General features: G+C 44.1%; 1 long non-coding RNA gene across 2 annotated transcripts; it reads right to left on the reverse strand.

The window, feature by feature from the left end:
* Window positions 1-19,438: 19,438 nt before the first annotated feature.
* On the reverse strand, window positions 19,439-49,005 carry LOC142470204 (uncharacterized). Of its 2 annotated transcripts, none has more exons than XR_012789218.1 (3): window positions 48,907-49,005; window positions 39,726-39,823; window positions 19,439-19,564 (listed from the first exon to the last, which is right to left on the reverse strand). It is a non-coding gene; the product is annotated as an uncharacterized LOC142470204 (long non-coding RNA). The 2 variants fall into 2 exon arrangements; XR_012789217.1 differs by having other exon boundaries at window positions 48,858-48,957.
* Between the last annotated feature and the right edge of the window lie 23,084 nt (window positions 49,006-72,089).

Below are 72,089 nucleotides of genomic sequence, written 5' to 3' on the forward strand. Positions count from 1 at the left end.
GAATTCTTTACCCATGGAGACTGTGATGGCAGATACAATGGATTTGTTCAAAAAAAGGTTGGACATCTTTTTGGAAGGGAAAGGTATACAGGGATATACCAAATAAGTAAACATGGGAAGGATGTTGATCCAAGGGGTTAATCTGATTGCCAATTCTTGGAGTCAGGAATGAATTTATTTTTCCCCCTATGAGATATCATTGGATGATATACAGTTTTTTTTGGTTTGCCTTCCTCTGGATCAATAAGTAAGTATAGATATAGAATAAAGTATCTGTTGTCTAAGTTTAGCATAGGTTGAACTTTATGGATGTATGTCTTTTGTCAACCTCATCTACTATGTAACTATGAATACAGCTTTAACCTTCTGTAGCAAGGGGAAGGTGTCTTCACAGAATATTAAAGATGGGCTATTGTTTTATAATGATCTTTATTTACATTGGTTGAAGTAACATTTTATTTACACTACCTGGTCACTCAAAAAACGAAAATCAATTCTAAAATGGGAAATTGGCTGTGTATATTGTTGAATAAAAGTGACTCACTTTTGCCTTTATACTTGGGACAAAGGGCCATGTTTCCTGAGTGTAAATGGACGGTACGGGGCCTTTGATTTATCACAGTTTAGTAAATATGGGCCGTAATGTGCAAACATTATTCTTAGATGTCTATGGGAAAGGGAAAGGGAAAGGGAAAGGGAAAGGGAGAGAGAGAGAGAGAGAGAGAGAGAGAGAGAGAGAGAGAGAGAGAGAGAGAGAGAGAGAGAGAGAGAGAGAGACCCAGAGACCCAGAGAGAGAGAGACCCAGAGAGAGAGAGACCCAGAGACCCAGAGACCCAGAGAGAGAGAGAGAGACCCAGAGACCCAGAGAGAGAGAGAGAGACCCAGAGAGAGAGAGAGACCCAGAGACCCAGAGAGAGAGAGAGAGACCCAGAGAGAGAGAGACCCAGAGACCCAGAGAGAGAGAGACCCAGAGACCCAGAGACCCAGAGAGAGAGAGACCCAGAGACCCAGAGACCCAGAGAGAGAGAGACCCAGAGACCCAGAGAGAGAGAGACCCAGAGACCCAGAGACCCAGAGACCCAGAGAGAGAGAGACCCAGAGACCCAGAGAGAGAGAGACCCAGAGACCCAGAGAGAGAGAGACCCAGAGACCCAGAGACCCAGAGACCCAGAGAGAGAGAGACCCAGAGACCCAGAGACCCAGAGAGAGAGAGACCCAGAGACCCAGAGAGAGAGAGACTCAGAGACCCAGAGACCCAGAGAGAGAGAGACCCAGAGACCCAGAGACCCAGAGAGAGAGAGACCCAGAGAGAGAGAGACCCAGAGACCCAGAGACCCAGAGAGAGAGAGACCCAGAGACCCAGAGACCCAGAGACCCAGAGACCGAGACCCAGAGACCGAGAGAGAGAGACCCAGAGACAGAGACCGAGAGAGAGAGACCCAGAGACCCAGAGACCGAGAGAGAGAGACCCAGAGACAGAGACCGAGAGAGAGAGACACAGAGACCCAGAGACCGAGAGAGAGAGACCCAGAGACAGAGACCCAGAGACCCAGAGACCGAGAGAGAGAGACCCAGAGACAGAGACCGAGAGAGAGAGACCCAGAGACCCAGAGACCGAGAGAGAGAGACCCAGAGACAGAGACCGAGAGAGAGAGACCCAGAGACCCAGAGACCGAGAGAGAGAGACCCAGAGACAGAGACCGAGAGAGAGAGACCCAGAGACAGAGACCGAGAGAGAGAGACCCAGAAACCGAGAGAGAGAGACCCAGAGACAGAGACCGAGAGAGAGAGACCCAGAGACAGAAACCGAGAGAGAGAGACCCAGAGACCCAGAGACCGAGACCCAGAAACCGAGAGAGAGAGACCCAGAGACCCAGAGACCCAGAGACCGAGACCCAGAAACCGAGAGAGAGAGACCCAGAGACCCAGAGACCGAGACCCAGAAACCGAGAGAGAGAGACCCAGAGACCCAGAGACCGAGACCCAGAAACCGAGAGAGAGAGACCCAGAGACCCAGAGACCGAGAGAGAGAGACCCAGAGACAGAGACCGAGAGAGAGAGACCCAGAGACCGAGAGAGAGAGACCCAGAGACAGAGAGAGAGAGACCCAGAGACAGAGACCGAGAGAGACCCAGAGACCCAGAGACCGAGAGAGAGAGACCCAGAGACAGAGACCGAGAGAGAGAGACCCAGAGACCCAGAGACCGAGAGAGAGAGACCCAGAGACAGAGACCGAGAGAGAGAGACCCAGAGACAGAGACCGAGAGAGAGAGACCCAGAAACCGAGAGAGAGAGACCCAGAGACAGAGACCGAGAGAGAGAGACCCAGAGACAGAGACCGAGAGAGAGAGACCCAGAGACAGAGACCGAGAGAGAGAGACCCAGAGACAGAGACCGAGAGAGAGAGACCCAGAGACCCAGAAACCAAGAGAGAGAGACCCAGAGACAGAGACCGAGAGAGAGAGACCCAGAAACCAAGAGAGAGAGACCCAGAGACAGAGACCGAGAGAGAGAGACCCAGAGACAGAGACCGAGAGAGAGAGACCCAGAGACAGAGACCGAGAGAGAGAGACCCAGAGACAGAGACCGAGAGAGAGAGACCCAGAAACCAAGAGAGAGAGACCCAGAGACAGAGACCGAGAGAGAGAGACCCAGAAACCAAGAGAGAGAGACCCAGAGACAGAGACCGAGAGAGAGAGACCCATAGGCCAAGAGAGAGAGACCCAGAAACCGAGAGAGAGAGACCCAGAGAGAGAGAGAGACCCAGTAGAGGCAAGTGTGGTGCACGGTAAAGGGTATATAGTTAAAGTCGGCGAGGATGTCTAGAGATCCAATATACCAGCACCACACAAAATGCACACATATGCCGACATTTCGCCCCCTGAAGAAATTCCCCCTGGGGACTGAAACGTTGGGCATATGTGCGCATTTTGTCCCAATAAACCACTTTTATGTTATTATTTCTTGTGCTGTGCCGGTATATTGGATCTCTTGGGATCCTCACATACATACATACATACATACATACATACATACATACATACATACATACATACATACATATGTAGCCATGTGTAAAATTGGTGTACATATCTCTTTCTCATGCTGGCAGTAAATCTGGTAAGTATGCAGGATTGCCAGCAACAATCATTGAGGTTTGCCCTCAAACCCTGGTGAGGTGTCATATGTCCCAAAGGAAGTGACAACATGTTTTGTGTCCACCCTTAGTGACACAGAGCGTGTCTGTTTTCTGGAGGTGATATAAGACACAGCACTGCCTAAAGTTAGGAGTTCATTCCTGTTGGTGTTCTGACTCTGTTCAGTGAGAGGCACGTGGAGGTCTGCAACAGTGTTGCAGTGTCTGATGCAAGAGCTGTGAGTCTGTGCAGCTCAAAGCAGACAGACAAGCTGGTGAATCTCCTTGAGGGGAGAGGTGGAGAGCAACTCTATTAGAGGAGAAGGAACCTTCCTAATGGAGTGCAGCAGAGAGATGAGCGGCTGAGCTGATAGCTGTGAGGGGCAGCTTGCCCATACCAACTGCAATAAAGATGTCCTTGATAAAAGATACCCTCATGTATGAGTCTGGAATTACTCTGCAGAGGAAGGCATCACAGAGGAGTTCCTCATCAGAACCATCCCCATGCAGACACAGGGATCCTGATGAGGTGGAGGCGCTGCACTGGATATAGGTAGGACTCGCACACACTACCTCAGTTGCCTGTCTGGATTGACAATTCCCAAACACCATCATGCGGGAGACTCAGGAGTCCTGTTGCCAACAGGTGCACCACCAGACACGACCATGTAATGGGGGCTGGTTAGACCACAGGGGCCAATATGAGATTGGGGGGGTCAGACTAGAGGGAATACCCATTACACATACATACATACATACATACATACATACATACATACATACATACATACATACATACATACATGATTTTGTTCCTAGGGATTTGGAACAAGCAGATCTATGGGATATATTTTATTTTGTATGAAAGAGCCTCTATTAATGCATCAGGTTGATTCAATAACCGACACAATCACTTTTCTATGGAGATATCACTGAATTTAGCCACATTAGTCGTACTCACCACTGCACATATGGGCAGCCTGAGATTCGTTGCATTGTTGACGTAGTAAATAGGAGTGTTTATAAGGATATTGGATGTTATTTTATTGCAGAATTCCAGGAAGACTGGTTTATATCCAGCTCAAAAGCTTGACTCGCATGAAAAAGATTGACTAATTTCTTCCAATATGAATAGATACATTATGTAAATGCACAGAATAGAAAATGCACAGAAGATTATGCCATGGTTCATCTGGGCTTTCCGATTACGTGTGTTAAAAGATTTTGTAATATTAATAACTTTGGAAGAGTTTATCTGTGTTCTCATCAGGCCTCGAGCACCCTTTACAATCACGATCTGTGTGCGGTAGTGATCTAAGTGGCCTAAACAGAGGAATGATTAACAGCCTAACGTGGGACGATATTCCTTTTATTGAACTGTAAATTGCTATGTAAATGAGAATGAGCTCTTGGCAAGAGATTCATGCTTGAAATGCAGGTTTTGCCTAATCTATGTAAATCATTATAAACATTTTATCTACTTCATTTTAAGTCTTTTTGTTGTAAAGTGCTAAATTCCAAACCCATTGAACATATCATAGAATACAGTTAGAATATTTCAGCCCGTTTAAAATGGAGTTACTTGAAATAGATACATAAAAAGATGATTGGGGCACAGATATTTGTGTATACATGTGAAGTAACCTATTAGTTTACAGTGTATATAAGAAGACATACTCATATATGTAAAAACTGGCTGCCTGAGCTCACTATTTTAGCCTCCAGGCTCAATTTTCATTCTGACACCTGACTAGCTTGTTTTTATCAGCCTTGCTTTACTGATCTATCTATTATTTATTTTGCGTGTGCCAGACTGCAGCCCTTTTTTTCCACATTGACGGGCCTCCTTTTGCAATTCTGTCTGGACGTCTCCCCTCTACTTATTTTTTTGGGGGGATATTCAGTGTCTCAGGACAATGAGACCAAGGACCTCCTCATCAACCTGTTTCTTGCATTGCCTAATAGCATCTTGCCAATTGTAAGACCAGTAAGCAGTGTTTGGAAGGGCTGGTCCCAATGAACATTCCAAGAACCAGTGCGCTCCCATCTCCAGGCAAGCTTCACCCATTCCAAGTCCATCAGTATCAGAGATTTTCTCCTGGTGGGCATCAGGCGCTGTGCTTTACTCTCTATCCAACACCTTGGATTCTTTTTCACTCACCCTCCTACAGTGCACTGATATCTGTTATTACTCAGTTTCATTGGGTCCATGGGACCAATCGGCTTCCAGTTTTTGTGACTGGCATCGGTTTAAAGCAAGTTAAACATACAGTAGACCTACTTCGTTTAAATGCCAGTTACAATATTAAAAGGACTTGAAGTTGATATACGTCTCAGGTGCACTTGGATCTGGTCACTCTAGCATGCAGCCATAAGACATATGAATGACCAAACCATGATTACCCTGCAGCTAACACTAATAATGAAAGTCTAATGAGAATGTGATGTAACAAGTGGGTCCTGTAAATGGCAGTAGTGGTATTAGTTGAAAAGGTCCCCCATTTGGTGTTAGTATGCTTAATATTAATCTCCCTCCTCCTCCTCCTCCTCCTCCTCCTCCTCCTCCTCACAAAGTACTCCATCAAACCTCAATTCGCAATGACAAACATATCACCTTCGAAGGTAAGTGTTTTCTTGTAGCCTTTATATAGGCAGCCTAATAAGCCACATTAGTGCAAACGATAGCACGTGTGTTGTATAGTATGTAGAACATTTCTATTGTATTAATCCAAGCAGTCATTATAGTTTGAATGAGATGTGTTACACACATACTATAAGATGATGTAATCCGAAAATAAACACAATGAATTCACAGTCAAAGCGATGATGCGACACAAGATGAAGAATTGTTGTCAAAAATCACATAATCATGACAATTGTATGGAACATGTTGAGTCATAAGGGTGTTAAATCACAAGAAGTACTTGCTTTTCCTAGTGAGGTGTGGCAGAGGGTTTGATTAGTGTCAGGTTGTTTTCTGATCACGGCAGTATTACCCTTTAAATTAACCCCCTCCTAACGTTTGCGGTTAGACTATCAAGTTATAAAGATGGATGTCATTCTATTGTTATTCATTTGGATTCAATAACGTGTTCTCCTTCGATTCAATTAATGTGAATAAGCTCCATGGACCCCGGGGGCCACACAGTTATTCACGCCAGCACCCGGGGGCCACACATCATTCACACCAACACCTGGGGGCCACACATCATTTACACCACCACCCGGGGGCCACACAGTTATTCATGCCACCACCCGGGGGCCACACATCATTCACACCACCACCCGGGGGCCACACAGTTATTCACGCCACCACCCGGGGGCCACACATCATTCACACCAACACCCGGGGGCCACACATCATTCACACCACCACCCGGGGGCCACACAGTTATTCACGCCAGCACGCCGGGGCCACACAGTTATTCAAGCCAGCACGCGGGGGCACCCGCTGGCCTGTTGTATTAATTGTGTGTTAAAAATAACGTAAACAATGATTTTTTTAATGGCTCCATTTCATTAGCGCCAGCCCTTAGCTGGTGCAAAAATCTGGCGTGCTTTTAAAGTATGATTCACTTATCACTGCTTAATGAATCGCGCTGACTGTCAAAAAACGTCGCGTTTGCCGTTTTATGCTTGATCGGGCGTATTTTTTTAATTGGCTGAAAAAAAGCCTTTTACGGCCGATAAAGCGCTGTTATCACTGCTTTGTGAATCGCGTAGCAGGCAGTATCGGTCTTAAAAGCCATTTATCGTACTTAAAAGCTGTTATCACAGCTTAGTGAATCGCCCCCTAAGCGTATACAAACCCCATTGCTTGTTATGCAGTTTTACGGCTGCCTAAAAATATCAATACTTTCTGTATCTGTTAATTCTTCGGTTGTTAATTCTGTTCCTCTTCCTTCATTGCAGATGCATATAAGCCAGCTCTGTCTACTGCTCTGAACACTTCTGCATCAGTCAAAACCAATATGCTTTCTCATTCATCTACCTAAAGGTCCCCTGATGAGCTGCTTGCCCTCAGGTGTACTGTGCGTCACCTTAAGTGGCTGTGGCAGATTTTCCACATCAGATAACATATAAACACAAACCATTTACTATACTCTAAAGAGAGTACTGGGTCTATCACAGTTGGGGACAACATTTTGCTGCCACCCCAAACGCAACATTGAAAGAAATGTTAATTTGGACATCCATGTGTCGCACAACGAAATGCCTTTAAATATGATATATACACATGGATATTTTGTGACGGTACTTTCCGGTACTCAGTACCAGCGCCTCTGTTTCTCCTGCTGCAGGTTTTTTTCTGCTTGCTGGGGAGGCCATCACTCCAGATAGCCAATCCCTCCCCGCTCATGCGTGTGTGTGTGTGTGTGTGCGTGCGTGTGTGTGTACGTGCGTGCGCGTGTGTGTGCGCGTGTAAAATAGAGGCAGAGAACAGAAAAGTTTAGGCATATGTGTCAAGCAACAGGTTTCTACAATAAGTGACTGGTGTGTGTGTGTTAGTTATTGAGGGAGGTGGGGTATGTGTATTGGGGGTATTATGTGCATTAGGGGTTTATTATGTATATTTGGGAGATGGGGTGGTAATTATGTGTATTGGGGAGGCGGGTTATTGAGTATGGGGGGGAGAGAGGTGGGGTATGTGTATTGGGGGAGTATTATGTGCATTGGGGGGTTTATTATGTGTATTTGGGAGATGGGGTGGTAATTATGTGTATTGGGGCTTTGTGTGTATTGGGGAGGCGGGTTATTGAGTATGGGGGGGAGAGAGGTGGGGTTGTGGGGGCTTGAGAGAGGTGGGGTTTGGGAGAGAGGTGGGATGTGAGGGGTGGGACAGATAGAGGTGGGGTGTGGGAGATAGAGGGGGGTCTCGCAATGGCCGACGACATTGGGGGTGGGGCAGCTGCGGCCCAGTGGACACTAGTCCTGGGCCCTGGGAAAGCTGTCTGCGTCCATGAGTATCGGCACCTACCCCTCTAGACAGGAAAGTTATACAGGGATATACCAAATAAGTAAACATGGGAAGAATGTTGATCCAGGGAGTAATCTGATCGGCAATTGGAGCCAGGAAGGAATTTATTTTTCCCCTTATGAGATATCATTAGATGATGTGTCACTGGGGGGTTTTGTTTGCCTTCCTCTGGATCAATATACTGTAAGTACGGATATAGGATAAAGTATCTGTCGTCTAAATTTAGCATAAAATTTAACAAAAAAGAGCACTGTATATACACCATATTATATATACAGTACCTGTTTTAGGTGAGAGACAGTCTTTAATAAAGTTTATGAGACAATGTTTCATTTGACACAGCTTGTTCGTGCCATCCCTAACATAAACTCTTTAAACATTTTGTCTAACATTCCACAGACTTGTTATTGCACAAAATCTGTTAATAATTCTTCTATCCTGAGAAAGTGACACCAGTTCCCTGTGTCTTTCAGCTCCAGTGTAAAAGCTCCTTCCAGATCTCTCTGCACACTTTACTCTCACCAGCCACCTGTACCTGTACCCTTCGCTCCTTAAGCTCTTGTCTGCTAACATCTTTCTTAGGAATCATACGGCTTTGTATCTTCCGCTGTTGGAACTGAGAAACGGCATGTTTATGGAACAAAGCATACATTACACTTGACTTCATAAGAGTTGCTTTTGATCACTAAGGTTTGCTTTGTGTAATCAGTGAATAGGTTGATTCATCATAATTATAGTTTATAGAGTAGCTAAGATTCATCATCCAACTTTCATTTGTCTCTATTGTTTCAATTTGGAAATATTTTAAACGTATTATTAAAAATCCCAACATTTGTCTTACAAGTGAAAATATGTGTATATTATGGCTTCAAAAATGTGTAAGTACTGTATGTCTTGATGTGTGATTAATACTTTATTTTCCATCTATAAGATTAAGATTTATTTCACTAATTTGCATGCTGGTTATGTTACAGTTTAGGTATTTCTGCTTATATGTGTGACACAGACACATTACGTTTATAAATACACACACACACATATGTAGGGCTAACACACACATTGTTTAATAGCTGTGTGTTTATATGTATTGTATGTACAGTAGGCTTCTTGTTCCCTATTGTGTGTCGTCATTGAATCATACGGAAACTGTGATATTCTGCGTTATAATGGGATATGTTGTGATATCTGAACAATGTCATAGAGTACATCTCTGTGTGTATGTATATTTATATACACACATAGACCCTGATTCTGTAAGGTGTGATAAGTGCGGAGGACGTGCTATCGCAGGAAAAGCCCCTTTAAAGTAAATGTCATCTGCGCTTATCAAACCTTACTGAATAAGGGCCATAAAGTGGAATAAAATAACTCAAATAGGGGTGATTATTTAAAGATTTTAGATTCTAACTTAGGGAGAGTCTGATGGTTCGTGGTAGGGAATTCCAGAGAGAGGGGGCAGTACGGGCGGAGTCTTGTAGGCAGGAGTGAGAGGTGATAAGGCTAGAGGTAATAAGGTACTGTAGGACGCAATAAGGTAGAAGGAAAGGCGGATGCTGTGGGCAGAACATAGGGGGCGCGTAGCTATGTGTGAGGGCTGAGATGTAAGGGGGGGGGAGCAGCGTCGTTGAACTGAGAGTGGATTTAGGTGTGTGAGGGGAGCTGCTTCCTGATGAAGGGGCCCTGAGAGGCTCCAATACATTGCATACCTGTGGATATGGATTAAATACCTTTTTTTCCATTGACCTGTAGTGCTGTGTCTCCTTCCCTGGTCATTTGCTTTTGGTGAAATATCTCATATACACACACACAGACACACACACAGACACACACACAGACACACACACAGACACACACACAGCATTATTGCACAGGCTAGTGCATGCCAACATTTTCAATTTCACATTAGCCCTGCCCCAGCTGCTATATTAGACGCCACTAATATATATACAGTATTATATAATCTATATAATACTGTATATAATAATATATATATAATACTCTATCTATCTATCTATCTATCTATCTATCTATCTATCTATCTATCTATCTATCTATCTATCTATCTATCTATCAACATTTGACAAGGAACAGGCACACACCTGCTGTTTAGTCTGCTCACACTCACTCTGCTCACAACAGCTCCTTGCAGCACTGCCTACCTCTGGCATCATGAACCTGCTATGTATTTTAATTTTTTTCTTTCTCCTGGTCTCATGGAGATGGTACTCCCTCTATCCACTACAAACTCCTCCATCCTGGCCCACACCCAACATCACCATACACCATACACCCTGGACTACTCAAAAGCCTTGCACTATCTACTGAATGTTGGTGGAGAACTCTAAAAACCAGCACACCAACCACTGCTCACTCTAATGGAAAACACCACAAATTTACAACTTGCAAACAACTACCCAAATTTCTACTCATACTATTACTCTCTTTAGCAGGTGATATTGAAACTAATCCAGGTCCTCCCATTTCAGCTCTGTCCCATGCCCCTGAGAATTCCACCTTTAAATTCCAAAAAGGCCTATCTGTCGCCCATATAAACATCCGGAGCCTGCTGCCCAAACTGGATGAACTAAGGGCATGGAGTCTTATGCATAAACCCAAATCCATCATTCTTACAAAAACATGGCTATCCCCTAAAACCCCTGATGCAAATATCACCATTCAGGGATACTCCATTTTTAGGAGAGATAGGTCAAAGAGAGGAGGAGGGGTGTTATTTTATATTGCAGACACCTTACAATTTACACTGTTAAATTGCCCACCAAGTCCACCCTCTTTTGAAATTCTAGTTGGCAAAATCTGCCTCCCCTTTTCTAAGCCCATCTTGCTTGCTGGCATCTACCGCCCCCCTAAAGCCCCTCTACAATCCTTGACTGATATCACCCAATTTCTTGGCTCCATTTCCTCTCTGAATGAGAAGAGTGAGCTGCTAGTTCTTGGGGATTTCAACTTCAATTGGCTTGATGTAAAGAGCATGCAGCTAGTGAAGGAAATTGCTATCCCTATGGGAGAAGCGCAGGGATTCACTTTCTGTTTTGCACATTTGTATGGCCATTTCCTTCACTAGCTGCATGCTCTTTACATGGAGAAGCGCAGTGATTATATTTGTTTTACATTATTTGTTGGGCCGATTTTAATCCTTTGCAGCACGCTCCTAGAGGGCAACACTACTATGGTGTAATTGAATATATTTAGCCAATCACCTGCAACTGCTTATTGAGCAGTTTGTGGCAGGCCAGCCCCTCCTCTTCTAGGTATATAATCTCCTAGCAAGGTCCCCTTATTCCACTTCACTTACATGTGAGTATCTGTACTGGTATATACCAGTTTTTAATTGCACTAGGTTATACAAGCATATGCTTTGATATTTTAACCCCTTCTGGGCTTATTTCACATAACACTAGTATGCATTTAGCGTACTGCTGCGGCCAAGTTTATTCGAGCATTTGCCCGTTCTTGGCCGCAGCAGTATCCTGGCGCGCGCCGCAGGGTGACGGGCGCGCGCCGAAGCAGCGGAAGAGCGCCCTCCGATCGGGGCGCTCTCCCTACCGCTGCCGGGTCCGCCGGGTCCCCCGGAACCCCCTGCCGCCGTCCCGCGATCGCGGGACACCAGGGCTCCCTCGGGGAGCCCCGGACGCGCGTGCAGGGGGCGCTGGCACCCGATGATGCGTGACCGCGCATCGGTGATGCGCGGCACGCTGAGGGAGTGCGGCTCGCAAGCCGGGACATTTCCCGGCTTGCGGAATGAGCCGCACTCGGATAAACTGTGTCGGCAGTGTAGGGACCTGCTAAAGAGACTTACCTTGACGTGGTTAGCAGGCTTGGCATTATTTGATCAAAGGATGTATTCAAAAGTCTCCTTTTTTCTTATAGATATTTACACCATACATATATATATATTCCCCATTGATTGCTATCCCTATGGGAGAAGCGCAGGGATTCACTTTCTGCTTTGCACATTTGTATGGCCATTTCCTTCACTAGCTGCATGCTCTTTACATGGAGAAGCGCAGTGATTATATTTGTTTTACATTATTTGTTGGGCCGATTTTAATCCTTTGCAGCACGCTCCTAGAGGGCAACACTACTATGGTGTAATTGAATATATTTAGCCAATCACCTGCAACTGCTTATTGAGCAGTTTGTGGCAGGCCAGCCCCTCCTCTTCTAGGTATATAATCTCCTAGCAAGGTCCCCTTATTCCACTTCACTTACATGTGAGTATCTGTACTGGTATATACCAGTTTATAATTGCACTAGGTTATACAAGCATATGCTTTGATATTTTAACCCCTTCTGGGCTTATTTCACATAACACTAGTATGCATTTAGCGTAGGGACCTGCTAAAGAGACTTACCTTGACGTGGTTAGCAGGCTTGGCATTATTTGATCAAAGGATGTATACCAAAAGTCTCCTTTTTTCTTATAGATATTTACACCATACATATATATATATATATTCCCCATTGATTGCTATCCCTATGGGAGAAGCGCAGGGATTCACTTTCTGTTTTGCACATTAGTTCAATTGGCTTGACCCTAAAAACCACAAAATCCAGATACAACTCAAGTCACTTAACCTATCGCAACTCATTTCCCAACCCACACGGATAAACCTGAAATCGCATAACCATTCCTTGCTAGACTGGATTCTCTCCTCAAACCCCAGCAGAATCCAATCCTCTGGCATCCTTCCTGATATTTTCAGTGACCATGCAATAGTGTACTGTGTAAGGAAAATTAAACCGCCCCATTCAAGCCCTAAAGTTCTCCTCACTAGAACATTTAAAAACTTTAACCCACAACAGTTTCTGGATGACCTTACCAACTGCCCATGGCACAGAATCGATTTAATTCCCGACCCCGATTCTGCGCTCGACTATTTCCAATCCGAGTTCTTAAAACTCTGCGATACTCATGCTCCACTAAGCAAAATAAGGGTACGGGGGGCCCACCTTCCATGGGTTACACCTGACCTTATAGCACTCTACAAGTTCAGGGATGCCTTGTGGAAAAGCTACAAAGTAACTGGCACTACCAAGGATCTCAATCACTACAGATGCATGCGGAACATGTGCACAAGGCAAACAAGGCATGCAAAAGCACAATATTACGCTGACAATCTCCACCAAAATACATCAAACCCAGCTAACTTCTGGAAGGTTATCAACAATATATTCCAGCCTCCTAACCATCAACAACCAAGTAATAGCACTAAGGGCAATATTACTCTGACAAACCCCACTGACATTGCAAATGCATTCAATGACTACTTTGTGTGGTGTGCCACAAACTTATTAGCGAAACGCAGCACAAACCCCAAACATGAATCTCATCCTGGGAGTATCCCTACAGTCCCACCCCTCCCAACACTGCCCACAATTTTCAATTTAGCCCAGTATATGAAGAGGAGATTACACAAGCGCTCCTCAAACTAAAACTAAGCAGCTAATGTGGACCCGACTTACTACAATCTAGGTTCCTACGACTTGGTGCCCCAGCCATTGCCAAACCAATTGTGTCCATAGTCAACTCTATCCTGTCTGCAGGCCATATCCCTAAGACCTGGAAAACTGCCAGAGTTGTCCCAATCTTCAAAAGTGGGGACAAAAACACTGTCTCAAACTACAGGCCAATCTCACTTCTCCCAATTCTATCCAAAGTAATGGAAAAATGTGTCCACTCCCAATTAAGCGATTTCTACACCAAGACAAATTTCCCTAGCCAATTCCAGTCTGGGTTTCATCCCAAACACTCCACCGTAACTACCCTGCTAAAAGTTTGCAATGAAATCCAGTGTGGAATGGAACGGGGACAACTCACTGGTGCAGTATTCCTAGATTTTGCAAAGGCTTTTGACACAGTTGATCATGTTATCCTGTTTAACAAACTCCAGAGCTCTGGAATAGGGAAACATGCTTTAAACTGCTTTCAGTCCTACCTATCAGGAAGATCCCAACATGTGTCCATCTCAGGCTCTAACTCCAACCCCCTGGATATCACCTGTGGTGTCCCGCAAGGCTCTGTTCTGGGGCCCCTACTCTTCTCAGTGTTCATTAATGATCTTCCCACAGCTTGTAAGGAAGCCTCAATACACATGTATGCAGATGACACAATCCTATATGCACACAGCCATAACCTCTCTGACCTTCAACACATACTTCAGTCTGACTTTTTGAGACTCGAAAACTGGATTTCCCAAAACAAACTGTTTTTAAACACTGACAAGACTGTAACAATGGTATTTGGGACTAAGACTAAATTTGTAAAGCTTCCAGTGACTGAGCTCCTGATTAGAACCAATGCTAACACCACCCTAACACCTGTCACTAGTTTTAAATACCTGGGCTTATGGTTTGACTCCCACTTAACATTCGGGATGCACATTGATACCCTGACAACCAAGACCTATGCCAAACTAGGGGTACTTTACAGGAACAAATCCTCCCTAAGTCTCCTGGTCAGAAAGCGTATCGCACAGCAGATGCTAATGCCAATTATTGACTATGGAGACATAGTATATGGCTCGGCTCCTCAAACCCACCTTAGCAAACTTGACACCCTCTACAATTCAATTTGTCGTTTTGTTCTCCAATGCAACGACAACACACATCACTGCGAAATGTTCAAAGAACTAGATTGGTCATCACTAGAGTCTAGGCGCAAAGTTCACCTTTCCTGTCTCACCCTCAAATACTTTCTGGGCAAGCTACCCAGCTACCTGAACAAGCTCCTCACCCCTACCACATACTGTACAGCACTTATCACCTGAGATCAGACTCCAAAAGACTATTCATGGTCCCAAGGCTCAACAAAGTATCCGGACGTTCCTCCTTCTCCTACCGTGCACCCCAAAACTGGAACAAACTACCGGAGACTCTCATATCCACCACCAGCTTAAGTTCTTTCAAATCTAAGACTGTCTCACACTTTAATCTGGTCTGTAACTGTTTCATACGCTCATAATATATATTATCTTTAACTGTGCATGCAATGTCTTCTATATAATGTATAGCTTGTTCATTTATGTAACTGTACTTGTAACCATGTATTATTTGTTTTACTCTGTGCCCAGGACATACTTGAAAACGAGAGGTAACTCTCAATGTATTACTTCCTGGTAAAATATTTTATAAATAAATCTATCTATCTATCTATCTATCTATCTATCTATCTATCTATCTATCTATCTATCTATCTATCTATCTATCTATCTATCTATCTATCTATCTATCTATCTATCTACCGATATATGTGTGTGTGTGTTTGTGTAAATGTCTTTAAACTCTTTAAATAGTCGCCAATACCGTAGTTATTATATTCTTCAGCGTATCTCCATTTCAAACATTGTTTATCTTTTCACTAATATACAGTATTACTTTACTTATTATTTTCTATGGGACGGCAATATCCATTGCTAATGTGCCTTATTGTATTTCATTTTACATTTTTGTGCAGTACTGACCTTTTATTTACCAATTGCCACGAGAGGCCACGAGAGGCATATGCACAGCTGAAAAGTGCCCGCAGTAATAATCACATTTTTAATAAGAAGTAAACCACAGAATCTCTCTAGATTTAGTTTGATACATGCTACTGTATCATTACATCGGTTTAGGGATAATGAATAGAGATGGGAGAAATCCTTTTGTGGGTTTGGATCTGCCTCGGATCGCCCGGTTCCTTTGGTCCACGGATTTCCCCAGATCAGTCTCAAAAAGGGGCGATCCGCCTTTTTCTGATTTTTTTTTCTTCCACTGAGAATTCACACGGCGGATTAATAATCCGTGGTCAAATTGTTAAAAATCCGGTCCCAGATTACATCCGAGTGGGGGGCGGGGGGCTCCCTCTTCCCGGATTAATCCGAGTGGGGGGCGGGGGTCCCCCTCTCCCTGGATTAATCCGTGTGGGGGGCGGGGGTCTCCCTCTCCCCAGATTAATCCGTGTGGGGGGCGGGGGTCTCCCTCTCCCCGGATTAATCCGAGTGGGGGGCGGGGGGCTCCCTCTCCCCGGATTAATCCGTGTGGGGGGCGGGGGTCTCCCTCTCCCCGGATTAATCCGTGTGGGGGGCCGGGGTCTCCCTCTCCCCAGATTAATCCGTGTGGGGGGCGGGGGTCTCCCTCTCCCCAGATTAATCCGTGTGGGGGGCGGGGGTCTCCCTCTCCCCGGATTAATCCGAGTGGGGGGCGGGGGGCTCCCTCTCCCCGGATTAATCCGAGTGGGGGGCGGGGGGCTCCCTCTCCCCAGATTAATCCGTGTGGGGGGCAGGGGGCTCCCTCTCCCCGGATTAATCCGAGTGGGGGGCGGGGGTCTCCCTCTCCCCGGATTAATCCGAGTGGGGGGCGGGGGTCTCCCTCTCCCCAGATTAATCCGAGTGGGGGGCGGGGGTCTCCCTCTCCCCGGATTAATCCGAGTGGGGGGCGGGGGTCTCCCTCTCCCCAGATTAATCCGAGTGGGGGGCGGGGGTCTCCCTCTCCCCGGATTAATCCGAGTGGGGGGCGGGGGTCTCCCTCTCCCCGGATTAATCCGTGTGGGGGGCGGGGGTCTCCCTCTCCCCGGATTAATCCGAGTGGGGGGCGGGGGTCTCCCTCTCCCCAGATTAATCCGTGTGGGGGGCGGGGGTCTCCCTCTCCCCGGATTAATCCGAGTGGGGGGCGGGGGTCTCCCTCTCCCCGGATTAATCCGTGTGGGGGGCGGGGGTCTCCCTCTCCCCGGATTAATCCGAGTGGGGGGCGGGGGTCTCCCTCTCCCCGGATTAATCCGAGTGGGGGGCGGGGGTCTCCCTCTCCCCGGATTAATCCGAGTGGGGGGCGGGGGTCTCCCTCTCCCCGGATTAATCCGAGTGGGGGGCGGGGGTCTCCCTCTCCCCGGATTAATCCGTGTCTGCATTTTTAACAAGGATTGTATTCGCGGTTTTGGATTGATCTGCACGTATGGAAACTGGAGCAATCCGTGGATGGATTTTACACAGCGGAACGGATTTTGTGGGGAAATCCCAGGGGGGGCGGAGGGGGTGTAGAGGGGGGTGTTACAGTTCCCCCCCATCTATTTTATAAGCAATCTTCTTTCTGAGTCATATAAAAAACTTTACATGTGTACCAAGTAACCAGTCGCAAAACATGTCGCTATGGAAATAGATGATTGAACTCCTCGTCATTTAAACTGTTTATGCTGAAATAGATGTATTTCAGATTTGACATTTTACTTGTCTTGTGGCATTTGATAAAATTTATTCAATTTTAATTTCACTTCTAATGGTAATCGATATGGTGACATCGTTCAGTTACTCCATTTAGAGGAGAAATACAAAATCATTAACCTAAATAACGGCTCCATTTTAATATCGATGTAGAAGTTCCGCTTGATTGAACTGCACATACGCTTAAACACACAGACACGCGTGTAATGCTTAGCTGCAGCTTCCAAATAATCACCAACAGGCATAGCCAACTCCAGTCCTCAAGGGCCACCAGTGGGTCAGGTGTTAAGGATATCCCCGCTTCAGCACAGGTGAATCAATCAGTGGCTCGGTCTTTGACTGAGCCACCTGTGCTGAAGCTGACCTGTTGGTGGCCCTTGAGGACTGTAGTTGGCCACGCCTGCTGTAAAGACTTTATCAATACGCTACTAATCTAATTGAAAACTACGATAAAGCAAACTTTCCTCAAATAATTTGGGATATTTTGCGGGCCTGATTAGATCCAGTTTGAACACAGGACATTCCTTACAGATATACGACCGTCTGGCTAACTGCAGGACAGCTTTAGTTTGGGACAAAAAGAGTACTTTAATTACTTGACACACAGCTCCTTTATGGCTAATTGGAGTAATTATTGTATGAATAAAGAAACCTAGCGCACAGGTTATCTCAGATTTTGTAAGTAGAGGTGTGCAAAGCTCTTGTCCGAGTTCTCAGACCGTGCAAACTTAGCCTTTATTTCTGCGATTAAAGTAAGTTGCGAATCGGTCAGAGCGAAGTCCTGACACGGTCACAAGCCGCCCAGCATTTCAATGAATGATGCTAATTCCCCTCCAGAGGCTTAAATATGGCGAATCACTTGAAATTGATGGTGGAATTTCTGAGAAACATGTAGACCTTTATTTTGGTCATAAACACACATAAGAGTTTGTGAATGCATTTTAGAAAATGCTGCACATCTGACTGAAACTTACCATGTAGAAACTTTCCAGTGTGTAGCCATCAGAGAGATTCACCGGTTTCCTTAGGGCTATAACACTCCAGTTTCTCTGATGCCACATGTTCTATAGTAAATTATACAGTTTTGTAGACACTTTCCAGTGTCTGTCAGCTTAATGTCAGGTGCTATTTAAATGCCAAAGGGGATCTTAATTTAGCAAATGGACGCTGTATTTCATAAATACTAAAATTAACATTTTGTCAAAATCCTACCCAGCTCTTACTCATTTGCTTTGTAATACCTGACAATGCTTTAATGTAAAGTGACATGAATGTTATCTCAAATACTAGTCAATTATACATTCAACAATATTATAAATTGTAGGAAAACATTCCAAAGATATGCAGTGTTAGAAGTATCTGATTACAAACGCTGACTTAATTGAACATCGCAAAATATGCCATTCTTAATTTAAAATGTTTATGGGTAGATACTAATTGATACTAAGATATTTAATTGACAAACATTTTCATAGTTTTTTATTCACCCCGTGGCAAGAATTTCCCGACTTGTTTAGTGCAATGTCATCTTTATTGTATATTTCAGACATTAAAAACTTTATGGTTGGTAAAAAAAAGCAACAAAAATCCTCCACCGTACAGCAAATAAAAACACCACTTGCAACCCTGTCTTTCCCCATTATTGCTTAGTAAACAGTGCTTTCGCTGGAACCAGGAATTCTGGGTAAATCATGCAAATGAGCACTCACAGTAGCTCCATGTTAAAATGGATAAGAAGTAAAGAGTGACACTGTGAGCGGTCATTTGCAGAATCCCTGGCTGCAGTGGAAGCGTTGTTTGCCATCGATAACGGGGAAAGACAGGGTTGCAGACCTGTTTGAGACATGCAAATGCACCATAATTGGTATTTTTATTTGACGTTTATTTCATGAATTAAGTAGAAATAGCTGTGTTAGTCCAGTTGCAATAGTGCAGAGTAAATGAGTAACTGTCGGATATCGAGGACCACGTGTACTTCAGTATTAGGCGAGACATTTTTTATTTGGACTAACAATAGCTATAATAAGACAAGCTTCCGAGAGTTCTGCTCTCTTCCTCCGGCCGCCTCCGCGCATGCGCTGGCGACGGTGGTCGCTTCTGCGCATGCATGTGATGCAACGGACGCTTCTGCGCTTGCGCATCCAACACAGTCCAATGACGTCACTTCGGTTACACAATTCCGTCTCCATGACGGAGATTTGTGCCTTTTTCTAGGTGACAGCAAAGTAGTTTCACTTAAAAAAATACAGGGATAGTAGGTCAGAGGTGTAAGGGCGGTTCGCCAATATTTGCATATGAAGACAGAGAGCATCTACAGTATACAGTATTACAAATAAATGGATACTATTTCTGCAGGTTTAAGCTATGAGAGAGTAGGGAGTAACAGAGTAGGACATCACTGGGAGATAGCTTCTCTTTTCACTTGGGAGTTTATAGTTTATACTAATGAAACTATCCAAGTTTTGTGGGACTTTCTGGTGTTGTGTTTTAGGAAAGCTGTTAGTCTTTCCATTAACATCCCCTCATCAATTCTATATTTTTTATAACATTACATGATTCAAAACCAGAACCAATTGGATTGGGACAAAACCAAAACATCAAGTCAAGTACCCATCTGAAATAAATGCTTTATTCATTGTATCGAAAATGCTTCGGGGTTCCTGTTGTAGCACTTATTCTACAGGGAAATGGAAAGAAAGAACTGGAATAAGCTAATCAATACTGCTTTCAATATCACACTTGTAGTAGATCAGGGGACTGACCTAGTAATGCCCTCTATCCTCATAAGGAAGTAAAGTGGTATTGATTATCTAATGATAAGTCTCTTTCATTAGAATCTCATTTTTTGAGTGATTCGCTAGAAAAAAATGGAATGTCTGTTGCCTCCCTTTCCTTTACGACGATGATTAGACTCCAATTAGACTTGAGTTAGTAGAGTGCATACCTAATGCAATATACAGTACATGATATAAGATTGAATTAGTATTTTAATGTTATCCTTTTGGAAATGGGTTAGGAATATACATTTTATAGTCATTGAACTAACTAAAGACAACGTGCCACTAATTCAGAAACGTAGCATTTGACAGCAGATAAGGAAGGACAAATCTCGTTTGCTAATTTTCATGGGATTGCTGTAAAATATTCTATGCTTTAAATCAATACAACAAAACATCACATTAGGAGAAAAATGCAAGCCGTACATTCCGAAGAGACATACTATGAAGGAGGAGTTTTATGCAAGGGGTGGGCACTTTCACTTGTGGTCCGACTTTGGTTCTAAAAAAGTTGTGTTTTGGTTTTGGACTGCTAAAAAATGTTTATTTCTTGGTTCTGGTTTTGTCAGAACTTGATTTGCTTGGTTTTGGTTAAACATTTTTACATAATCAGGGAAATGTGCAGGGAAAATGCTAAAATAGCATAATAAAGCAAGGATTTTTTAAATTGAAATTAGTCTGGCATAATGCAATCTTGCCATGAGTGTAATGAGTGCTCACCACAAACAAGGCGGGACCGTGAGACTGAGGTGGGGATGTTGGTAGCCACCGACCTACAACCGAGCAGCCACGTCCGGAGTGCAGAGTGGTAGTCGTGTAGCTGGGTCAGGGTAGGAGACGTCAGATTGGTCGAGGTACTTGCCGTGGTCTAGGAGTGGAGAGATCAGATTGTCGTTGTGCAGGTCCAGGGGTATAGAATGTAGTATAGTCGTATCCGTAGCCGTGGTCCAGGAGTCAGAGAAGGCAGGAGTCTGGGTGTAAGCTGAGGTCAAAATACAGGGAGCAAGACAAGGCAAAGGCAGGACAGAAAGATGCTAGAGGTAAGCACACAAGTCACAAGAACATAGTTTATGCTCAGACAGTTTGTAGGAGGGCTGGCTGAGTATTTAAAGGGACGACAGCCAATGGAAAGGCAGCACACAGGTGCAAGGTAACGAATGCAGGACAGCCCACAGCTGCAGGGTAATGAGCAATCAGACATAGGCTGTCCACTGATAGGCAGGGGCAGAGTGCATAGCAGCTGAGGAATAAATGAGAGAATTAACCCCTTGCTTGTTTGTGTCCTCGCGGCGTCTGCGCGTAGCTAGTGTGCGCCGTAGGTTGCCAGTGTCGTCATGGAGGCAGAGCCTGGAGACGGTTCCTGCGGATGTTTTCCAATCTGGCAGCGCAGCGCCAGTGCACAGGTTGCGGCTGACACGCATCCCTCGTGATGTCGCAAGATACGTCACGGGGGCAGGGCCTAAGCCCGATCCTGACAGTACCCCCTTCTTCAGGGGTGACTTCTGGGCGTCCCAGGAATGGTTTAGAGGGGTACTTCTGATGAAAGACTTGAACTAACCTAGAGGCATGGAATTGGTCGCGGGGAATCCATGAGCGTTCCTCGGGGCCGAAGCACCTCCAATGGACCAGGAAGTGGAGTCTACCCCTGGTAATTCTGGAATCCAGAACCGATTGCACCTCAAATTCTTTTTGGCCTTCAATCAGGAGAGGCTTAGGAGGAGATGTCGAAGCAGGAAACTGAGAATCCTGGATGAAGGGTTTGAGCAGGGATAGGTGAAAAACGGAAGGGATCCTCATGGACGCTGGCAACTTTAGACGATAAGGAGTACGTGAAGGTGATAGAAAAGGCGCGAACACCAATAAGTGAATAAAAACAGTAAATGTGTTTAACTAAATAATACAACACATAGGAAAAAATCCAATTGTGACAAATACAATGAAATATAAAGGTCTAATATCCCAGCTCAAACCCTCTGATGGGACCTGTCTTCACGGGTTCCAAGGTGTATGGATATTTCTCAAACAATCCAGGGGGAGCATATAAGGGAAAAGAAGACAAACAACACAAACAATATAAGTGCAGATGTTTACTATTCGTAATCTTGGCTCTTATGCACAGCCTACTCACAGGATACAGAAGAAATACAGGCACTTGCAAGGAGGGTTGCTACCCGTGGTTTTCAGTGGATGTGTGCTGACCGGATTCCCATCCAATGGCACAGGGGTGATAGGTAACCAATGTAAGGAGAGATAAAAGAACTAAATAGCACAGATCAATAAAGTAAATAAAGTCTTTATGTATAAAATATAAAATGCGCACTCACAATTGTGCAATAAAATAAGGGTATATATCACTCAATAGTGATTGACAGGGTCACCGCACCGCGATATCTCTCACCGCCTCCCTTCAGGCTGGTGTCTTCCACTACCCGTGGGATCTTTGCGTGGACCGCCTCTCTGCTCCGTCACGTCCGTCGGAGCGTCTGACGTCACCCCTACTGTGGAGATGGCTTGGTACGGATCGCCTGTAGGTCCAAAAATCACTCTACGCGTTTCGCCCAGTAGAACAGCCGGAACAGACGTATCACTGCTTAGTGCATAGCGCCCATTGTCTTCATAAGTCAACAGCTAGTAGAAATTTACCAACATAAATAAGCATCATCTGCATCAATCTCACATTGATCATCCATACGTAGGATAAGTATATTATGTTTTGATATACTGTCATTCAGTGTTTCTTACTAGCTATTGTCAGTGTTATTTTGTGTTATGTGTTTGTACATTGTTTGTATGCCATTTACCTTATCCACTGAAAATAATCACTGATTCAATTATATCTTGTTGACGTTTTTCTATATCTTGAGTATTGAGTGGAACCTCCCCTCTTTTTGTTACCATTATTTTTGAGGGAATAAGGGTCCCTTGATTGCCCCTTTCCTGCAATTGTTGCATTATGCTACAGTGTATATCATTAGCTGTGCTGTCTGCACCATATACGTTCTACCATCATAACTATTTATGCGCCAAAACTACTGAAAGGTGAGCTTGAAATATGCCACTTAATTCTCACATTGTCTTATTTAAGCGTTTAAAAGTAAAACGTCGGGACCCATTAGCCAGTAGTATATACTGTATTACAAGGAAAATGTTCATATAGTATTATTATAGGATTCATTTTCTTCATGCTACATATGAAGTCGCAGCACAATAATAATACACTGTGAATTTTTCTCAACAATCGTAGGAAAGACAGATTACTTTACTTTGTTGCAGAGCAGTGCAACTGATTGAAGAGGTTAAAAAATCACTGCAAATATCATTGCACACAGAGTATATTTTTCCAACTATAGTTAGAGGTCAGACCAATGGTATAAGGACAGATGACTTATTAGACTGCGTTCAGTAAAAATAGCATTAACCTACAATTCACATCACTAAACACAAAATCACTAAACAGTGCATCTACACCTCTCACACAGCTTCCACAAGTCTGCCCACACTGTGTCTGAATAGTGATTAGAATTCTGCTTATAGAAATTCAGGCTCATATTTACAAAGCGGTTCTAAGCCACACTCCACCTTAGTGCCCATGCACATGAATGGGTCATAAAGGTCCTAACTGCTGACCCAACACAATAAGAATAGAAGTGGGCATACCCAAGGTGAGTTACAAGTCATGATTCGTGGTCTCAGAGACATGACCCTTCCTTACATCCACCCAAGATATTTTTCCTGTTCTGATTTCAGTAGGGTAGTTTCCTACCTTCACCCCGTTTAACAAGGATTTCCCTAAAGCTTCCACCTGCTACATGGGACAGTCAAGTTAGGACACGGAATGATAGATTCAGCAATCCATCTGGTTCATTATTTTGAACTAATCAGGTTGATATTGCTTGCTGTCTTAGAATTGCCCGTTCTTGGTACCTTCCCTGCAGCTACATCAAAAGCCAGCATCTTCAAAAAAATAATAATAATAAAAGATTCATACAGCAGTTACTTAAAGCAAACAAACACATTGTTACCGATTGTCAAACGAAGCAGCGATAATGAATAAAAGGACGGGAAAGTGTGGACCACAAGGCAATATTAAACCCCTTAAATGACAACCCTGCAATTTGTGGAAGGGAAATAATTCCCTGGTTGCATGTTATATCTTCAACTTTCAAATTGCAGAGTTCTTGCAGAAATTGGTTTCTGCACAGAAGGAGATAATGTCAGTCACGAAGATGCTGCTTTTCTGATCCATATGAGTTCTTATAGAAAGGTGGAAGCGTTCCATTCATACAAGAGCACTTACTCAGCTGAACCACATTACGTACAATTTCATTCACTTTTAACATTGGTTTCCAACCTACACTTGAAAAAGGGAAACTACCTAAAACACTAAATGATTTTGTAGTATATTATTACACATAATATACTTCAGTGCTGAAGAATACCGTGACTATACCATTACAATGGATATGTGTTTTTTGGGGGAATATTTTCTTTATTGAAACCTAATTATAGGAATTTTACAGCGTACTTTTTCTGACTGGAAATACCATTTAAGCACCAGGCAAAGTCTGTTGAACCATTTGGGATATTATAATGCATGCTAGTTATAGTATTCCTTCATAAATAATGAAATGTGCAATAACAGTGTTTTGATACAGTATCTAAATGTACCAAGAGAAAATTGTTTGGAATTAAACAAACAGTGACTATACTATATATCTCTGCTTCCATTTTTTAGTGAGAAATTACTTTGAAGTCTTGAAAAAAAATATTTATTTGATACATAGTGTAATTAAACAGTTCAATACTTAATTTTTTTAAGACGCCAAACAGGGGAAGCCTTGCTAACACCTTCAACAGCGAAGCCACTTACAGCTGACCAGGATTAGGAGGCTCCACCACTAATGTGCGTGATGACGTAGGTTGCTTGTTTAGTTATGACCTCAACGCATTTCGCACGGGGAGTGCTTCATCAGGGGTCAGCTGTTGGAGGTGTTCGCGAGGCTTGCCCCGTTTGGTGTCTGTGCAGGCGGCTGTATGCAGGACATTCTCAGTGGCTGATTATCTGTTCATCTTTTTACCGCATCTCCTTCTAACCGTGTGCTGCGAGCTGTTGACCGAGTGGGATTCACGGCAGTGGGTCCCTGACATTGTGATCGTTGGTCAGTGTAGCTCTAACTCGGGCTTGTGAGGCGATTGCCTTTATCTACTATTCATGTGAGTCAGTTATGTATGTTTGTGTGTTTTTAAATACACATACTTGATTCTGGTGCGCTGTGCCTTTTCCCATTTGTTGAAGATGCTGTGAAAGGTATCTAAAGGGAGAACGGAGCCCCCCCTGTGGCAACAGCAGCAAGGATTTGGTTTTAAACCCTACATCACCTTGAACAGTTTGTGTGATTGGAATTTTTTTCATATATATGTGTGTGTGTGCATATGTATATATACAGCTGAACCCCCTTATAACGCTGTGCTTGGGGTCCAAAGAATCACATTGCGCTATAAGCGGATCGCGTTAGAAATAATGTACAATTGTATGCATTGTACAATAAAGTATTTAAGATACCAATAATCGTGTCGTAAAGTATTCATAAATACAAAAAATGGGAGCCACACTTGCATCGCGTTATAAGCGGATTTGCGTTAAATCCTATATGTATGTTGGAATTGGCATATGGAGTAAAGTTTAGGGGATAACGAAGGCTCACAGCTACATGTATGTCCAGCTCCCTAATAGATCAAATGTATAAATATATTTGAGCATTTGTTGTAATGTAACATACTGTAAGCATGTTACGTTTTGTTTATATAGCATAGAGTGATATATATTATCCTTAAAATATCCTGGCTCGAGGATTTATTTATGATCTCATAGAAGGTTACTAACAAGTATATATTTTTTATTAGTTACACATGATGCAGCAAGACTTGCAGTGCTGTTTTGGGCATCAGGGCAAGACGCGGGACTGCGACCATGAGTGCCGGTGCCGTTGGATGATTACTGTGGGGTTCCGATCCATATGTATGGACATCCCACAGTGCGTCTGTGGCAACACTATCTCTGGAGTTGCATTTTTCCAGCCGCCACGGAGACAGCAACTCCTGCTACTGTAAAGTTTGTCCTGGTTTAAAATCCCTCTCTAAATGGTATGTTGGCTACAACATAATCTGTTTGGGTTTATGGAAAAAAAATTGCTATCGTTCATTCCATGGTCTTTGTCAGATTGGAAATCACTGTTCAGATTTCCTCACACGTACTGTTTTTACTGTATATCTAAGGTATGATAGACCTCAAATAATCCACTCAAAGTTGGAGGCATATACATTTTCATTATGTTTTATGGAAGTTCAATCTTCCTGTTTGACACTGACTAGGGATAACTCAGAGCTACAGAGATAATCACTTTGATTTGAATCACTTAATACTGCTGCACCAAAAAATGTCCAGGAGCAATTATTAAATTGTATTCTTATCTATCCGCTCACAGGTTCCATCCTACTGTGAAGTCTGAATGCCCGGCTGACCTCCCTTTTCTTAAAATGACCAACAAAACCTGATTTACAATTGGACTTAAAAAGATTTTCAAAGATTAATCATCTTGTAAAAGCTTTGTCATTTAAACAGTTTATGGGCTAAATTCTCTAAAGGTCGATATATAGCTGTGTTAAAATTCGGGATTATTAATAAATAACGCTGTTTTGACTATGAATTAATTATTCATAAATGGGTATCGATATCCTTCTCATTTGCATACATGATACTTGTGTTAACTCAGCTTTAAATAGCCCCAGCAATGCAAATAAGCGATCACTCCTAGAAATCAGGGTTAATCTGCGCTAGAGATGCCATTGTGGAGCGGTGGGGGAGGTGTCACACTTTTTTTACTGTAGGGTTATTATGTAATACGATTTCTTACAAAAACATAGGGCAGAAAAGTGTTTAACATCCTTCATGTTGGAGGCTACCAATGCATTGCAAAGGAACACCTTTTCGCACCTATGGGGTTAACCTTTGATATAAACACCCTACAAATAAAACATACAAAGCCTAATTTCCCTGTGTGCAAATATTAAGCCTTCAGTTGTCAAAGAGGCCAGCTTGTCATGAGTTGGCCACGACGATCTATCCACTTAGACTAGTGATGATTCATATATACTGTAGATATCATCATGGATCTCATTAATCATTCATTACACTATATAAATATATATGTGTCTGGACACTTTATTGTGTAAACTCCTTACTGCAGTGCTATGTGGGAGGTTTCCAGCTGAATTGATTGATATGTGAGATTTGATACATCATCTGATGCTGAAAGGGTACTCCAGTCAAGGATTTCATTACCTTTGGGCTTATTAAGGCACTTGCCTATGTGTTAGAGCATGCCACAATGTTTTTGTGATATGATATCTAAATTAACACAATAATTGTCACAGTGTAGAATTTTTTGGTTAATGAACCCTAAGTGAAAATCTGAGGAACCCCAACCCTCTCTAATAGCTACGCTGAGATCAGATGCATTGTAAGGAACCCCAACCCTCTCTAATAGCGCGTCTGAGATCAGGTGCATTGTAAGGAACCCCAACCCTCTCTAGTAGCGCGTCTGAGATTAGATGCATTGTAAGGAACCCCAACCCTCTCTAATAGCGCGTCTGAGATCAGATGCATTGTATGGAACCCCAACCCCCTCTAATAGCGCGTCCGGGATCAGATGCATTGTAAGGAACCCCAACGCTCTCTAATAGCACGTCTGAGATCAGATGCATTGTAAGGAACCCCAACGCTCTCTAATAGCGCGTCTGAGATCAGATGCATTGTAAGGAACCCCAACGCTCTCTAATAGCGCGTCTGAGATCAGATGCATGGAACATTCTTCTATATTTTATATAATTTTTAAATGACCAGAAAATTGCAGGGAACCCTTTAGGAATGCCCAGGGAACCCAAGTGCTCCTAGGAACCTTGGTTGAAAAACACTGATGTACGTACGTAGTATATATATATATACCAAAAATATAGCAAATATACAAATCAGCAAAGGTGCAGCACTCCTAGTTGAGCCCAAAAGTCAATATACATTCCAGAGTGTTCCAATTGGAAGAGAATCTGTCCTGCGCTTCTGTGTATAACACAAGTACCACCCGGTGGGTGGGTGTCAGACACTGGAGCTAATTGCGAGGGAGCTTGGCATGGCCACAGAGTTGACCGGTGCAGGGGGATATCAATCTTACCTCACCCGCTCTCCTCGCCAGCTCCTGCGTGCCGCCGTCTGGGACGTCAGGAAAGGAGAAGAAATTCGGCGCAACTGCGCATGTCTGAAGAATGAAGCTCCCGGATGTATCTTCAAAAAAACTTTATTGCACACACAAGGGCTACACCGCGATCTCCCCCTCAACGCGTTTCACCCTTACACAGAGGGCTTCGTAAGGGTGAAACGCGTTGAGGGGTAGATCGCGGTGTAGCCCTTGTGTGTGCAATAAAGTTTTTTTGAAGATACATCCGGGAGCTTCATTCATCAGACATGCGCAGTTGCGCCGAATTTCTTCTCCTTTACATTCCAGAGTGTGCTACTCTGCTAGACAAACAGGACAGACCCAGCAGAGATTTACAAAACATAACAGATTACCCACAACATAAAAAACAAGAAATAAAAAAGGGGGTATTGCATTGGAGCAAAACGTTTCTTAAGAAACTTAAACATAATTTCAGTGCAGTGTAATCACCACGGAGCGGCTCAGTAAGCTATTCTGTCACTCAACACAGTGTAACCTTTGTAGGGAGTTTTTAATGCATACAGTATCATGATAACGTGATCATGTTTATCAGTAGAACTCTATAGAAATCTATGAAACCACAGCAGCTAAAAATCAGTGAGACTAAATATGGCGAAACCCACCGAAAATCAGTAAGAGTTGGCATGTCTGAAAAAAAAAAAAAAAAAAAATATATATATATATTTACATATACATATATGCAGAGATAGCAGGAGGCACTTCCAGGGCTTCAGAAAGACAGGTGCTTGTTCAATAGAAATCAATAGTGAACCAAGTGTCCCACTACGAGACTAGAACAGCACTCAGGATATGATGCAAAAATTGTATTGAAACAACAAACAGGCACAAACAAACTTGTTTGTGCCTGTTTGTTGTATCAATACAATTTTTGCATCATATCCTGAGTGCTGTTCTTGGTTCACTATATATATATCTATATCTATATATATATCAACTGTAAATATTCCTGTATATTCATCTGCATGTCTTAGACAGGTCTGCAACCCTGTCTTTCACCATTATCACCCAGCACACAGCACTTCCACTGCAGCAAGGAATTCTGGGAAATGACATGCAAACGAGTATATATATATATATATATATATATATATATATATATATATATATATATATTCAAAAAGACAAAAGGAAAACAGGCGCACTCCTAGTGTGTTAAAGTATAAAAATAATTTGATCTGACTGGAAAATATAAAATGCGCACTCACAAACAGAGCTAGAATATAAGCATATATGAGTTATACTCAATCGCCAAGCTGCTGCATGGGTCCAAACGGAAGCCTTTTCAGATGATAAGGTGCCTCCTTCACTGCATGCGGTAGTCCAAAAGGAGTGCCTTGGTATTCTGTGTACCGGATAAGGAACACCATGTGACCCACAAAGATTCTTCCTCCGGCTACACATACATCTCCTTGTATTGGTTCCAGTTCACACAGTAACTCACAGTGTGGATCTGGGGCAACAACCCACCCTCCGCTGCCTGGAAATTAGGTAATCTAGCTCTCTGTTTAGCGTTCAGTAGAAACAGCTGCTACATTCGCCGCGTCGTGGGACCTTGTTTTGATGTCCAGGACATCTATGCCTTTAGTGATGTAACAACTCTATTTAGATTAAATGTGACAAATGCAGCCATCCTGTATATTTACATGTAGATCCAATCATTATAAAATTCCCCAAACCTCCTTGGTTGCTAATAAAATGTGTTCCCTGGATTCAAACCCACATACTAATATATCCAGATCAGTGGTTCTAAACTTTTTTTTGCGCAGGGACACCCTGAAGGATTTATTTATTTAAAATCTCGGGGAACCCCTGCTCTTCAGACCTCAATCATACCCTCCTCGCTTACACAATTATACAATTACCCTCCTTTTTAACAAGCATACACCCAACCTCTTTATACACACTCAACATTCACCCTTTTACTGAATACACACTCCACATGTATCCCCTCATCACACCGCACACTGACCCTCTTTCTTAGTCATAAACACCACATTCACCCTCTTCTCTTACTAACCCCACACACCTCCCACCACCTCACAAAGAGCACTAGCCTCCTCCTCCCCACACAAAGCCCTCTCACCTTCTCTCTTTCCTCCCTCCTTCCCACAGACCTGAGACATGTCACCTGCTCAGCAGGCGCATCCTATGCTGCCTGGAGATAAAGAGGCTCCTCTCGCTCCTCTGTGCCGGACTGAGAGAGGGGAGGCGGATCACAGCCACTACGTCTCCAGGCAGTGGGGGAGGTGTCTGCTGACCAACCAGCAATGTTTTTCCCCTGTGGCCATGGTCATCTTGGCAGAGGGTCAAGAAGTTCCCTTCCACCCTGGTTAAGAAACACTAATATTTGACTGGGCCACTGATTGAGCCACCTGTGCTGAAGCAGGGATATCCTCAAAACTGACAAGTTGGGGGTTTGAGGATTGAAGTTGAGCGCTCTTCGTCTAAAGCATAAATGATATTAAATAATTGACGTAACCATATCAAGCACTGCACGATGTAGACTTAAACATCCATACAGTGATATGAAACATAGTGGCATGTTTGATCTTCGGTTATTCCCGAGATTATCTGTTTCGGTTTTCACATAACAATTGTATTGAAGAAAGCTATTTCTCTGCGTTCCGCTGCATCTTCCTGTAATAAAAGGAGTGATAGAAAGTGTTCTGACCCTGTCCAAAGCATCTGTTGTATCTTTTGCATCATTAGCCAGTATAAGAGAGTTACTTTTTCATATGAAACCCAGGACAGATAATATAAGTTGGTCGAAGAGAGGAGAAATGCAATACTGCTGCTTTCTCTAGTATGGGTTCTTTGTTTTCCTATGTGTTCATATTTCAATTACTTTGGAGTTTGAAGATATATTGTCTTTACAGTTTTCTTTGATAAATAGAATAGAATGTGATTGTTCCTGCTGAGGAGGTTCTTCAGTCTCTCACTGCTCAGATGAATGCTTCACTGACCTTCTCAATACATTGTACATCTCAAACGTTGTCCTTTTTTTTACCTTTTCGAAACCTATATAGTGCAAACTTTTGCATACTGTACAGTAGTGCGTAACACACAGACGCACCCACGCGCATGACAACAGTAGCAGTATAGTTTTTATAATCTACACCAATTATAAAAACTGGCATCATAATTCAGGGGAGCACAAACTGGGGGGTGGAATTTTTTTTCGGGGGGGAAAGGCGCACTTAGAGGCCCCATGCTCTTCCCCACAACATTTAAATTAAATGCCGGGGGAGCACGCAAGGGCTCTGTAGGTCCCTTACCTTGTCATGGATTGTGATCCCAGCGGGGGGGGGGGGGGGGGCAGAGTGGTACAGAGAAAAAAGTCTGGCATCTGTCTTAATTCATTGAACTATTTACTTTAAACCTATAATAAATATGTCTCTAAAGGTATGTGTATCACCCTAGGAGAATTATATTTTAATATTTTATTTATACATTTTTTTACCAGGAAATACATTGAGAGTTACCTCTCCTTTTCAATGATGTCCTGGGACATTCAAGTTAATGTCAGTTAACACCAGATCGTTACCCTGCAACGTTCCTTATTGAATCTCCAACAGATATGAGCAGCAATGGAGACCAGGAATAGACAGGTAGTCCATTAATAGTATCAGACTAGTACTGTGTGGTATATATTCAACTTCTTTGTAGCATTCTTAATACTGTATACAGTTCACAAATAGACAAACTGTCATTTTTTAAAAGATTGCAAATTCACAAATAAAAGCATGCTGTGAATTAATGGCTTTTGGTTCTTACCGAATGAGAAAAATATTCAGACAACGCTTTTGTACATGGAAATGCCGCTGGGTCTCTCTCCTTTTCCCGCACACTTCTTGTGCCCAGATTCGGCACTTGTTCTCTTACTTAGCGATTCACTGTTCTCATTATACGGTTGCGTAGACGAACAAAAGCCACATCGTTTGGCAAAAACCGCAAAATTAACCTGAAACTCATTCATCTGAGAACCACTTGTATATTCTGTAAAAGAAGTCCAAATGGGCTAAAAGTCCGATATCCAAATGAGAGAATTCAGTCCGTGTGATAATAAAGCCCGTGTGAGGGTAACTCATATAATGTTAGTATCTTGTCCCTGAGCTTGTCCGGCTCTTTAAAAATAAAGTGCTAGTGTTAAAAATCATTATTTATTCTCTAGCTTCTGAGGTTACAATAGTAGCCTTTAGATTGCACTGGGCTTTGGGGAGAGCTTCATCTTAACATCCCGGACGCTTATTATTTCAAATGCTATTATTTCCTGGATGAAGCATCAGATTTTAGAATGAGCAAGATGAGCTCTCTTAATGTAATTACAAAATAAAATTGGTGTTTAAAATATCACCGTTTTCCTCTGAACCTGTCAGATATGCTTTTTGCCAAAAATGTATCATGTGAGTTCATATATTTACTTTTTGTACCCTGATCTATACTGCCCCTACTGCCCCCGTCTACATTACTATTGGCAGTACTATCATACACCCAGTATCACATGCACGCTGCCTTGCAGTCACATTTGACTCCTCCCTCGAATTCTCCTCTCAAATTCACAATGTAGTTTTTTCCTCTGTAACATTACAAAGATACGCCCTTTCCTCTGTCTCTACTCCTACAACTTTAACGCAGACCCTCATTCTCTCCCGTTTTGACTATTGTAACCTTCTACTGTCTGTCCTTCCCGCCTTTCACCTGTCTCCACTACAATCATTCATAAAGGCTGCTGCCAGAATAACTTTACTCTCTCTTAAATCTGTCTCAATGCCTCTCCTGCTGAAATCCCTCTCCTGGATACCAATTAAATCCTTTATTATTTACATAATTCTCCTCCTCTAATTTAAGACTATATACTGCTGCGGCACAGTTTATTCGAGCATTTGCCCGTTCTGTGCCGCAGCAGTAGCCTGGCGCGCGCCCGAGTGTGACGGGCGCACGCCGAAGCAGCGGAAGAGCGCCCTCCGATCGGGGCGCTCTCCCTACCGCTGCCGGGTCCGCCGGGTCCCCCGGAACCCCCTGCCGCTGTCCCGCGATCGCGGGACACCAGGGCTCCCTCGGGGAGCCCCTGGACACGCGTGCAGGGGGCGCACGCTCCCGATGACGCGTGACCGCGCGTCTATGACGCGCGGCACGCCGAGGGGCGGCCACTAGCAAGCCGGGAGATTTCCCGGCTTGCGGTACCGACCACACTTCAATAAAGTGTGTCGGTAGTGTACTCTGCTGCCCCTCATTACTGCACAGCCCTAATTTCTCACTATATACCTTGCCGACTCTTGCGTTCTGCTCAAGGATGACTTCTGTCTACCCTTTTTGTATCTAAAGTCTATTGCTGCCTAAAACCTCTCAGTGCCCAACACCTCTGGAATGTCCTTCCCCTCAATATCCGACTAGCGCCCTCTTTATCCACCTTTAAGACCTTTCTTAAAACACACCTCTTTAACAAAGCATATGGGTAGCTCCTCTTGCTGATACTATACATCTCATATGCACTGACCGTGGTCCCTTGCAGATGCACTTACCAGAAAACCTTCCAACTGCCTGTGTAAATTCTTCCCCACTTACCACTTAGTTTGTAAGCTCTTTGGGGCAGGGACTCCTTTTCTTATTGTTTTGTCTGAAGCACTTATTCCCATTGTGTTATAATATTATGTCAAGTCTATTGTAAAGAACCATGTACATGGATGGCGATATCAGTTACAAGTGAAGTATTTTTTATCTATGAATAGATAGGAAAGTCTTGAGATGCTTGGGGAAAGGCCAGCAAGAGGCAGACAGTTACTGGTAATATGCTGAGGTAATCCAAACTAATAAGGAATTCTCAGATCTTTCCAGAAGACATGCCATGTTTGGTAAGAAACTTGTATGGAGGGTGGACAGTTCTTTATCAGAAATGACATCATCAGTTGTAAGCTGTACGACCTTATCTGATAATAGAATTATTAGAAGAAAAGCTGATTAGTTAATTTTGTCTGGATAAATATCCAGCAGTGTACTGCTAGTGGATGACAGAAGGATTACACCCAGAAGGAGTAGAGAAGGGTTAACACCAGGAGAAAGAAGGAACCAGGTTTAACATCATGATACCAAGATCAAACAGAAGGATTTTACTCAGGAACAGAATAAATGCAACCATCTTTGAAGATATCATAATGTATCTCATTACCGCTATTGTATGTGCTAAAATTAGAATGCTGAGTACTGTTATGCTGGAGTAATCTATAGAAAGAGACGCAAAGAACATATTACACGCTATATAAATAAAGATATACATACATACATACATTAAAAGGTACTACATTATTAGGAGTGGATTTGTGCGCTCTATGTATTAATGAGCATATAATTCTGTTTTTAAACCTGACCCTGCTAGAAGGACCAGCCCCACTGGCAGCAAAAGGGCTAAAAATTACCTGTGGGAAATGTCACCACTGTATACCCACAGAGCCACAAAATGATGCTAAGTCTTAGTACCACTTTGGCTTTAGTGTTAGGAGCTTCTGTACAAATCTCATCTTCAGACACTGGGATACATTGAAATTTGTGAGCACAGTCAGGAGGCGGAAACAGGGTTTATTCAGTCTGGGTATCAGGATTATGGGCACAATTGTGTGTTAATAGGAAAGTAGCACATCCCACAAAGTGTCCATTGAATATATTAGCAATGGCTGTGTGATTAGACAAATAAGTAGTGTTGTACCGGGTCCTAATTTTTCAGAAAACCAGGTAATGGGTACCGGGGCAAAATGAATCATTTTACCCGGCCGGGTACCCGGTTACCCGGACCATACTTTCTTGCAAGGTGAGGAAGACCGCAGCAACATCTGGGAGGAGCAGCAGCAGAGATCTTGGTAGTGGTGGCAGCAACAGAAGTCCGTGTTCAGCCGGGGAAGCAGCAGGAATACAGCACACAGCTGATACCAGTGTGAGCCAGGGAACCATGTGACCAGAGCAGGAGCGTTCCTATTGGACAGCCAGGGAGGAGCCGGCTGTCCCGGGGTGGATCCCGCCCTCGTGTGGTTTGGAATAATATGTGTATTGTTTGTCTTGTGATAAATTCACATAAAAAGGAATATATACAAAGATCAGAAACGTGAATGAAAATATTAAATAAAAAAAAGAAATAAAAGAGGAGAAATTCTATGGTTTTGTTAATGTCCCAGCTGGCGGAGGGGCAGTGTTCAGATTGCACGTGGTAAGGATGGATCAGTGACTCAGTTTAAAGAAGGGGGAAAGCGTTGCTGGTCCTGTGCTAAGGCGGCTGGTCTGGTGATGTCCTTCCGGTTTGGATGGTGGTAAATTATACATTTCCTGCTTGGCTGGTGGGTTCTTGGGTGCCATTGGTGAGGCAGGTGGATCATCATGTGTCGGTGCAACCTGACGCTGATATTTGGGTTATGTGGTTTTAATAAATCCTGTGGCCATTTTACCTCAATACTAGTGTCAGTGTCTTATTGGGTGAGGGGCGGTGGGGTGGGGGGGGGGTGATCTAGGTACCGAGGGATTAACTCGAGACCTCCTGATGTAGAGTATTTTGATCATTTGTTTTCAAAGTAATATTGTGCTTTTGCTAGTCTTGTTTGCCTTGTGCATGTATTCCACAGGTATCTGTTACTATATTAGAGAAAGAGAGAAACATTTAATCAACTAAGTTTTCAAATGTGGATGGGCTAGGGGGGTAATTTAGCACCACAAAATATAATTCCTTAATATAATATAACCATTCTCCTCTGTCACAAAATAAGACCACGTAATATTGTAAATGTTTTTTTTGTGCACTTAACCACTTGAGGCGGCAAATCTTGTTATCTAATATCTCAGCTAGACAGTTAACTACTGTATGTGTCTGACACATTGCAAGAGCACACTACAGTTTGTATACTGATTATGTGTAATTAACAGATGTTCATTTACCATTTCTCTTCCATATTAAGCTTTAAAGCAGCAATCCCACTATTTTAACCCCCTTTTTTATAGTATGTAAAATCGGAGGTTCCAACGGAGATGAACAGTGTTATTTTTTAGCTCTGGGGGTTCACCCAGTTTCCGAGACACATACTGGTGAAGTTAGCGTCATTAGTTCCTTGGTTTGTGCTTGGGATTAAAAAGACATCCCACATCCCACATCCCACACCCCACATCCCACATCCCACCAACTTATATAGAACATTTCAAAATAGAAAATGGACGATTTCAGAGCAAAGCATGGGATAAATGTCAGTATGATTACGTAAAGTAACGGAAACTTAGAGCACAAAAGCACCGTGTGTATAAAAAGTACCTAGGAAACTTTTTTCAATTTCTTGCCTAGATGACTGGTGGAAAAAAGATTGGGACTCGGGTGCAATGGAAACATTTTACTTTTCGGAAAACTACTTCTTGGGGATAGGTGTCATCTAAAATAAATTAAGATTTGGGTTTAAAGTATCTCAACCTTTGTGATGCCAAAAAAACATCTGGGATGGTGACCATGTGATCACTTCAGTAGTGATCACATGGTGCAGCCAGCGCCCTGATGGTTGAAACAGAAGTGGAGCGCCCCCTGTTTTCATAGGATTTTCCATGGCTGCATGAAGCAATTTTTGCTGCCATATTTAAACTGAAACAAGTATACAGCCACCAACCAATTCAGGGACAGCTCCTGCATACATTTGGATGTGTCAACCTGATCTAGTGGCATTCGCTAATCATTTAAGAGCAGGAAGCATGTAACACATAGGGGATTTTTTTAATGCAGATCCCTTTGGGCACCCCAAAATATAGTCACTACGTATTTCGTATAGCTTAGATTGCATCCTGCGTTCCCATGGAGCAGTAATGAAACGGAGGAGTGACCCTCTTATGTTTCCCCCAAAATGTCCACCCGGTCATGTGACCACACCGTGCCAGAGGGACTTTAGCATTCAGGTACCATAACCCCTCCAGCACTCAAAGGGTTAAAGCAACAACTTCTCACAAAGTGCATTCCAAGTAAACCTTCAATATTATGCAGCATTGTTCTCAAAACCTACCCCGTGTTTTGCTTTCAAAAATTCCTAAATATGATGAAGTAATCAATATTTGTACTTGGCTCTTTTTAGCATCTCGGACTTGTATGTCTTTTAAACCCGGGTCCTTTGTGTTTGTTATGTTCACTAATGAGAAAGGGCACAAATATATTTGAAGCAGGATTACACAGTGTAGCGCCAGCACTTTCAAATGTACGGCTGTATTATTTTAGGATTGCTGTTTTATTCCAGAGTGGCCTGTAACACTTTCCTTTGTAGCACACGACAAGCCTCTTCAGCAGGGAAGAGATGCTGCATTTCACTGCAGTCCTCCTCTCTGTGTCAGAATCTGCACAGAACACGAGAGCTGCAGAAATTCAGGTCCTCGGTACACGTCTGTGTTCAGACTGCACGTGCTTTAAAAAGGATGACCCATTATTCACTAAGCTGTCTTCCGCCATAAGACACCTTCCTGCTCTGGAAGGCTCCTCTTTGCATGACTTAGTAAATATGGCCCTTATGTCTTTTGACATTAGATGACCGATAACTATCCAGACATTTAAATAGAGGTCAGATGTTAAGGATATCTCGTCTTCAGCACAGGTGGCTCAATCAGTGGCTCAGTCTATGACTGTACCACCTGTGCTGAAGCATGAATTATCCTTAAAACCTGACCCAGTTGGGTGGTCTTGAGGACTGGAGTTGAGCACCCCTGATAATAGATGTTTATTTTGTTTTCTAATTGTATGGGGCATGAAACAATGTTATTTATGTTAATCTAACTCTCCCTGCCTGGCTGCCTAGGGAGGTGACATCGGTGTGGTGTGTATATGGCTTCTCTGCGTGGTTTACCTTGACCTAGGGTGCTGTCAGTCGGGTGGCTGGGCGATGAGATACATGAACAGGGCTTGACAAATTATGCAAAATGCTACTCGCCAGACAAGGAAGGGACTCACCCCCTAAAACAGTTATTATTTTAATGGAGCTACAATGGCGAAACGCGACTGAGCATTTGCCTCTCTCACCCCCTCCCTCTCTTCCTCTCTCAGCCCCTCCCTCTCTTCCTCTCTCACCCCCTCCTTCTCTTCCTCTCACCCCCTCCTTCTCTTCCTCTCTCAGCCCCTCCTTCTCTTCCTCTCTCACCACCTCCTTCTCTTCCTCTCTCAGCCCCTCCTTCTCTTCTTTCTCACCCCCCCTTCTCTTCCTCTCTCACCCCCTCCTTCTCTTCCTCTCTCACCGCCTCCTTCTCTTCCTCTCTCACCCCCCTCCCTCTCTTCCTCTCTCACCCCCTCCTTCTCTTCCTCTCTCACCACCTCCTTCTCTTCCTCTCTCAGCCCCTCCTTCTCTTCCTCTCTCACCACCTCCTTCTCTTCCTCTCTCACCACCTCCTTCTCTTCCTCTCTCACCCCCTCCCTCTCGTCCTCTCTCACCCCTACTTATCTTCCTCTCTCACCACCTTCCTTTTCTTCCTCTCTCACCCTTCTCCTTCTCTTCTTCTCCCCCCCTCCTTCTCTTCCTCTCTCACCCCCTCCTCCACATCGTCTACCTCCCTGGCGTTGGTGAAGCAGGGCAGCAGAGGAGGATTTCAGGCGGCAGGAGAAGAGGACTGAGGACCATGTAAGTGGAGCAGGGTGGGACAGGAGACTTACGGGGAGGAGCTGCGCTGTAGCAGCAGCAGACACCGGAAGTCAGTAAAGACTTCTGGGTCGGACCTCCAGAGCGCGCTCCTCCCCAGCCATTCTCCTGTGCTGCCCTGCTCCACGCCCATTGTCCTCTTCTCCTTGACCCATACCTTGCTGTCTGTATTTGGGAACTGCCACTTCCACACAGACTGATGATAAACTTTAGTGCTGATCCATGGATACAGCTGATCAGCAGGCTCTCGGGGGCACTCCTTTCTTGAGAGCCCTCTATGACATGCCGTATTCCTTTTACTGAAATGGTACAGGACTCTTTTCCCATTTTTAGTTGCTCCTTACAGTACTTAAGGGGTACTGGCGCTATCTGCAACATAACAAACAGGGGGGGTCTGGTCTATGCTATCACCTTATTAACATGCCCATCTACACTCCCCGAGGCTCCGCTCCTCTGGACCTCCAGGAACCTAACCTTCCAGAGCAGTCCCTCCTCCTTAAATGCCCCTGCGTGACATATGGATCCCCATAGGGACTACCATACACCAGTATTGTTAGTAACCCTTTAGGAGGGGATATATATATATATATATATATATATATATATATATATATACATATACACATATACACATATAAACACACACACACGGTACCCATTGAAATAACAGTAATGCAGGAAAGAAGCAAATGTTAAACCTATTACCTCTCTGTGCCATTGGTTTCACTGCCTTGTTTGCCTCTTTTAATGCTGGAAGCTCAGTGACGTTACTGCTATTCAACTTGTGTGTTTTCTGAAATGCTCTGAAAAAAAAAATAATAAGTTGAGGACAAGTTCTGAGATCTTTCACTTAGGTACTGTTGCTATGGAAACCTCTTCATTGGTATTCACAAGTACAAGACGTGCTTCGGTTTAACACTCTCTCTCAGAGCATCTACACTAACGCAAGGCACCAGAACAAAGTAACCATCCGCAATCCAACACAGATCAGATGATTTATGTAAATAATACTGGTTGTCTCTGTTCATCATTTTTTTTTCTTCCTTTGGACGTTTATCCACATTGTTAACAATAAATTCCCTGCTATTGACTGTGACTGGCACGGATGCTAAACAGCCAAAAATCAGATTGTCTGAGGAATGGAAATACTTTACCTATTAGGGGGAGATGCATAAATATAAACGCTTTTAGATTTTAGAGCAGAACTGGTGAACCAAGAGATATTTCCATCTTGCATTTATGTACGCTTCTTTAACGTGGCAGTCACTAGCATGTATTTACGTATGCACCAGATTGCGATTGGGGGAGTATCATACGTACATAAGAATGTATGAAAATCTTCGCTGTGTTTTCTTTATCTTTTCCTGTTATTTTTTCACCCCACAATTCCACCAATTTTGGTTAAAGCCGCACTAATACTTTCGAGTTTTTTTTTTTTTACAATTATTTGTGTATGTAAAGCACGTGACAATTTATCATTCTACATTCTTACCTAAGATGGCAATCTCGTGGTGCAACTGTTATAAATCTGTTAAAATCCTGATTGGATGCAAAAAATAATGACCACTTCAGTCACTGTAACTCAGTAATATACAGATACATTGTAGCTGCCAAGGTAACATAATCTATTGTTACAGTTGCAGCTGAAACTGCTGGGAACATTGGCAACAAATGATCCCAAACAGGAAAATGTGGCAAAAATCTTGCACTGCTTGAGAGAGGGTTTCAAACCTGCTATAGAAATCAAAGGATGCTTTAAAACGCGTTAAACATGGCTGTAAGAGATGTGTGCAGAGGTACATATAATGGAGACCGATTTGGGTGAAATTATATCTTGGTTTTATTGAGCCTGTTCCTTTATCCAGGCAAAACACACAAAAACAACAAAATAACAAACCCCTATCACTGTGTAAGGGCTAACTTACTTCCCCAGACACTATCTACAGGACTGGAGGGATATTCCCATTACCAGCCTATCACCCCAAAGTCAGGAGGTACCTTAAGCAGGTGGCCCTCCATGTCAGTCTCTGGCAGGTTCCTGGGTCCTCTGTGTCCAGGAAATATAGGTGATGGATGCCTTGATCTCAGCACAGTCTTTGTGCTCAAGACAGTAACTGTGTGCAGGATCTCTGCTCTCCTTCTGTCAGCCTAATTGTGAGCTATGGAATCTCTCTCCTGTTTCCAACAGGAGGCTTTTTTTTAGAGCTCTAATGTGGTCAGGTAGAGCCTAGTTAATTGCCTGTCTGCAATTAATCAGCTCCCTGCTGGATTTAGAGTCAGTTTCTCTCAAACAATGATAAGTCCCTGTTACAGTGATAAGTCCCTGTTACAGTGATCAGTCCCTGTTAGAGTGATCAGTCCCTGTTAGAGTGATCAGTCCCTGTTACAGTGACCAGTCCCTGTTAGAGTGATCAGTCCCTGTTACAGTGATCAGTCCCTGTTACAGTGATCAGTCCCTGTTACAGTGATCAGTCCCTGTTAGAGTGATCAGTCCCTGTTAGAGTGATCAGTCCCTGTTAGAGTGATCAGTCCCTGTTACAGTGATCAGTCCCTGTTACAGTGATCAGTCCCTGTTACAGTGATAAGTCCCTGTTACAGTGATCAGTCCCTGTTAGAGTGATCAGTCCCTGTTAGAGTGATCAGTCCCTGTTAGAGTGATCAGTCCCTGTTAGAGTGATCAGTCCCTGTTAGAGTGATCAGTCCCTGTTAGAGTGATCAGTCCCTGTTACAGTGATCAGTCCCTGTTACAGTGATCAGTCCCTGTTACAGTGATCAGTCCCTGTTAGAGTGATCAGTCCCTGTTAGAGTGATCAGTCCCTGTTAGAGTGATCAGTCCCTGTTACAGTGATCAGTCCCTGTTACAGTGATCAGTCCCTGTTACAGTGATCAGTCCCTGTTACAGTGATCAGTCCCTGTTACAGTGATCAGTCCCTGTTACAGTGATCAGTCCCTGTTACAGCGATCAGTCCCTGTTACAGCGATCAGTCCCTGTTACAGTGATCAGTCCCTGTTACAGTGGCATTAAGAGTTGAATAAAAATACAAAAACAAAACAGTCACTTTTATATCATACAAAATAGTTTTTGTGTTGTTTTTTTAAGCATTCTGTAGTATTTCATGTTTTGCTGCTTTAATAATCTACCTCGGATTTAAGAAACTTAACTAAAAAGTAGAGATGTGCAAATCTGGAACTCGATGCTAGAATTAGTATCAAATATGTTTGCTCCCAAGGATTTAGAGGGGCCCTTAACCTCTATGGTAGCAGCGGGCCACTGATTGAGCCACCTGTGCTGAAGCAGGGATATTGACCTGACCTGTTGATGGCCCTTGAGGACTTGAATTGGCCACTCCTACTCTACGGTGTAAAATGCATAGTTCTATGATATTGTTTTAGATGTCCACTTGAGTTATGAATACCGTCAATCTTTCCCTACAGATTTATGACTTGAGGTGTTAAATAGTTCCTGAATGTTATGGCCAGAGTCAGAGAAATGTTCGCCGACAGGACTGTCTCTTGTTCCACTTGGGATGCTGTGGCGATGCAGGTTCATTCTCTTGTTTAGCCCCTGTCTCGTCTCACGTATGTTGTAGCAGCCCCCTGGGCATTTCATGCACATGATGAGGTACACGACATTGCTGGAGGAACAGGTGAACCTTCCTCTGATTTTGTACTCCAGATTCCTGTGTGGTATTTGAAATACTCTATGTAATTCCATCCCTACTGTATATACTAATAGGGACCACATAGTATCTACACACACTTTTAGTACTGCTACAGCCTCTTACATTTCCACACCTACCCACACCATTGATATACACTCCCACTCCACACACACCTTTTGTAAAGCGCTGTATACACTGTGGGCTCTCTACAAATTTATATTTACACACACACACACACACACACACACACACACACACACACACACACACACACACACACACACACACACACACACACACACACACACACACACACACACACACACACACACACACACACACACCTAACATTCAGGGGCTATTTAACACCTCAAGTCATAAACCGCATCCTACACAGGGGGGTGTTACAGTAGGTTTCAGTCACAGATAACATTCCTACAGTATATGCGCTGTTTGTAAGTTTAACCTTGCCTGCTTTATTCATTGTAACATCGCCGGAAGAAGAGATCAGTGTATCTCGAAAGCTCGCACAAATAAAAGCATTTCGTTAGCCACAGAACGGTATCATCTATTTATTTTTGATTATTAAAGCTCGGCAAACACGGTACTGATACTTCTACATATAATTATATATACATATATAGTATTACACTGCCACAGAGAGAAGTATAATGGTGTGGCAACACAAGGCAGATATACATATTCACTATGAACGTGCATAGCTGGCTAAATAGAAATTCACCTGCATGAAAAGCTGTGCAGGGAGCAGACTGTGCTGGGGAGACTCTTTGTTCCTAATAAAGAACCCCAGCAGCACAAACACATTCATTTATAACATTAAATAAACAGGATGTGGAGAGTAAAATAAAGTGACACACATTGATTTTCTTCTGAGAAAAGTTAGAGCGGTATATTATTATTATTATTATTATTATTATTATTATTATTATTATTATTATAGATCCCAGGAATAGACCTGGTGATGTCTTTACATCCACTAATACAAATTACCACCCCAAGGCAATCAGGAATCAGGAATAGAACTAATGTGTTTCCCTTTCTCTGCGTACAGTCTCCTGCTATTTCACATCATCAAAATATTCTCCTCCATCCCCCGTCCCCACCCTCTCTCGCCCTCCCCACCATCTCCCTCTCTCACCCTCTCCCTCTCTTGCCCTCTCCCCCCCACCATCTCCCTCTCTCGCCCTCTCCCTCTCTTGCCCTCTCCCTCTCTTGCCCTCTCCCTCTCTTGCCCTCTCCCCCCACCCTCTCCCCCTCTCTAGCCCTCCTTCCCCCCACCCTCTCCATCTCTCACCCTCTCCTGCCCTCTCCCCCCCACCATCTCCCTCTCTCGCCCTCTCCCTCTCTTGCCCTCTCCCCCCCACCCTCTCCCCCTCTCTAGCCCCCCTTCCCCCCCCACCCTCTCCGTCTCTCACCCTCTCCCTCTCTTGCCCTCTCCCCGCACCCTCTCCCCTCACCCTCTCCCTCTCTCGCCCTCTCCCCCCACCATCTCCCCCTCTCTAGCCCCCTTTCCCCCACACCCTCTCCGTCTCTCACCCTCTCCTTCTCTTGCCCTCTCCCCCCACCCTCTCCCTCTCCCCCCCACCCTTTCTCGCCCTCACCCTCTCCCTCTCTTGCCCTCTCCCCCCACCATCTCCCTCTCTCGCCCTCTCCCTCTCTTGCCCTCTCCCTCCCACCCTCTCCCCCTCTCTAGCCCCCCTTCCCCCGTCTCTCACCCTCTCCCTCTCTTGCCCTCTCCCCCACCCTCTCTCGCCCTCCCTCTCTCTTTCTCTTGCCCTCTCCCACCCCACCCTCTCCCTCTCACCCCCCTTCCCACCCACCCTCTCCGTCTCTCACCCTCTCCCTCTCTTGCTCTCACCCCCACTCTCCCTCTTTCGCCCTCTCCCCCCACCCTCTCCCTCTTGCCTCTCTCCCCCCCACCCTCTCCCGCCCTCTCCTCCCACCCTCTCCCACCCTCTACCCCCACCCTCTCTCGTCCTACCACCCTCTCCATCTCTTACCCTCTCCCTCTCTCCCTCTCTCGCCCTCTCGCCCTCTCCCTGTCTTGCCCTCTCCCTCTCTCGCCCTCTCCCTCTTTCGCCCTTTCCCTCTCTTGCCCTCTCCCTCTTGCTCTCTCCCCCCACCCTCTCCCCTCCACCCTCTCCCTCTTGCCTCTCTCCCCCCCACCCTCTCCTGCCCTCTCCCCCCACCCTCTCCCGCCCTCTCCTGCCCTCTACCCCACCCTCTCTTGTCCTACCACCCTCTCCATCTCTTACCTTCTCCCTCTCTCCCTCTCTCGCCCTCTCCCTCTCTCCCCCTCTCCCTCTCCCTCTCTCACCCTCTCCCTCTCTCGCCCTCTCCCTCTCTTGCCCTCTCCCTCCTCTCTCCCCCCCACTGTCTCCCTCTCTCGCCCTCTCCCCCCCACAATCTCTCGCCCTCTCCCACCCTCTCCCTCCCACCCGCTCACTCTCTTGCCCTCTCCCTCTCTCGACCTCTCCCCCTCCACCCTCTCCTCTCTCCTCTCTCCCTCTCTCGCCCCCTCCCCTCTCCACCCTCTCCCTCTTGCTCTCTCCCCCCACCCTCTCCCTCTCTCCCCCCACCCTCTCCCTCTCTCCCCCCACCCTCTCCCTCTCTCCCCCCCACCCTTTCCCTCTCTCGTCCTCTCCCCCCCACCCTCTCCTTCTCTTGCCCTCTTCCACCTCCACCCTCTCCCTCTCACCCCCCTACACGCTCTCCCTCTCTTGCCCTCTCCCTCCCTCACCCTCTCCCTCCCTCTTTCACCCTCTCCCTCTCCCCCCACCCTCTCCCTCTCTTGCCTCTCTACCCCCCACCGTCTCTTGCCCTCTCCCTCTCTCGCCCTCTCCCCCCACCCTCCCTCTCCCTCTCTTGCCCTCTCCCTCTCTCCCCCCCACCCTCTCTCCCCACCCTATCCCTCTCTCGCCCTCTCCCCCCCCACCCTCTCTCGCCCTCACACTGAGTGAGAGCACACAAAGGCAAATAAAAGTAGTAATTGGGTGAATCAAACATGTGCTGGTAACTACAAGCTGCAAGTAACACTGAGCAGCAATTCATGCTAAAAGGATCTGTATTAGATGCCATTTACAATAACATCCACCATCCACTATGCAATAAACTAGTGATAAGTAAAGATATTAGCCATGGGGACGCTAAATTGCTAGGTGCTTGAAAGTTATGATCATACTTGATGAATTTGAATAGCTCATTGTACAGTGGAGGATTTGAACTATCCAAGCTGATGACGGATATATCTAGAAGGAAAGGCGGGTAAAGTAATGAGACCGAGCTGTGATCGGCCTGTGTTCAGTGCACCAAATGTCTATATGCGGGTAAATCTCAATATTCTTCTTTGCATTTGTTTTATAGATGTACTTCAAGTTTGCCATAATACGCTGTTCTGGTCCATAGAAGGGCCCTTGGCCGTAGCTCTACTTTTTGAGTGTTAGGGAGTATACAGTATGGTCATTTATGTCTAAGAGGTTCTTCGATGCTTCACTCACATAAAACACAATAAACAGGAGTTCCTGTCAGTACACGAGTTCCAAACTTCACATTCATAATACTGAATATTCTTTGACAAAAAATCTATATATATATATAAAAATCTTTACTTTTTCCCCCCAGTTGACAAGAAAATGGCCATTTGTCTGGGGCTGGACAGTACAGCGTCAACTGCTTTTAGTTTAATGTCTTCTGACAGTATCCACAGGTGTCCGTGAATTATGTCTTTCGGTAGGGTGGGCTTGATATTTTACGTTGCAAAAGATTTCTTTTTGGCTGAGGGTTAAAGGTGACCATTGGAAAACTCTTCTGTTACTATTTGTTGTATTTTAAGGATGTCTTTTCTGCACAACTGTCACTGTGTCATCACCCACAATACTGGGATTACATGCTCAAAAATATACAATCATGTATCTGAGACCAATCATAGTGGCCTTTCTGTAGGAAGTACTACTGTATGCAGTTTCCTTTTCAGTAGAGAAGTTCACCAAAAAATTGGCAACTATTAAAAGTCAATGTGCAAGGTTGTGTCATCCTTTATACACGATACTATTTGTGCCCTTTACTACCATTTTTGTGAAAGTTTGTAAATTTTGCAAATGACAATCTTTGGTTATCAGTTAATGAATTAATTGCTTTTGGTCCAGTCAAACTGAGATGAAAATGGAGGAGCTGTATAAAAACAGCGGGGTGGTTGGGGGGTGTGGGGGAAGAGCAGCTTAGGTGGGCCAAGGGCTCCTTTTGGTATTTTCTAAATTGTACATATCCTGCAACATTAATATACCTAATAAACTGGTTCATTGCAATCCCTTTGAAAGTGGGCCTGCATCTAACGCTTTCTATTTTAACGTGTGGTTTGTTAACTTTTCCAAGGGCGGGGGGTCCGGCGGTCCGGTGGTACCTCAGCACTTCCACGTCATGTGTTCGCTTTTGGAGCGATCACATAACACGGATGGTGGTCAGATGCCGGAAATGGAAGTGGATGTAGCACGACTTCTATTGGAGTGGCCTGATGTGCCCATGACCTACCTGGTGCTTGATAAGGGCGATATAAAAGTTCAGGGACTAATACTCTTCCTGTTTGAAAGTGCTAAGAGGTCTATCAATCACATACTAGGGCAGTGATAACCCACTGGGATTGCGCGGGCATCACTAAAGAGCATCCACGGCTGACAGGGGAAGAGCTGGGACAACTTTCGCAGGCCCCGCTGCTCCCTGGAGGCTTCACAGCGGCGGAGCCTCCAGCTTCCACTGCAATCCCCTCCCTCATCCGGTCGGTGCCAGATGTCTAACTTCCGCCCGACTGGAGGGGGGAGCTCTGGACTTGAGGCCTCGTCTCCCCAAGATAAGATTGTAGGGGGGGAAGGGAGGTGTGTATATGTGTATTTGAGAAAGAGGTTGATTGAGTGAGAGCAGGGGGCATTGAGTGAGAGAGGGTGGGGGGGGGAGTAGAGAGGGCAGGGATTGTAGGAGGAGAAGAGAGAGGGGGGAGTGTAAGAGGGAGAGAGAGAGAGTGGGTGTTGTGTAAGAGGAGAAGAGAGATGGGGAGTGTAAGACAGGGAGAGAGGGGTGGTGGAGTGTAAGAAGGGGAGAGAGAGAGGGGGTGGAGTATTAGAGGGGGAGACAAGGTGTGGAGGGGTGAAGAGTAGGAGGGGAAGAGAGAGGTGGCGTGTAAGAGGGGGAAGAGGGAGACATGGGGTGGGGGGATAGAGAGACAGAGGGGAAGAGAGAGTTGGGGTTCCCAAGGATTTCACAATATAATTCTAGTGTTCCTTAACCAAAAAAAGGTTGAAAACCCCTGTACTAGGGGGAGGGAAGGTGTATTCAAAATGTTTTATATTTGCTGAAATCAAATCCTGTTTGAATACCAATGCACTTCGGTCTGTTTTCTATTTGCTTAAATTGCTAATCCCAATGAGCAGTGCTCATGTAGATAGTTTAGGGAAACAGATGACATATGCTGTTATACTAAATAAGCCGCAGCAAAGCCAGGATAAAGACAGAAGGTGTTTGTTTATTTTAAAAGGCAACATATTACTTTGAAACGACATGGCTGGAAACCTGACGCATTAATGAGCCTGCTCTCCATACCACTCTGAATAACAGCAATTAACAAGCCCATAAAATCAAGAGATTAATAATATCTGACATTGCATTTATTTGCCTCTAAATGTAGATAAAATATAGCCAACTCTGGTATTCCGTTTCATGAAGAAAGCAGGTAAATCCGCAGACATTGGCTGCAATCACACTTCATAGTGACTGAGGGATTGCTGGGGAATTTGGAAGTACAATAGACGAATGGGTCAGATATAAAATCCATGTTTTGTACGGGTCAGTTTGTACAGTAAGTAAAAATGATTTATTGTGCTGCATTTTCAATAGAGATGTGCCAAACTTTAGCCCAAGTCACAAACAAGGCAAAACATGGCATTGCCTGAGTTATTATTAATAAAAGCACGAGTGCGGTAAAATATTAAACAATTTAAACCAATAAGTGCAGTGCTGTTTAGTGAATAAAGCACCCAAAATAGTATTGGTGAAGAATATATCAGCAGTACCCTTGTTTCCTCAAGAAATATGCATAAGAGAAAACATGGCATAATAACGTTTTAATGCACATGAAAACAATGCTGGGAGAATAAAACAAACTCACATTCTCCCAGTTTCGAGGCACATTGAATATATTAAGGGTACACTCATACCACTCCGGATCGTCCGCTAGTCTCAGCAAACTCGTCTGCTGTTTCTCCTCCAACTCGGCAGCCTCAATCGTCCGATTCTTCTGGCTGTCAGCGCCGGCATTTCCACGTCTGCGTGTGCAGCAGTACGGTGGCCCGCTGGAGTCAGACGTCCTAGTTTTTGTTTACGAAGTCCTCAGTCAGAGGGTCACAAAATGGGTATATATATATATATATATATATATATATATATATATATATAAATATATATATACAACTCTGCCTTTCACCATTATCACCCAGCACACAGTGCTTCCACTGCAGGAAGGGGTTCTGGGAAATGACATGCAAATGAGCACACAATGTGTCACCTTTTGCCTAGAATATCTATATACAGTGTGTGTGTGTGTGTGTGTGTGTGTGTGTGTGTGTGTGTGTGTGTGTGTATAGATAGATGTGTTTATAGATAGCATATGTGTGTGGATAGATATATAGAAATATAGATACAGTAGGAGTAGATAGATGTGGGTGCACGGGTATTTGGCGCCCATGGTGATCTTTCAGCACCCCCAAATTAACATTCAGATTGTTTTTTTCTTCTAATTATCAGATTCAAATGTTGTACCTAATAGATTTTTTCTAAAATTCATTCTGTACACACTCCCCGTCTCGCCCTCATTCTCTCTCCCCCTCATTCTCTCTCCCCCTCCCTCATTCTCTCTTCCCTTTTACTCATTCTCTGCCCCCAAGTCTCTCTTCCACCTCCCTCATTCTCTCCCTCCCCCCTCAGTCTCTCTTTCCCTCTTCCCCTTTCCAAATTCTCTCTCCCCCTCCCTCATTCTCTCTTCCTCCTTCCTCATTCTCTCCCCCCTCAGTCTCTCTTCCCCTTCCCTCATTCTCTCACTCCCACCTCAGTCTCCCTTTCTCTCTCCCCCTCCCTCATTCTCTCTGCCGCGTACCTCATTCTCTCCCTCCCTCAGTCCCTCTTCCCCCTCCCTTATTCTCTCTCCCCCTCCATTATTCTCTCTTCCCCCTTCCTCATTCTCTCTCCCTCTTCCTCATTCTCTCCCTCCCTTATTCTCTCTCCCCTCCCTTATTCTCTCTTCCCCCTCCCTCATTCTCTCTCCCCCTTCCTCATTCTCTCCCCTCCCTTATTCTCTTCCCCCCTCCCTCTGTCTCTCTTCCCCCCTCCCTCTGTCTCTCTTCCCCCCTCCCTCTGTCTCTCTTCCCCCCTCCCTCTGTCTCTTCCCCTCCCAAATTCTCTCTTCCCCTCCCAAATTCTCTCTTCCCCTCCCAAATTCTCTCTTCCCCTCCCTCCCTCCCTCACCCTGCCTCTCCCTCCGTCATCCTCCCTCTTCCTCCCCCTCCCTCCATCCCTCTTCCTCCCCCTCCCTCCGTCCCTCTTCCTCCCCCTCCCTCCCTCCCTCCCTCCCTCCATCCCTCTTCCTCCCCCTCCCTCCGTCCCTCTTCCTCCCCCTCCCTCTGTCCCTCTTCCTCCCCCTCCCTCTGTCCCTCTTCCTCCCAGTCTCTTCCCCTCCCTCCGTCCCTCTTCCTCCCAGTCTCTTCCCCTCCCTCCCTCAATCTTCCCCTCCCTCCCTCTTCCCCTCCCTCTTCCCCTCCCTCTTCTTCTCCTTCTCCTCCCTCCTTCTCCTCCCTCTTCCCCTCCCTCTTCCCCTCCCTCCCTCTTCTCCTCCCTCCCTCTTCTCCTCCCTCCCTCCCTTTTCCCTTCCCTCCATCAATCTGTCTTCCCCTCCCTCCCTTATTCTCTTTCCCCCCTCCCTCCCTTATTCTCACCCCCTGTCCCCATGGCACACACACAGGACAGCCACGGAAAACACACATACAACAGAACAAATACAAACAGGACAGCCTCTGTTTAGGCCACAGAGATCGAAATTTTATGAGTCATTACTGACACTAGTGGACTCTCGTCCCATGAGCGCTAAAGGCCATGTCTGTACATTCTGTGCTATATGTATGCACACACAGCTGTCTCTCACAAATACTAATACTCCTTGTTTTTCCATCCCTATACACCAATAGGGACCACTAAGGATCCACACACAGTTTCAGTTGTGCTACAAACTCTCACATTTCCACACCCACCCACACCATTTATATCCACTCCCACTCCACACACACCTTGTGTAAAGCACTGTATATACTGTGGGCTCTCCATTCATTTTTATTCACACTGATACACATACACACTCTTTCTTCACTTGCTTTCAGTAACCTTTTGACACCTCTAGCCATAAAACACATCCACACCGGGGGAAGGAACAGCACAGATAACATTCCAATAGACACTGTTTTTAAGTATACCTTTTGCTTATTCATTGTAACATCGCCGGAAGAAGAGATCAGTGTATCTCGAAAGCTCGCACAAATAAAAGCATTTCGTTAGCCACAGAACGGTATCATCTATTTATTTTTTGATTATATATATATAATCAGGAACAGGGCACACACTAAGCAGGATATGAAATAAAGGTAAGGAGAGGGTGAATACCGTCCAAAAATTTACAAACACGGAAAACAGGACAGGCAATTCTATACTAGAAAAAAAAAGTGAAATTTCACTTTTCCATATGACCATGCAGCAAGCTTAAGCCTATAGAGAACCATGTTAAAAATGGTTTTGAAGCAAAAGGTGACACTGTGTGCCCATTAACATGTCATTTCCCTGACCTGCCTAAGACATGCAAATGAGCATACAGGAATATTTGCAATATGTATATGTATATATTTATACACACACGCTTAACCAATAATCCAACTAGGCAGCCTCATAGGCCTGCGGAATTTGGGGGGTGGGGGGTGTGTGTCTGTATGTGTCTGTGTTTTCTGTGGCTGTCATGTTTGTATTTGTTCTGTTGTATGTGTGTTTTCCGTGGCTGTCCTGTGTGTGTGCCATGGGGACAGAGGGTGAGAATAAGGGAGGGAGGGGGAAGAGAGAATAAGGGAGGGAGGGGAAGACAGATTGATGGAGGGAAGGGAAACGGGAGGGAGGGAGGAGAAGAGGGAGGGAGGGAGGGAGGAGAAGAGGGAGGGGAAGAGGGAGGGGAAGATGGAAGGGAAGAGGGAGGAGAAGAGGGAGGGGAAGAGGGAGGGGAAGAGGGAGGGAGGGTAAGATTGAGGGAGGGAGGGGAAGAGACTGGGAGGAAGAGGGACGGAGGGAGGGGAAGAGACTGGGAGGAAGAGGGACGGAGGGAGGGGGAGGAAGAGGGATGGAGGGAGGGAGGGGGAGAAGGAGGGACGGAGGGAGGGGGAGGAAGAGGGACGGAGGGAGGGGGAGGAAGAGGGAGGATGACGGAGGGAGAGGCAGGGTGAGGGAGGGAGGGAGGGGAAGAGAGAATTTGGGAGGGGAAGAGAGAATTTGGGAGGGGAAGAGAGGAGTGTTAGTATGTGTGAGAGACAGCTGTGTGTGCATACATATAGCACAGTATGTACAGACATGGCCTTTAGCGCTCATGGGACGAGAGTTCACTAGTGTCAGCAATGACTCATAAAATTTCGATCTCTGTGGCCTACTGTAAACATCATCTATTTATTTTTTGATTATTGAAGCTCGGCTAACACGGTACTGATACCTCTACATGTGTATATATATATATATATACATGTAGAGGTATCAGTACCGTGTTAGCCGAGCTTCAATAATCAAAAAATAAATAGATGATACCGTTCTGTGGCTAATGAAATGCTTTTATTTGTGCGAGCTTTCGAGATACACTGATCTCTTCTTCCGGCGATGTTACAATGAATGAAGCAAAAGGTTACTTAAAAAACAGTGTCTACACTGAGACACTGTTTTTTAAGTAACCTTTTGCTTCATTCATTGTAACATCGCCGGAAGAAGAGATCAGTGTATCTCGAAAGCTCGCACAAATAAAAGCATTTCGTTAGCCACAGAACGGTATCATCTATTTATTTTTTGATTATATATATATATATATATATATATATATATTATATATTATATATATATATATATATATAATCACACGTGCAGTGTGCAGTGTGCATTACTTTCTATACTTCACTAGTCTGCTGATACTTTTTCTATCCAGATTACTAGATAACAGTTTACCAAACAGATTGCGTCTGTGATCTCCATGCCTAATTTAAGTAATCATTCTCTTTGAAGACAGGTGTTCAAAAGCACATTATTATTGTGACATATGCTGAATATTCTTAATTAATGTAAAAATAAAAATTGTGAAATATAGTAAGTAGATTTCATGCACCAGCGAGTGTATTCAGGCAGTGAGTGAAAGTGGCAAGTGACGTGATGCCTTTTCAAAATTGTCTGTAGGAGAAACATTATAATTCAGTACCTGGGACAGCTGACCTTTCATATCTTGTTCATTTCAATACTAAGATATGTCACCTCTCTTGCGGATCCTTTGCTTCATGCAAATCCTAATAGACTAGAACAGTATCATTGTCTATTGCAAACGGTTTGCCATATTTTGTACACATTTTTTTCATTCAGTAAAATTTCCACTTTTTTGCATAACATTCAGTGTCATTTACATTGATAATTTCTATTGATTGCTGGGAACAGTCTCTATATACTTCATTGCCAATTTAGAGGGAAATAGGGTCCCTCTTTTGTTCCCGTGCACCACACCTTTATCTATTAGTGATTTACATCATCTATTGAGGTGCTGTTAATACCATATAATTTGTGATTCTGCATTGGAAGGTCGACACTAGAGATCGGAGAACTAGTCCACATCTGTTTACCGGGTTTTCCCACGTTTGCCATTCAAAATAACAGATTGTTACAGTTTCAACCCATGACAATGAATCTAAAAACCAACATTGGATACAATCTGGTGGTGGATTTTAACAATGCATCTGCAGAATCGATGGTGGATGGATTGTTGGTGTTTCAAAAATGCATTAAAAAAATTTAAATCCACAAAAGGCGAATCTCCATTTTTGAGACTGGTCCGCGGACCAAAGGATCCAGCCGATCCAAGGCGGATCCAAATATGCAAAAAAACCCGCCCATCTCAAATCGAGACCGATACTTCATTATTAAGGAAAGAGAAAAACTGGCGCAAAGCCAAGAGTGGGTCCCAAGTGATATAAAAATGCTTTCTTTATTGATCCATCATTAAAAAAGGGAGGTAAACACCCTCCTACGCGTTTCGTGTATAATACACTTTATCAAGGATACTTCATAAGTTAGTATACGTGCCCTTTAATGGCAAAATGTCTCTTACAGAAGATCTCACAGGATGGCCACTGAATATTCACAGGAAAACAGAATATGACCACCTGTTTATCCGTGTTGCCAAATATATCCCCACTATCTTACAGAAATCTCTAATTTTGATTATTTTGCTTGAGAGATTAGGTTTTATCACATTTATTTATGATGTAGGTGCAATGAAAATCTCTCAAACGTCTATTGCATGAGATCATAAATAATTGTAATAAAACCTTATCTCTCACCCAAAATTATCTCAAACAAGGGAGGCTTTTCCAGTAGCTGCAAGAAGTGCATGCCCGTGTGGAAAGAGCCCATTGTCGCTCCAGTTTGCAGGTTCCTGTATTCTGAAACCCCTTCTCGCATTTCCATGTCGGGAAAGAAAGGCATTTTTAAAAGCGGTTTTCTTTCAGCTCTGCGAAGCCGAGCAATATGACAAAAATGGCTCAAACGCACAATTTTTGCAAAGATTGGTTCGCTGCCTCAAGGCTGGGAGGCGGCCTCAATAGATGCAGAATTACATCATTACAAGCCACACAACCTATTTCAGGTCTGCTGAGCATGCACTTACTTAATTAATAGGCATTATTAACTATTCTATTTTAATTTTTCCCCTTCTACACTATTGGCTAACTCATAATGTATTTTGCAGATTTTTCATTGTGCCTTTTCGGTTAATGCAGCCATTTTTAATAGTCTTTAATACTTCTGTAACTAAAAAACATATTTAGCTACATTATTTGTCCAAATATTGAGGATACATTATATATAATTGTTATATATTGCAAGTAGCATATTGGCTGTGAAGAAGTTACAAAGCAGATCAGTAACAGTTTACATGCTCCGTTTAAACGTAAGCAAAAACGATTGCTAATGTATTTCAGTTCATATTGTTAACAAGTTATTCTTAAATGTTATTGGTGATGGAAGCAATTTCTTTAAATGCAATGATATTAGGGCCATGCCGGTGGAAATAACCAAGTACTTAAATTATCTATTTTAGTTTGATTGTCATTGATTTTTTAAAAAGGAATTTAGAACTCAATATGAATGTTATTTTAGGAGCATTATTGTGTCAAAATATGAAGCACTTTATGCTGTGGAGCATAGGAATTAAAAATAAACTTGTTTAGAGAAATATAATACAAACTCCAATTCGTTTAAACAATATTTATTGGAAGTATGTTCTTTCCAATATTTAAATGTATCATTAGTTTCTAAACCTTTTTTGTTGCTGTTCGTTACGCTGCTGTTAATTTCACTTCAAAACTAAACAAAGTACAATGCGCGTGGAGTCCCTGTTTAAACACCCGGAATGTCAGTTTTAATAGACGCAATGTTATATTTGTGATTTCTTTTATAGAATACGGCTAGTCTGTTTTTTCCATAACAAGCCGTGCAGTTTAACAAGGACAAATTCACAGCTTCTACAATATTCCCCTATGCCTCTTTGTACAACTAACCCTTTAGAAAATCTCTCAAACTTAATCTACTATCCCACCCTTATTAATTACATTAGTCACCCTGTTAAAAAGAAAAAAGAAAAAAAGAATTAGATTTATTTGACAAGATCTCCACCCAGTAAATCCGCTAAATCCCGAGATCTGCGGTCGCTGGACTCTAAATACGCATCAATTCTTGCTTTAGCAGTGTTTCCATTCATTTCCCTTCTCCTGACGTCAGGCGCACTGGCCTATAGTTACCTAATTCCTCCCCACATCCATTTTTGTGATGTGGGCGTACAGATGTAGCATCTTCTATGTATCAGCAGCCGCAGCACATGTGCTGGTGGAACGTGGACCGAAAGTTAAGCGTTCGCGGCACAGTGCTTGGCAGGGGGTAATGGTCCATCAGGAGTAACAGCGGTGGTCCCTGCTTCTGAATGGGACTCCCACTGTGTGAATCCTACTGGTCTGTAAGAGACGTGCAGTGAGAGCGGGGACAGAATCAATCCCTCTCTCTGCGCACCCCTAACAGGCCATCACGCTGCTGTTATTTTACTTTAATAACACAATATTGAAACAGGGGGTCTCCGGAGCAGAACCACATTCATTTCAGCCCCGGGAATACCGTGCTTCTCGAGTTACAGGCCCCAGTATGTAAGTTTAAATGTCCTGGTCACGTGACGCGGGAGAATTAACCATACAAGGAGATACCGACACCCAATTCCGGCACCCGATAATTCAGGAAGCAGGGGGTTTCCGGGGTGGAAATTACTGTCCCGGCCAGCTTTATTCTAAAGCTTGCCGGGTGTATAGCGGGCTAACCGCGGGGCTTCTCTCCGTTTAAAACGGAGTTTCCCGCGCGGCGGCCACTTCAATAGATAAGCGCTAATGGCGCTTAATATTGAAAGCGCCCGAGGCGCGGGAAAACCATCCGAAAATGGCCAAAGATAGCCACGCGCCGCCCGCAGCTGTTTTTAAACTGCAGAGGCAGCCGCATTAGTTTTAAGCTGGCCGGGACACTAATGCGGTTTAGTTCTGGAAACTGCATGCTTCAATAATATGGAATTAAAATAAAAGTAACTTCATTACCTTCGCGGTTAGCTCCTATCCCTCTGAGCTGTAGCTTATCCCCCTCTTCCCCTCACTACCTGCTCCCAAATCTATACCTCTTACAATGCAATCCATAAGGAGGAGCTGCCACCTTTCCTGGGATCTCATTCTCCTGTTTGTGTTCTCCCTATTAATAATCCCCCCCAACCTCCTCGCCCCCTGTGTGGTGCAGGTCTGCCCTGTCAGTGCAGCATAGGAGTTGTGCAGTGGCACAGATTGCGGGACGAGCACCCTTCTCCCTGACAGAGACCACAGTTGTCCATACTGTGCTTTCATTTTAAATAGGCGCTGGGACTGGGAAGATAACAATCCATGATCCCGTCAAGTAATACCCACAAATTAAAAAAAAAGCTGCAGCACTCAAATGCACAAGAGATAAAAAACAGCAAATTACTGATGTAAAAAAAATGTGACTGTTTAGTACAGGAAGAGAGCAGCTAACAGACACAGAGAAGCACCACGTTTCGGAATATCCTTCATCAGGAGTGGACAAAAGGCTTGTGCTTCTCTGTGTCTCTGTTTAAAGCAGTAATACTACTTTCTACCTTTTTTCTATTTTTTATATGTAAAACATGTGACAATGTATATTTCTACATTTTTACCTAAGGTGGCAATCGTTTGGTGCTCCTGTTATAAGTCTGTAAAAATCCTGATGTTGTGCCTAACATAATGGCTGCCTTTCAGTTTTAATCAATCCTTCAGTCAGTGTCACTCAGCAACTACAATGTATACTTATATTACTAAGATAACATTATCAATTGTTACAGTTTGCAGCTCAAACTGTTGGGAAATGTGGCAACAAATTATCACAAACAAGAAAGTGTTACAAAGATCTTGCACTGCTGGGGAAGTGGGTTAAAACCTGATATAGAAATCAAAAGATCTATGAAACTAATTAAAAAAGGCATTAAGAGATTAATAATAATAAATAACTATTATCTAATACTATAGAACTGATTTAAAAAAATTTAAACCTATAAGTTTTCCCGTTTTGCCGCTTTGAAGCAGCGCTACAAGTATCATTTATTGTTTTTTCATTCAAAAAGTTTTTTATTACAGGACTGAAGCAGGGGGTCTCTGGAGCTTAGTGTTAATTTCAGCTCTGTGGACCCCCTTTGCAAGATTCTTACCTCCGTAGCGGTGCCGGTATCTGCACAGGCAGAGAAACTGTGTGCTTAACATAATGGTGGAGTTTAAATGTCCCGCGTAACGGGGGCAAATAGGAAACCGTGACATCATCCGGTGCGGCTTCCTATTGGTCCGCGTGACTGGGGCATTTAAACTTCAGAGATCCCAGCACCCCATACAGAGATAAGTATGTCTGGAGCAGGGGGTCCCCAGAGTTTAAATTAACACGGTTCAGCTACGGAAAGGACCTGCTTCAACCGTGTAATTTAAAAAATAAATAATAATACAGTAAATGAAACCTGTATTGCTGCTTTAAACAGTTACATTTTTAGACAATTTACTATCTTTTATCTGTGGTGCATTTGAGTGCTGCAGGTTTTGTTTATTGTTGAGTACTGCCGAGCATTGAACCAGACAATTTATACTCGTAATGGAGTATTGCATTTTCAGTAGCTTTGCTGTTGACCTGCTATGCCTTCAGAGAGCAGAAACCACTCAATACCCTACGGAGCAAGATCCATACAGTAATTCTACTTTAGTTAATCTGTATTCAACCAACATTATGAGGTGGTATTCTGGGAAGCGATATACTAACAACGCCAAAACCCCCCACAAAAAACAATTGTTATTACTCTCCATGTGGTACTGTCCATGTGGCAGGAAAGGTGGAATTCCTACTTTAGTATCAGTAAAACGAACAATCATGTATGCACTAAACCCATATAGAAAATTAAAGGATTCTCCAGCCCAAATCAAATCCTCATCCTTTTTTTTCCACAGACAATCTTTTCACATGAGATTTAGCTTTGGAAGATGCATTTCTTTATCGGGTCTGTAAGCTATCACTGTCTTCCAGCTTGCCAATGTATGATAATCCTGCCATCGTTAAATGTACATTTAATCCTTTTATTTTTCTATAGCCAATCTTCTTTTTTTTCTAAATCAGTGGCTTTTTTCCCCAAAGAAAGATAGAATATGATAAGAGCCACTTGGACCACCATGTCTGCCTTTCCCCCCTGTCATTTAAATATAATGTTCTGAAGATTACATGCTATTTATTTTTTGATTATGTTAAGAGCTGTTTTGTGATGTTTCTCCTAATGGCTGGTAGGGATCGTTAAAGATTATAGGATAAAGAAGTCATATTTTAAAGCATTCTATGCTTATGCCAAAGCATTTTTTTTGTAAGCACACACCATGATAAGGTATAGAAAAAAGCTTCAGGGATTAGTTCTGTTTATCTAGAGTGCACATATTACAGATCAGACAAGGTGATGTATAACGTTTATGTAAAATGAATAAATCCATTATTATTTATAGAATAGTATGACAAGATTCAGCAACATTTTGATGTATCTGATCAGTAATGTAGATTATATATCATCTGGTATATTTAAATGAAAGGAAAAGGTTTGCTAGAGAAACAGCCAGGTGCACTGTAAATGGATAATTAATTATCCACCTCAGCATTTGAAAATTGCAGCCATGAATGTTTTTAGTTGACATTTTCAAAATATAGCAATTTAACGATAACATAATGCTTGTCAATTTAGCAATATTTAAGTACGATACCACAGAATACTGTAGATAGGTTAAAGTTCATACAACATTACATAATATGTTTTAACATACCATTTGTTTTCAATCCAGTTTATTTTTTTATTTCTTTAATTTTTATTATGGAACTGATTACAATTGTTCAGAAATGTGCTTCATTTATCTTTACAGTCTTTAAATACATGTATTTTACAATATCTTAGTTAAAAAAGGAAATAATCAGCAACTTTGTTGACACTCTAAAATATGATTGTGATCCTACTTTTTATTTGATATATTTCACTCTTTAATTGTGCGTGTGCCTGTGCATACGGTGTATGTATTTTAAATAAAAATCATTTGACCAAAAAAGATACTTGGACCTGCGCGTCTGGAATATGGTAGGATTCATTAATATATTTTAATGGACCAAACTGAAACTGATAGCTTTGTGCTCTGCAGGGGCTCACAAGGCTGCTAGTGTCTTTATACCATTAATAATGACTTGGATCAAAACAGTCCAAAACGTATTTGCACATTTTGACAATTTTTTTCCATCTGATTGCTCAAAGATCTAAGAATGTCACACGTTGTGTGTGCCCTATTTATAGTCTTATTTTGATATTAACCTACAGAGTTTAAGGGAATCTATTTATCAGTGTAGATAATGGGGTTTTTAGATGCATTACTGCGGTTTTTGGTGCAGAGCTGCAGTGTATATTATAACAGGTTCTTGCATCCCATGCAGACATTTGGCCGTTACGCCACTTTAGATGTGGAGGATTTTTGTGGCCAAATAAAAGGCTAAAATAATGGTTCAGTGAGGCACAGAAGGTGACCCATGCCATTGTGTTCACATGTAACGCCTCTCTGACTCTACCCAAACTGCAAGCTGGAGTAGATGGGGCAAAATTACAGCAACATGCTTTGATACAGAGGTGCAGGGAGAATATATCCCTTCTTTGCTTCACAATTGCTTTAAAACAGAGACCCCAAAGTTGTTAGTGTTGCACATGATCACCTTACAGAGGCTACAACATGGAGGCCCATGTTTTCCCCAAAGTGTTCTGCAATAAGACTCCTTCCGATGCTGGAATTTACCTCACAGGGCATTTACTTGAATGGGCTGTACGATGTCTTTGGGCAGAAGACTGCTTAGTAGATATGGCAGCAAAATCCTTTTACAGAATCGGTTGCTCTTTTTTTTATATAGTTCTAAAGGCTAAAAACATTGGGTGCGGCTGGTAATACGGCTGGCAATATGGCTGGTAATACGGGTGCGGCTGGTAATACGGCTGGTAATACGGCTGGTAATACGGGTGCGGCTGGTAATACGGCTGGTAATATGGCTGGTAATACGGGTGGTAATACGGGTGCGGCTGGTAATACGGCTGGTAATACGGGTGGTAATACGGCTGGTAATACGGCTGGTAATACGGGTGCGGCTGGTAATACGGCTGGTAATACGGGTGCGGCTGGTAATACGGGTGCGGCTGGTAATACGGCTGGTAATATGGCTGGTAATATGGGTGCGGCTGGTAATACGGCTGGTAATACGGGTGCGGCTGGTAATACGGCTGGTAATACGGCTGGTAATATGGGTGCGGCTGGTAATACGGCTGGTAATATGGCTGGTAATATGGGTGCGGCTGGTAATACGGCTGGTAATATGGCTGGTAATATGGGTGCGGCTGGTAATATGGCTGGTAATACGGGTGCGGCTGGTAATACGGGTGCGGCTGGTAATACGGCTGGTAATACGGGTGCGGCTGGTAATACGGGCGCGGCTGGTAATACGGGTGCGGCTGGTAATACGGGTGCGGCTGGTAATACGGCTGGTAATACGGGTGCAGCTGGTAATACGGGTGCGGGTGGTAATACGGGTGCGGCTGGTAATACGGGCGCGGCTGGTAATACGGGCGCGGGTGGTAATACGGGTGCAGCTGGTAATACGGGTGCGGGTGGTAATACGGGTGCGGCTGGTAATACGGGTGCGGCTGGTAATACGGGTGCGGCTGGTAATACGGGTGCAGCTGGTAATACGGGTGCGGCTGGTAATACGGGTGCGGCTGGTAATACGGGTGCGGCTGGTAATACGGCTGGTAATACGGGTGCGGCTGGTAATACGGGTGCAGCTGGTAATACGGGTGCAGCTGGTAATACGGGCGCGGGTGGTAATACGGGTGCAGCTGGTAATACGGGTGCGGCTGGTAATACGGGTGCGGCTGGTAATACGGGTGCGGCTGGTAATACGGGTGCAGCTGGTAATACGGGCGCGGGTGGTAATACGGGTGCGGCTGGTAATACGGGTGCGGCTGGTAATACGGGTGCAGCTGGTAATACGGGTGCGGCTGGTAATACGGGTGCGGCTGGTAATACGGCTGGTAATACGGGCGCGGCTGGTAATACGGGCGCGGCTGGTAATACGGGCGCGGCTGGTAATACGGGTGCGGCTGGTAATACGGCTGGTAATACGGGCGCAGCTGGTAATACGGGCGCGGCTGGTAATACGGGCGCGGCTGGTAATACGGGTGCGGCTGGTAATACGGGTGCGGCTGGTAATACGGGTGCAGCTGGTAATACGGGTGCGGCTGGTAATACGGGTGCGGCTGGTAATACGGGCGCGGCTGGTAATACGGGCGCGGCTGGTAATACGGGTGCGGCTGGTAATACGACTGGTAATACGGGTGGTAATACGGCTGGTAATACGGCTGGTAATACGGCTGGTAATACGGCTGGTAATACGGGTGCGGCTGGTAATACGGCTGGTAATACGGGTGCGGCTGGTAATACGGCTGGTAATATGGCTGGTAATATGGGTGCGGCTGGTAATACGGCTGGTAATACGGGTGCGGCTGGTAATACGGCTGGTAATACGGCTGGTAATATGGGTGCGGCTGGTAATACGGCTGGTAATATGGCTGGTAATATGGGTGCGGCTGGTAATATGGCTGGTAATATGGGTGCGGCTGGTAATATGGCTGGTAATACGGGTGCGGCTGGTAATACGGCTGGTAATACGGGTGCGGCTGGTAATACGGGCGCGGCTGGTAATACGGGTGCGGCTGGTAATACGGGTGCGGCTGGTAATACGGCTGGTAATACGGGTGCAGCTGGTAATACGGGTGCGGGTGGTAATACGGGTGCGGCTGGTAATACGGGCGCGGCTGGTAATACGGGCGCGGGTGGTAATACGGGTGCGGCTGGTAATACGGGTGCGGCTGGTAATACGGGTGCGGCTGGTAATACGGGTGCAGCTGGTAATACGGGTGCGGCTGGTAATACGGGTGCGGCTGGTAATACGGGTGCGGCTGGTAATACGGCTGGTAATACGGGTGCGGCTGGTAATACGGGTGCAGCTGGTAATACGGGTGCAGCTGGTAATACGGGCGCGGGTGGTAATACGGGTGCAGCTGGTAATACGGGTGCGGCTGGTAATACGGGTGCGGCTGGTAATACGGGTGCGGCTGGTAATACGGGTGCAGCTGGTAATACGGGCGCGGGTGGTAATACGGGTGCGGCTGGTAATACGGGTGCGGCTGGTAATACGGGTGCAGCTGGTAATACGGGTGCGGCTGGTAATACGGGTGCGGCTGGTAATACGGCTGGTAATACGGGCGCGGCTGGTAATACGGGCGCGGCTGGTAATACGGGCGCGGCTGGTAATACGGGTGCGGCTGGTAATACGGCTGGTAATACGGGCGCGGCTGGTAATACGGGCGCGGCTGGTAATACGGGCGCGGCTGGTAATACGGGCGCGGCTGGTAATACGGGTGCGGCTGGTAATACGGGTGCGGCTGGTAATACGGGTGCGGCTGGTAATACGGGCGCGGCTGGTAATACGGGCGCGGCTGGTAATACGGGTGCGTAATACGGCAGAAACTCCAATGCACAGTGATCATGTTTTATTTCACTTTGTGTTTTTTTTAGTTTTTTTCATTAGAAGATGCTCTTGATGATAGGCATCAGATATAGGTCTGAGTATGTTTGTAAAGCGTTTATTGTGAATAAAGATAATGTATCTTTATCTGTGGTAGTCTACCTACTGTATAATGATCGCTGTAAGCAAAATTGGCAACCCATTGCCTACCAGACAAGTTATAGTGTGCAGTTAAAGTCTGGGAAACTGAAATGGCAAACAGCAAGAAGTTGGTGTTATTTATCAGTCATTCAATTTGATTCAAAACACAAGAAAAATATCTGCATCAGTTTGCGCCAGCGGCATATATATGACGCTTGTGAATCTTCTTACATTTGGCACAGATGTCCTAGTAGCAGAGATTTACACCACCTCACATTTGACCAGGAGGCAGACCCGCTGGGCTAAAGCAGGATATGAGCACTGACCACAGGCCTTGGGACTGAGTCCTGATGGGGATAATATCCAGGTTACAGGCCACGGTCAGGACAGGGGACAGCAGCATAGTCAGGGATAGAGTTCCAAGATCAGGGCAGGAGAGAGGCAAAACAAAATACAGCCCAGCACAAGCAGGGTACCAGATGTTGTCCAAGAGCAAAAGGATCCAACACTTTCCTAGGGCACTGGCTGCATGGAAATGGCTTCCTTGTCAAGGCCAGGACAGGGGCAGATGATTACAACCTCCATCCAAGTTAAGGGCAGCGTGAAGCCACTTCAGCCATATTGGGCAAGGGCAAACTGTGCTCACTGTCTGGTTTTCTCCTTCTCATGCTGGGAGAGGCAAGGCGTTCAGGAGTGTGCTGTTTCCAAAGGGGGAACGGCTGTGACAGCGAACCCTGACATCATTTGACACAATGATGTCAGATTTACCAAACTCCAAAGCGGGTAATCGTATTGCAGTTTCATGTTACTCACCATCTGTGTCGGATTTGAAAAAAAACAAATGCTGCCCTTAGACACTTACCTGGTTCCGCCCTCTTCCTCCAGTACTGCGCCATTCTGTTCCATTGCCATGTCAGCGCGACGCTGTATGATGTCACATTGCCGGCCGCGCATGCACACGAGCAGCTGGTAATCACCGATCACTTAGGCGCGGGTGGCAAGCACCCCCAACTTCTGCCGCCCTAGGCTTCGGACCTAATGGGAACTCTGCCACTGCCCACCATTCACGTCATTGAAAGTTAATGCAGAATCGCAGTTCCATAACCCAGAGGGAATTTCAGCAAAAGAGATAGGGATGGCGCACTGGTTATAGGCGCGCATTATGTTTCATGGAATCGGAAGTTGTTGCTACAGTTTTTATATTCGTGTAATTTCAGTGTAATTGTCAGAAAGATAATCGGTACATCAACTTTTTAATTGTGGCTGATACATGCAATATTTGTTTTCTACTCCTAGATTATTACTGTGGACAGTTCTGCATCTCGCTATAATTCAATTCAACTGGCATAAGACAGTCTGAGCACAATAAATGATTATTTTACTGGAGAGAATTCTACAAGCCCTAATACCTGCCATCTCATTTTACTCTACTCATTCTAGTTCCTTTATTTATACTGTGTTTTGGAGATCCAAATAAATAACAACAACAAAAAAAGGTTTGTTCTTGGCTAAAGTTTCAGCTGCTTCTCATCAAATGATTATCCCTGATGTGTGTTCGAATCGGCTAATAGGCGCCTGCATTACTGTTTAGCTAGAGTATTTTAATTAGTTCTAAAATGATTCCACTACACCAGGGGGCTCAACTCCAGTCCTCAAGCCCCCACAACAGCTCAGGTTTTGAGGGTATCCCTGCTTCAGTACAGGTGGCTCAATCAGAGGCTCAGTTAAAAACTGAGCCTCTGATTGAGCCACCTGTGCTGAAGCAGGGACAGGTTGAGCTACCTTTGCTGATGCAGAGATATCCTGAAAACATGGCCTGTTGAAAGGGGGGGGAGGGTGGCTGAGGACTGGAGTTCAGCCCGCTGCAGTACACCATACTTGAGTTATGTAGCAGTGTTAGGCTGTTTTCTGTACTAATACTGTAGCTGATATGTTTGTTTGGTCTCCACTTGTATATCCTTGGCTGTTTTAGGGATGTACTCTCTATTACTGTATATTGCAGAGAGTGTGTGTGTTGCAGCAAATGAGTTCAATAACTTCCACATCATTTAACTTTAGTCTAAATGGAGAAGTTAAACCAGAAAGTCCCTTGCTGTTCATGCGCGAGGCTGGACACCATTTCACTTCAAACGGTATAAGGACAATAAGACATGTTTTTTAATTTCATTTCTAATTCACTCGCCCATTTATTTTCTATTTAAGAAATACCCAATTTCATTAAGATTACCAGTTAAATATTACAATCCTTTGTGAAGAACATCTAATGAAATGACCTTTTCCTCTTTAAATGCTTTAAAAATTACATTTTTGTAGACTGTAGGCAGCACTCGATGGGCAGATTTTTTAATGTACTGGATATTGCTTTTCAAAGTGTTCTAATTGCCTAAATTAATAATGCCTTTTTTCTTTGGCTCCTGTAAGGGACAAATGAATTTGAATCACTCTCAACAGAATTGAATCACTGGCTATCTTATTCTGATTACTTTTTGCATTCATTAGAAAATTAACAGAGAACAGCAAGGTCACCTTTGGCATGGTTCTGACTTTTTATGCAAGGAAAGAAACAGAAGTAAATTAGAGCACTCTCTCACTGATTTGCTGAAAATACAAAGAACGTATTAGATCATCGCATAATATAACAGCCGACTGCACGCAGTTATGCAAATTAGGTGTGATGGACGGAGTGCGATGAGGGTTCTTATGCTAAATAATTACCATGGCTACTTATTTAATGTGTGGTTTAAACCTGTGACAGCTTCAAGTTGTATAGCCCGTATAACCTTACTCACGGTGGGTCAAAAAAGCTGTCTGTGAGTAGGGATACTGGCTCTGCACTTCTGTAACCCAAGCTGTGCTGAAAAGCTTTGTAATGCAACAGGCGTTAGCTTAAAGGGGTCCATGTTAAAATTGATAAGAAGCAAAAGGTGACACGGTGTGCTCATTTGCATGTCATTGCCCAGAATACCTGTCTGTAGTAGAAGCAATGTATGCTAAGAGATAATGGGGAAGGGCAGAATTGCCGGCCTTTTTGAGACATGTGGATGTGCCCACACGTGGGATTGTTATTTGCAGTGCACTGTACAGTGGAGGGTTTTGTCACTTTTAATCCCCGGTAACTCCTTTAATGAATGGTTAGTGAGTAATTTAATCCTATTATTTTTGCAGTGGCTAGTTTCTGGTTTATGGTTGAATTTATATGGTGCTAACTATGTACCCCGCTCCTCTACCTGTTCTATGTACGCAGCTCCTCTACCCGTTCTATGTACGCAGCTCCTCTACCCGTTCTATGTACGCAGCTCCTTTACCCGTTCTATGTACGCAGCTCCTCTACCCGTTCTATGTACGCAGCTCCTTTACCCGTTCTATGTACGCAGCTCCTCTACCCGTTCTATGTACGCAGCTCCTCTACCCGTTCTATGTACGCAGATCCTCTACCCGTTCTACGTACGCAGCTCCTCTACCCGTTCTATGTACGCAGCTCCTCTACCCGTTCTATGTTCGCAGCTCCTCTACCCGTTCTATGTACCCCGCTCCTCTACCTGTTCTATGTACGCAGCTCCTCTACCCGTTCTATGTACGCAGCTCCTCTACCCGTTCTATGTACGCAGCTCTTCTACCCGTTCTATGTACGCAGCTCTTCTACCCGTTCTATGTACGCAGCTCCTCTACCCGTTCTATGTACGCAGCTCTTCTACCCGTTCTATGTACGCAGCTCCTCTACCCGTTCTATGTACCCCGCTCCTCTACCTGTTCTATGTACGCAGCTCCTCTACCCGTTCTATGTACGCAGCTCCTCTACCCGTTCTATGTACGCAGCTCTTCTACCCGTTCTATGTACGCAGCTCCTCTACCCGTTCTATGTACGCAGCTCCTCTACCCGTTCTATGTACGCAGCTCCTCTACCCGTTCTATGTACGCAGCTCCTCTACCCGTTCTATGTACGCAGCTCCTCTACTGGTTCTATGTACGCAGCTCCTCTACCGGTTCTATGTACGCAGCTCCTCTACCCGTTCTATGTACGCAGCTCCTCTACCCGTTCTATGTACGCAGCTCCTCTACCCGTTCTATGTATGCAGCTCCTTTACCCGTTCTATGTACGCAGTTCCTCTACCCGTTCTATGTACGTAGCTCCTCTACCCGTTCTATGTACGCAGCTCCTCTACCCGTTCTACGTACGCAGCTCCTCTACCCATTCTATGTACGCAGCTCCTCTACCCATTCTATGTACGCAGCTCCTCTACCCGTTCCATGTACGCAGCTCCTCTACCCGTTCTATGTACCCCGCTCCTCTACCCGTTCTATGTACGCAGCTCCTCTACCCGTTCTATGTACGCAGCTCCTCTACCCGTTCTATGTACGCAGCTCCTCTACCCGTTCTACGTATGCAGCTACTCTACCCGTTCTATGTACGCAGTTCCTCTACCCGTTCCATGTACGCAGCTCCTCTACCCGTTCCATGTACGCAGCTCCTCTACCCGTTCTATGTACCCCGCTCCTCTACCCGTTCTATGTACGCAGCTACTCTACCCATTCTATGTACGCAGCTCCTCTACCCGTTCTATGTACGTAGATATTTCAGGAAGAGACATTACAATAATGTGACTTAAAGAAGGATAAGAGAATCGGACGTGTCAACATTAGGATTAAGTAAACACTACCGCGAAGAGCTGGTAGTCTATTGAGGGAAATTTAGTATGACTTGTAAGCCTAAATAATAAAGGTGTTAAATTAAATATACACAATTTAACACCTTTATTATTTAGGCTTGAAATTGTCCTATCTTCACATTTTTCCAGCATAAGTTTAGGTTTGTTTTAATGGAAATTAAGTTATAGTTGTACACAAGCCTTCTACGCCGCAGAAGACAGAAAAATAACAGCAATCTTCTTTTTCAAATGATCCTCAGATCACTTGCTGAATATCGTTGAGAGAGGCCCAACGTTTCGGGGATTCGTGTTAACCCTTCCTCAGGTGTACTAGGTATCGCCTGTCTCACTGATATTCAACTAATGATCCAAGGATTCTTTTGAGAAGAAGAGCGTCACTATTTCTCCATCTGTTTCTTCTGTGAATAGAATGGTGGCGGTCAGGGAATCCCGCCACCAAGAAGCTGCGCAATTCATCAAAACGTACAAGAAATCTATCTTGGAACAACAGGAGGGCCAGGAAAGTACTTATTTCTACCTGAGAAAACTCCCCTTTCATTTCTTCTATTTCTGAAGAGGATATATAAATAGGAATCCCTTTAACAGCTTCCTATTGTTATTGCTATCTACAAACTGGGGTGATCCTTCTATCAGGGGCAATTCTATAGAGTTGGTAGGGGTGGCTTTCTTTGCTATATTTGAGGTCACTCTCCCAGTGGCACTCAGATTGGCACAAATAAATATATACATACACTATACTGTGGGTCTGGGTTTTGATCTTGCTAAGATTCTGTACGTCTAATTTCAAAGAAGTGCTAGATAAAGTTCCGTGCTGTGTTATGACTACAGCAACCAAAGTCAGCTATATACCAGCAAATAGCAATACAAAACCAGAGCTGGAAACCATAAGTAGATGAGGAGTTACTTGGCATACAGTATGTGCTAAACATTTGGAACAACTTTCAGATTGGTTGGAATATTGGGCATTAATTATCCTGGAATTCTGAGGAGAAAAAGGAAATCGCTCTTAAGGTCTTCGTGCCGATTCGGCACGATTTAATTTAGAGCAAGGAAAGTGTCATTGAAATCAGTAGGACTGTCCATGCCCTAGCACAGGGGGCTCAACTCCAGTCCTCAAGCCCTCCCAACAGGTCAGGTTTTCAGGATTTCCCAGATTCCGCACGGGTGACTCAATTGAGCCACCTTTGCTGAAGCAGGGATATTTTTAAAACCTGACCTGTTTAGGGGACTTGAGGACTGGAACCCTGCACACCTGCTCTACTGCATAATCGTCACTAACACGTTTTATTCCATAACCCCCTAAAAGTTCTAAAATAACAAAAGAATTCAAACGTAGCTTACAAATTAGGCTTACTCGGCTTATTAAAACATATTTAGCTTCAATTATGCCTTGAACGTTCAACTCCTCCAGTCAGGACATTAATCACCAGGTAATTCCCTGTTTTTCAAGAAGTACTCATTAAATACAACTTTAAAAAAAAAGTGTATGTAGTAATGATAAAAGTAGATCAAACAGTGTTCTGCAACTCAGACGGAAATACACAGTGAAGCATTTCCATGCATTTTAACCCTTTGGTCTTGAAGGTTTTGCAACCTCTGAATAAGCCATCCCCATAATTAGTGACTCAGCTTGGGTCGGTACTGGAAGTGTTCAGTGATTAAAAGGGGATGCATCTTCATAGGAAGAGCTCGGTCTTGTGAGAGGCAGGAAAAGACAAAGTATAGAATATGATTTAAGCTAAGGCAAAAGTTTCACTCCAATAATATAGCAGAAATGGAATATAAATCAGGCGGGCCATGAAGATATAACAATTATCCAGATGTCCCAATCTCTGAATGTTACATTTAAAAACGGCAGATTATCAGTGAGAAGATCCGTGCAGGCAGACAGGCGAGGAGCATTTTGGGGGAAGAAAATCAATAGGAAATAAAATAGCTTTTAAAAGCCCTGAAGACCCTTCAAAGTCTCTGCAAGCGTCAGCAAATGTTATATAGCACGGCATTTCATTGCAATCTGCCCACCTACGTGCAATCCGTTCCTAAGCAAGCGGTGCCACCCAGATCTGTTTTACACTGGGAAAAAAGTGTTTTCAATCCCAATAATTATTATGTTTACGTGGTTTGCAAGAATAGTTTGTGTTGTGTTCTGAAAATAACACAGCATCGGCTGTGTTAATCATACACACTCTGTGCCTGTTGAAATGAGACACATGCAGTTACCATTGCAATGATAAATATGCTCATTGCACTGATTCTCCGGGGGAATATTCCTTTTATTAGAGAATCTTGTGTGCACAAGTACAGTGAGCTGCTGAAATTGTGGTAGCATTTAGATACGATTGGCTGCATGCTGTTGCTTGAGGGTAATGTGTAGCTGTTATTCACATGAAGTTTAGTTGTTCCAGTGGTCATAGTAAATGACCATAACAGCAGCCTAGCATTTACTTAATGGTAGGAGCATCCGAGATGTTGGTGCTGATTGGCTCCCCGATGCTTCTCCTGTGCAGACTCTTAACTTGTTTTGCTCTGTTACAGCAAAGTAAATATGTGGGTTACATTGGTAAAGTCAAGGAGCATTGGATCTCACTGCACGAACAGTACAGGGTATACCCTACAGTATATGGCCAAGTTGCTTGTCTTTCATCTTCATAATTATCCACTTGTATGTGCTACATGCACCAGTTCAGAGCTGAGAAGCAACATAAGTAAAACATTAAAATATTGATCATTAAAACTAATGTCAGAACATGTCTAGGATAACTGAGTGGACTTTAAAGTTTAGATGTACAACCATCAGCTATTAATCCGAGAAATCTCCCCCAGAAGACTACATGAGATCTTGCTCCCTGTGTATTTCCTACCATGGTAACCCTACATCAGGTGCGGCCAACTCCAGTCCGCCAGGGCCACCAACAGGTCAGGTTTCCAGAATATCCCTGCGTCAGCACAGGTGAGAGAGCCACTAATTGAGCCACCTGTGCTGAAGCAGGGATACTCTGAAAAACTGACCTGCTGGTGGCCCTTGAGGACTGGAGTTGGCCAGCCCTTCTTTAGACTGTACTGAGCTCTAGGGAGAGCTCCATTTTAGCCTCCCGGACACTCAATATTTCAAATGCTTATATCTCCTAAACAATGCATCGGATAAAAGAAATCAAATCAGCGTTGCTAAGGAAAAGACAGTACGTTATACAATAACATAGTGATCAGCACATAAACTGCTGTGTTAAATATATTGTGCGCCCTTAGTATTTGCCATTATTTGGCAAACACGGAAACATCTTCCCCCTTCCAAATAGATGTGTAATTGTTATTATTTGAGGACTGCCCTGGCAGATGTAGATGTTTTTACATTCACCCTCATTTTATAGTAAATCAGTACAAATCTTAAAGGAACCCGGAGTCACATCAGACGTTCCGTTATATTGTCTGCGTTGCGTGATTGATGCAGTGCCAGCAGGGATTTCTCTCATTCATCTGTTACCTTATTATTTGACTCTCCGTACATTGGCCGTGCCCAGAAACTATTCACTAAAACTGCTAAAGACAGAAAGCAAAAACGCGTGCTAGTGTACTTATTTAAAGACCAAATTTTAACCCACAACGATGACCAGGAAACTGGACTTTTAAAAACCTTGAGACATTTTTTTAATTGGGCATGTTTCCTTATAAACACCCGCCCCCTGCAAGTGCAGAACCCGAACCCACCTCACCATATATATCTGTGTCAAAAGGAGCGCTGCTGAGATTGTGACCTCATGTATACAACAAACGACAAAAAGCCCCAGTGCTACAACCAATCTGGCAAATGATATAGTTAAATACTACCTGTTTTTCTTTTCATATGTAATGGTCATTTAGTTCAATTCTTTGGCCAAAGCATTTTAAACTGGCAAACCTTATAGTGGATGTAGCACTGGGGATTTTTGTCTTGTTATGCTTCCATATAAATTATTGTTTTATTTAATGTTTCCACAAAAGGGTTTCCAAAGGTAGACACACATATAGTTTCCCATTATAGAATTATAGTGTACTTCATACATTAAAATGTGAAAAAAGGGCTGGTCAAGCATTGAGTC

Source organism: Ascaphus truei, chromosome 19, assembly GCF_040206685.1.
Source record: "Ascaphus truei isolate aAscTru1 chromosome 19, aAscTru1.hap1, whole genome shotgun sequence".
Classification (NCBI taxonomy): Eukaryota; Metazoa; Chordata; class Amphibia; order Anura; family Ascaphidae; genus Ascaphus; species Ascaphus truei.